Below are 70,978 nucleotides of genomic sequence, written 5' to 3'. Positions count from 1 at the left end.
AGCCACATTGCCTTGTTTCTTCACTTGCTCTAAAAACTCTGATATGCTCGATCTTTGGCTCGGAGGGAATTGGCAACTGAGAACTTCAGCTTCATCTGATAATTGAACAACTTGCATAGCCGCTTTACGAATTTCATTGATCAAGAAGTCAAGTTGCATTTCTTTTTCTTTGAGAGTTCCTTCATACGCGTGAATGTCCCTATCGTACTGCTCACTCTTTTCTTCTAGAGCCTTCAAGAGGTTATCTAATTGTTGTTGACGAGATTGCAGCATATTTTCTAGATCTCGTGTTTTCCTTTTTAATTCTTGATGTTCAGACTGACTATTCGCCAATTTTGCAGTCACTATTTCATACTAGGCGTTCTTCCTTCTTAACTCTATCACAGCGCGCGCAGCCTTTTCCTCCTCTTTCTTTGCTTTTCCCTTCCAAAACTCCATTCCTTCCTTGATATTGCTAATTTCTTCCTTCCATTCTGCTGTCGACTTGCCCAACCCGCTATTCTTTATAGTGTTTCTTAATTTCTTGTTTTCCAAATGAAGGTCCATTAAGTCGTTTCTCACAATCTCAACTTCTCTTTGTACTTTTTCAGTCCTGGACCTTTCAACCTGAACTTCAATCTTCAGTTGATAGTTTTCTTCTTGAAGGGCACTAAGGTCCCGAGACATCTTCGCCTTTTCTCGTTCGAATTCTTGTCTTGCCATTTCTAGCTCAGACGGCGTTTCCTCTGAGAAATGATTCTGGATGGTGTAGTTTATTGATGAGATTTGCTGGCTATTTACCCGTTGCTTCCTCCATATGTCGTAATCTTGGGTAAGGGTATCAACATACAAAGTTAATTCCATGAAATGAATTTCCTTCCAATACTTTGCAGTGTCTCGGACTCTCTTCATATATCCTTCACCCGCGAAAGCGAACTTGAACTGTGCTAATCCTCCAGTTGCGGGGAGGAATTGTCGCGAAGAAAATTACCTTTGGACTAATAGCGGAGCATATCCAACTCCTCCCCATAACCCGAGTAAAGGTACCCAATCTTGGCTTCCACATTTGTATAGCAGAATTGAAGGACGGATCCAGGGTGCTCTCCATGTTATATTCTCGGCGCGAAGATTCTGAAAATCTGATACCCAATGTTGCTCGGTGACTTCCTTCGGCCATTCTTTATTGAGGTAAGCTTCTAGCGGGGAGAATGTTTTAGAAAACATATGGAACGGAGTGCGCTCTACCTTCCAGAAGTGACTCAAAATCTAAACATTGAGCAACTGTGCGCATCCGATAAATCGTCCCTCCCCTTTTCTTCGACAACTACTCAGAGACCTGAAGGTCTCGTCTAGGATGGTCGGGACATGGTTGATTCCTTGTTTTAACCTTTCGAAGAAATCAACTACTGCAACTTCGAGATGTCTGAGAACTTTTGGGAAAATGACCAAACCATAAATGGCCAAAGCGAATAGATTTACCCTTTTCAGCATGTCGGGATGGTTCAGAGCCAAATCTCGTAGGGAGGACCATGGAATGCAAATGGTTTCATTCTTCTTCTTTATCTGTTTTTCGACCCATGCATCAGTCATGTCTGTCAGTCTCACTAACTTTTTCTTGAAGGTCATCGGCTTAGGCTCCTTCACATATATTTTACCGAATTGTACATTGTCGATACGGAGTAAAGCAACATACTCTTCTATGGTTGGAGTCATGTCTTCTCGATTGAAGGTGAAACACTGATAAGCTGGGTCCCAGAACCGAACCATGGCTTGAATCAACTGTTCGTCTACACGGATGGTGATCAGGTGAGCTATATCTCCATACCTCTCAGTGAAAATGTCTCTAGTGTCTGAATCCCACTGATTCCAAATTCGAACCAAATCCTCGAAGTTATTTTGGTGAACATTTACAGTTATATGTTCGGGCAAATTGGTGACACACCCTTCCACTAGACTATCCCCCTTTTCTCTCTGAATTTTTAGAGACCAGTCCCGAACTACGACATTCTTCTCGGTTATTTGTGTAATTGACTCCTCCATCAGAAACCCATTTTTTGGCAACCAACTTTTAATCAACACCTTCCTAATATGATACCTATGATGCATGATGAAAATAAAAGTAAAAACAAACAAACTTGGTTAGTAAACCCAACAAATATAATTTGAAAAACAAATTAAACTACCCAATCCAATTATTTTGCATAAACAGCGTAAATGAAAGGCAAAAGGCATTTTCCCCGTGTACTTATTTTGGTGACTATAAGCGGACAGAGGTTCGGTATGGCTCTAATTGGATAGCTCGTATGGTTCGTTATATGCAGTCTCGGTTCTAGACAGGTACTCGAATTGCTCGTACTATCATCTGCTAAGATCAGCACGAAGCCTCGGTCATAACCTATCATAGGCTCACGAGTTCAATTCGAGGGATTACATTTACTTATGCCTATGCGGAGGGACAAGTTAACTCACGAAAGCATAAGTCATATGTAACCCGAAAGTATTCACTAGCCTGTGCGGAGGGACGAGTTAACTCACGAAGGCATAGCGTTTACTTTCACTTAAACGGACGGAGCCCGGGTAGAGAGCTCATGTTATGCGAAAATGCAAGTACACGGTGTGTGGGGAACAACTCATAAACCTTTACGTTTCACTTAAAGAAACTAAACCAAAATTAAAACCATAAAAATTGAAAACTGAAAAACAACCAAATAAGCAAGTTAGAAGAAATATTTATAGCACGATACAAATGCATGAATTTTGAAAATGAGATTTTCGGATCACGACCAAATATTTACTTTGAACAAGGAAATTTGAAAATTTTGACAAAACGTGTTTAATTCCAGACACGACTCTCAACAAAGCGGTCCCTAGTGGAGTCGCCAGCTGTAGCGACGTAAAAATTTTGTGGATTCGGGTCGCTAAATTGTGACGATTTATTAGGAAATTGGAAATTGAAATTTGGTTTTAAAATAAACCGGGAGTCGCCACCGGTCCTTTTTCTAGGTGTGATCGGACACCTATTAGATTTTTCTTTTAAAAAAACGAGGAAAAGGCCGAGTTAAGGTCTACGTTAAAAGTCAGAGAAAAATTAGGGTTCGGGAGTCGGTTACGCGCGAGGAAGGTATTAGCACCCTCGCGACGCCCAAAATTGGTATCTCCTAAACACGTGTTGTCTTGACTTTTAAAAATACGAGTTCAATGTTAAAATTTAGTCATAATCCGATTAAAAGAACGAGAAATTTTGGTTTATTTCGTTTTTTTTGAAGGGTATATCGCTTTAACATGAGTCAATTGACGTTCACCCAACATAGCGATGAACTCGATGACTTAATGTTAAATCGGTATATTACCTTGATTATTGATTTAAATCATGAATAAGAATATTTTCGACATAATGCAAAGTAAAATAATATGAAATAAAAATCAATAAATGAAAGAGCTAGGAATATATTGAAACAGATAATCGAGGTGACAATAATATTAGAAAAGATGAAGGTATAATGGAATTGAACACGAAATGAAAATAATGAATGTATACGCGTAATAATAATATTAAGAATGCGTGCGTAATATGATATATGTATAAAAATGTTTACATAAAATAGTATCTAAAAATATGAAAATACAATTACCTAAATTAAAATAAACGAGTAAGCAAATGATACAAATAATTAATACAAGCATTACAAAAGACATCAATGATATGATAAAAATAAAAAAAATTAAAAAAATAATTACTAAACTCAAAATATGCAAGTAAATAAGCCCGAATAAAAAAACTATAAAATGAATCTAAATAAATTACCTAATTAAAATCAAAGTAAAATAAAAAAGGATAATTTACAAATAAAATAAATTACTAATAATAAATAAGGACCCACGTATAACGCGTGAATTTATAGGGACCAAGACTGAAATTATCCCTGATCTCGAAACACTGCGTTGAGACATGGGCTAAAGTGTAAGCACTTACAAATATTAGGGAACATTTAAAAAATAAACAAAGTACAAATAGAAGTCAATTGAAAATTGACACGAAAGAGAAGGACCAAATGCGCCATTAGCCCATTTGAAACAAAAGAATGCGGATCCAATCTTTTGGATTGGGTCAACACGCGTGGGTCCCCTCTTTTAAACTCCATCATTTCCAAATCTGTTGCTAAGCTTTAATTCCCATTTATTTCCTTTTCAAAACCCAGCAACCTTTCATTCTCTTTTTTTTTAAATAGAAGCTTTAACCCCTTCCCCTAGGGTTTGATTCAACATGCAGTCGCCTAAACCATCATTTATTTGATGGCTGACTGTGCGTCAATGGCGACCGGACCTTGTCAACGGAGGACACGCCCACGGAGATCGGGTAAACACACTCCTTCTCCCTTTTTTCTTTTTTTTTAAAAAGAAAAAATCTTAAAATGTTGTGCTATTCTACCAAAAAACAAAGCAAAATCTGATGAAAATAATAATAAAAACAACCCTAGCCTGAATCTCCATATTTTCGAGACATGTGGGCTTTCATCGGTGTTGTTTCAAACACGCCTTTCGTTTTCCATGCTAAAAAAAATCACAAGTAGATCGAAAATAAAGAAAAAATGTGAAATCACCTTTGAATGACTTTTTTGATTTCTTTTTGCTATTCAGTATGCAGGTATTGTGTCTGTTTTTTCTTATTGCCCGTAAAAAACTTACAACGGCTATTACATGGCTTTATAGCCGAATGTTCCAAAGAAAAGTACAAAAATTTTGTTTCTTCTATTGGCTACTCCTCTGTTGCTGCCGTTGTTTTGTTTCCTTCTTGTAGGTACAGAGTCTGTTGGCATGCGTACGGGGTGTGGGCGTGGCGTACGAGGGCTGTGGAGGTATGGGACTGCTGTAGTGGGGGTATGGGGCCGCTGTAGTGGAGGTATGAGGCTGCTTCATGGTTGCGGTGCAAAACAAACAGAAGGGGGGACCTAGGGTTGCTGAAATGTTTTGTGTGTTGGGCTAGGTGGGCTTTAGGGTTTTTGTATTATTTGGGTTATTTAGTTTTGGGTTTGGGCCTTTCAATGTGGAAATTGGACCTATTTTGATTTTTGGGCTGTTTAACATTGTAAATGGACTTGAATTTTGGTTATGTGGATTTTATTTTTGCTTGGGCAAAAAAATTGGCCATTATAGAACTGAAATCTGTTTTTTATTTAATATATAATTAATTTAAAATTTTAAAGATATAAAAATAAATATTTTATATTTAAAAGTTCTTGATAAATTATTATTTAGAAATATTTATGAAAAAGACTTTGAAATTTTATCAAATAATATTCAAAAGTCATAAAATAAATATTATATTTTTTCAAAACGAGTCTAAAAATTCAAAACAAAAAATTAATATGAAAATATCAAGAATCGAACCAAATTATGATTGACAGTTTAAAAAATAAATAAAAAATCTAACCGAATTAAACCGAAATCACCCCTACACTCTAAAGTCCAAAGGGAAACACTCAAATGAATACTACTACTTACTTCTTCGGTTATATAAATGAACATCTCTTAACTACGAGGCAAATCATAAATATTAAATTTCTTAAAATTACACCTTCTTACAATTTCTATAATGTTGAAATTTAACCAATTGCATTTTATTGGAACGTCCTGCCTCATGTAACCATGATGGAAAACTATGGTTTGAGGTAATAAAAATAATGTTTTTCTTGTCATCCAAACAACAAATCTATATAACTATGATTTACTTTCAAAAGAAAAATTTTCTTATAGAAGAGAATTTGAAGTAAACAAACGTAGCCTTAGCCTAACGTCTCATCCACCACCATTACTAGTCCTTTTCAAAAGGGTCCCTTTCTCTTCTCTCTCTAATGCAATGCCATCCCTTCGTTCACATGAAAAAAAGAAAAAAAGAAAAAAAAGGGTTTAATGGTTAATGGTGTCTGAACCATTCAAGTGATGATTCCCAACTTTAACCTTTCTTTTTTATTCCCTTTAACTTTAAAATATAATACACCACTTATATTATTAAAAAAATGAAAAAAAACCCAAATAGTACTAAAAATGGGATACATAATAGTATTTAAAAATGGAAGATTAAATTAACTGGTTATATAAAAATGATGATAAACACAACAGAAAAGGGTTTTCTGGTTTATTTACATTTATAAATAGAAAACTCTCAACCCTTCTTTGCTTCCATTTTCTGCATCTCTTCTGGTCAGAGATTTGCAGCTAAAAAGAAAAACAAAGAGAAGTAAATCAAAAACTCTTTTCTTCTTTATTTTCTGCCTTTAATTATCATACTTGCCTTTTCTTTTCTTTTCTTTTCCTTTCAAGGTTAGTCAGCCATAAACTGAAAACAAAATTATTTTAATCACATCTTCTTGCTTCACTTACTTTGGTTTTTTTTTTTACCTCTCCTTGATCATCAAATTCTATATATGTACTTTTCAAATAATATAGTAAATGATGTTATTGCTTTCATCATGGTTTTTCTTTTGGTTTTTTGGTTTGTTCCAGTTAGGAAGCATGGTGTACCCCAATGAATCCCTTGAAGACTCTCCCCAGAAGAAAATGGGGAGAGGAAAGATCGAGATCAAGCGGATCGAAAACACGACGAACCGCCAAGTTACCTTTTGTAAGAGGCGCAATGGTTTGCTCAAAAAGGCTTATGAGCTATCGGTTCTTTGTGATGCTGAGGTTGCTTTGGTTGTCTTCTCTAGCCGTGGTCGACTCTATGAGTATGCTAACAATAGGTATGTCCTTTGATCTTAATTTTCTCAAAGTACAATGAAAATTTTGTCAATGGAACTATATATAGGAATGGATCTTTGATCAGTGGAAGTATTAATATTTATTATATAGTTTTTTTTATATATTTTTTGGTGAAAAGCTATAGATTGAGTTCACTAAAACTAAGATTCAGTTGTCTTTTTTTTCCCTTCTATTTTGTCTTTTTTTACTTGTATAAGCTTTAGGGCTTTATATATATTTCTGTTTATGATCTTTTTCTGAAATTCCTAGTTTGGTGGATACATGGATCTGGTGCAATAGATGGAAATAGACAGCATTATGTTTTTGCGGAAGTAACAATTTAAAAGCATAGGTTTTGGGGATATGATATATATGTGTGTGTGCGTGTGTGTATATATATATGACTGTTGGACCTGTGAGAGATCAGCCTTCTGTGCTTTCTATATCCTCCATTGATGTTAAAATTTATCCTTCCTTTCCTTTCTTTCTTTCTTTCTTTTTTTTCTTGGGGCTGAGCCTGTCTCAGCCATGGGGCTAAAGGGCCTATATACATGAATATCTGTCATGTTCCCATTAGCTCAAAAAATCATCCTTAATGGATGTCAGTTGAAAAAGATCAAGATAGTAAAAGGAGTTTGCCCAAAAGGAAACTAGAAAAAAACACACATATTGTCTAAATTAAGAACCCCCAATGTAAGAAAATCAAATTAGGGTTTCATTTTTTTAAAATAAACATGGTGTTTTTTTTTTAAATTTGCTAATGGGAACATGTTAAGACTCCTTTTTACAACCAATCACAACCAAATTCAATAAGATCTAAATTAGGGTTCTTCATAAACGAAATTTCCCTAAATCCCCACTTTGGGCACCACGTGAATTCCCCTCCTTTCACAGTCAAACATAACCAAATTAGGGTTTGGTTTTCTTTTTTCTTTTTCGGTTATTAACCACATAAGGCTAACAACTCTCACCAAAACCCTTTTAATTGGTAAGCCTTAAATCAAGCAAAGTAATCTCCCCGCAACAACTCACCAAATTTTTTTTACATAGTTTTAGAGATACTTTTTTTTCTCTTCCTTTTTATCACCAATTTGGGTCTTTTTTATGTCTATCTAGGGTTTATAGATTTGGGTTTTAAATTTTGGGTCTCGAATTCAATTTTTTTTTTTTTTTAAATCTATCTAGGGTTTTGATGACTCCATGACTAAGATTAGGTGTGGTGTTTTGTCTTAGTTACCAGAATCTTTTGGTCACGTCACACACGATTTTCTTAGTTTCTTCACTACTTGACAAAATGAGTTTTCTTACATTATTCCAAAACCTCAGTTTCTTTGTCTTGTTTTTTTTTTTCATCATTGCAAACCCATTTAGCCAATGGAAATAAAGCTCAAAAACTGCTCAAAGGGTCATCATCATCATCATTTATAATGAATGACTTACTGTTGGCATTAGCTTCCCCGGTTTTCATTTGTGAAAAGATCTTTGCTTAGATATATTCGTGCAAGTTCAAATTAAGAGAGAGAAGCAACACTTAAAAAAGTAAAAAAAGAAAAGAAAAAGTGAGTCAGCACACAGCAGTGTTGTCTGAGAGAGACAACGTACGGCAACTGCGAACCAATGGGAGTGTTCTGAGGTTTTGGCTTCTACTGTGAAACTTGTAACTATGGCTGCTGCTGCTCCTCACAGTTTTCAGACACTGACAGAAGCTGATAAAATCACTGTTCTATATTTTTATAGCAATTAAATTCTTCTCTCTCTTTTTTTGGCTTTTGCTTTATACTATTTGTTTATTAAATAAGGTGGGTTAATTACTAAAATAACGTACGAACTCTTTAAAGTATTATCCTCCGTGTAATCGGTTAATGACACCTGGCACAAATAAAAAACTCTGAGCCAATCATACTGCTAGAAACAGTGCTAGCATTGGCAGGGACGGCCAATCAGAGGCTCGACGAAATTAAGGTATCAGAAAGGAAATTAAAGTTGATTTGGGGATGACTAACGAGGTGACTTAAGGGGTCTCATCAATCAAATATGGTCCATATATATGTGAACAACACAGCTAGCCATTGCTCCATTGTTATTGTAAACTTTGGGGGGTTCAAGGTTTCGTATTAGGTTCAGTTAACTGACACATTGGTTGATTTGACGATTTTGCTTAATAAAACAGCTACCTACTAGCATTACATGTGATGATGATGATGAAGATGAAGATATAATGTTTCTAAACACCATTATGCTCTAACTAATTTTTAATTAATCATAATGACATTGCTAAAGGTTGGTAATATGGATCACATGCAAGCATTTCATGAATGATTTATATGTGTACTTTTTACGTGAGTTATATATATATGTATATACATTTTTCAAATAATTAACTGTGTTATTTGCCTTGATTGTTGATATAATTTGTTTTATTTAACTAAAACAATGTTTTTGCAGTGTTAAAGCAACAATTGAGAGGTATAAAAAGGCTTCTGATTCCTCCAATACTGGATCAGTTGCTGAAGTTAATGCTCAGGTATTAACTTAATCAATCTTCATTGTTTTAATTTGCATTTAATTAAGTCCTTAACCTTAACATTTCCCTGAAGAAGCTCTTAACCTTTACTATCTGGTTTTGTTCAACTCCTTGGTTTACTTAATAAAATTTCTCTGGTAATGCCATACGGATGTAAATCTCAGTTCTATCAGCAAGAAGCTGACAAACTCCGAAATCAAATCCGGAATTTGCAGAATGCAAACAGGTCATTTCCCCATGGTTTTAATTCACTTCCATCATATACAATTTTATTTCAAAACCCTTTTTGTTTAACAATGCTATGTGTATATATGTTTGCAGGCATATGCTGGGAGAGTCCATAGGGGGATTGCCTATGAAAGAGCTTAAGAGCTTGGAGAGTCGTTTAGAAAAAGGAATTAGCAGAATCCGTTCCAAAAAGGTATCTGATAATAATTTATGTAATTAAAAATAGTTCCTTTAAGATTATTAATTATTATTGCTACTGACAAATTTTCCCTTCTCCTTTAATTTATCCCTTTAAACTCTACCAGAATGAGCTGTTGTTTGCTGAAATTGAGTATATGCAGAAAAGGGTAAGTACTTTTTCCTCTTCACATCACCATTTAATCCAAAACTGATTAATTGCTTGCCTGAGAGTGTTATATAAGGCAATTACTTTGGTCTTTGGCCATCAGTTAAAAGGGGGGTCTCAATGGTGTTTTATTTGATTGAACCATGTAGGGATCGATCCATAGTATGTTCTTAGTGTGTATGTTTATAATTTTGTCCTTTGCTGCAGGAAATTGACTTGCATAACAATAACCAACTTCTTCGAGCCAAGGTCTGATCTCTCTTTCTTTACTTTAGTTTAACATTGTTGTTGCGGTTGAAAAAACCTTTGATTTGCAAAAACCCTTTGTTTATCATTGCTTTTGCCGTTAAAAAGTGCTGTTGGACAGCCAAAAGCCATGCTTAACGCACCATTTGTGCCATTACTGTATGTTGCAGATAGCTGAGAACGAGAGGAAGCAGCAGAGCATGAATTTGATGCCCGGAGGTTCAAGTGCTAACTTCGAGGCCCTACATTCTCAACCATATGACTCTCGGAACTACTTCCAAGTCGATGCTTTACAACCCGCCACCAATTATTATAACCCTCAGCTGCAGCAAGACCAGATAGCTCTTCAACTAGTGTAAGAATCTTTGCAGAAAAAAAGGTCTTTGTATTACCAAATATTTTTTCATCTTAGATGAAACTATATAACATATTCCTATGGTTTGTGTGCAGCTAATGTTATGGGGGCGTGCATGGTTCATTGCTGCTGTTTCAGTTTTAGTGAAGAACATCTTAGCATTGTGTCAGATGAAAGCTACTATATAAGGCAGGAATATTATGTTAACTTTCCTTAAATGGAGGACCCTAGATCTGATCGTCTGCCATGTTTAAGATGCGTAGAGTGTGTAAGAATGATAAGTTTGATTTTCAGACAAGAATGTCCTCTTCCATTTGCTTAGAACATGCATTAAGATCCTACAAGATTATCCCCCATGAATCATGGCATTTCCACTTACTATGAAATATATAATATACATATATCTAGTAACTGATTATAAGCTTGTTAAGGTTACTGTAAAAGGAAATGGGGCTAAATTTACTTTTGATGTGTACTTGGAAAATTAAAATATTCATGTCTACTGCACCCCACCTTTTTCTAGCTTTTAGATGATGAATTAATTAAGTTAATTAGAATTATCAAAGTAGAGAATTATTATTTTTTAATAAATTAAGAACTAATTCTGTGATATGATGTGTTGATATAAAATTAAAATAATTCATATTTAAAGTATTTTATTTAAAAATTAACTTGATCTGAGTAAGATTAATATATGATGTAACACAAATTAAAAGAAAAAAATAATTAATAAAATGATAAATTAAATATATCCATCAAGTAAATAACAAGTTTAGGGATAAATAATAAATTAATAAAGATACTACTTATCATATCTCTCTTATAAACTCTTCCTCGAGTTAGCTTTATCCTCTAGACATGTCTTGTCTATAACCACTCTTCCACATTCTTCTTTAAAATCACATTTCCCTTTAGTTTCATTTGGTAATTTGATAGGTTTAACTTTGTAGGCAACTCTTGTAATATCTTTGATTATCGAACATTTTGAAAAAGTGGTTTTTCCATTGATATATGCATCGTCTAAATGATGTTCTCCTTTCGACCATTATCAACTACCAAGTTGTAAATGTTACCAGATTGTGCAACTAGTTTGGAAATGTTGTTGGCCTTGGGTTGTATCTTCATCCTTCAATTTTAATATCTTTCGTATTGCCAAAATGTGTCCATCTACTGAATTCTTTCTATTGCTGTCACCATCATGTTTGCATATTATTTCATTTCCTTCCTCAAATTCTTCTTTGTAATCGCTACGTTCTATAACGTCAATTTCCTTTCTTCTTGGACAATCATTAGCGCAATGTCCAGGTAGATTACACCGACAACATTTTTTAGGAATTGACTTAGCATATGGGTTCTTTGATGGTTGTGACTGTGTTTGTCTCAATCCCTTCCGCCAATTTCTTTCTCGTTGCTTTGTCATAATTGGATTTTTAAGTTTGAATTTGCAAGTTTCCAGTTTCTTATTATTCTCCAAAGTTGCTAGTGCAAACTGATAGCAATTCTTCTTAGTCCAAGCCACCTTCTTCCATTGTATCATTTCTTTAACTCCATATTACGTGCTTCGGTGATGTTTTACAACATTTTCACACCAATCTTGTCCTAGATTAATGTAAGTCCTAATCCATTTAGGTATTTGGCTACCATTTGGCTATCGGAATCCATCAAGTTGTTGCGTTCAGCAAGCCTCATGAACTTTGTGGCGTAGTCGTGCATTAATCTCTGTATAGGTAAAAATCGACCTTGAGCAATTGTTTCATTTTGTACCATGTTCGTATTTGGCCCTTTCCCTCACGCTGTATTGTGTCTTGTAAACATTCCCACCAGGATAAGGCTCCTTCCTTTAATCTGTATACTACGAATCTTACCCTTCACTCCTTAGGATTCTCCGTATGGTTGAAAATTCTATCTACCTCTACAAGCCAATCCATAAAACCCTAAACATTCAAATTACCATCAAAGTGAGAAAGAACTATCTTTGACAGAATTCATCATCTCATGCATATTGTTAAGCAGGTTGGTTTTGTTGTGTTAGATATTATTATGGGATATTATCGTTTAGGAATATCTAAATATATTATATATCTTTCCTATTCCTACGTGACTATTGCAATATAAATATTATGTATGCTCTTGTGGTTTATCATCAATAAGATTGAAAGGAATTAACCTATTTTGTTCATGGTATCAAGAGGCTAGGTTTCCTTGTATTTATTTTTTTTCTTCTCCAAGCAGTTTGCTTATTATCTTTTGTTTTGCCCGGCGGAGCAGCAATGTTAACCTTCGGGCTGATTATCATCCACCTTTTAACACAAATTTTTTTCATTGTTCTCAATGGCTGGTGGTGGTTCTACTTCTCCACCACCACCACAAGTCGATCAAGGGACATGGTGATGACTTTAAAAGAATGAGTGGTTAATCTCGAGGAGTCTATGAGGGACGTGAGAGAGACGCTCGAAGAGGTCGAAGGGCGCATCGATGAGTTTGATTCAATGAAGGATCAACTTAAGGACTTTTGTGTTGGAGTCTCACAATACCAATGTGGAAAAGATGCAAAGGGCACTCAATTTCACTAGAAATAAGCTGATAGAGAAGAACGATGCTTTCGAGGCCATAGTCAATCTGTGTTGCATATTGCAATTAAAGTGGATTGTCACTTTGTTTGAGATGCAATAGTCAATTTTCTTTACATATTGCAATTGAGGTGGATTGTCACTTTGTTCAGGATGCAATCCAAGATGGGTTGATTGCACCTTCTTATGTTCCGACATCCGCTTAGTTGGTTGACATTTTCACAAAGGCGCTTGGTGAACCGCAATTCGATGGCCTCTCAGCAAGTTGGGCATTTATGATTTGCATGTTCCAACTTGAGTGGGGTGTTAGGTCATTTGTTTAGGACAAATTAATTACTATTTGTTAGTAATTGATTTTTTCATTAAGGAAGATGTAATAGTTACTATAAGATAAAATATGATTATATTAAAAATCACTTATTAAGTTGCTTTTTTAATAGTATATAATAAGGGAGATTTTAATCATGTTACATAGAAATGCAAGGCAACCAACACCCTAACCGAAACTAGAAAAAATTGACGATTGAGCGAAAAGTCACCATGTATGGTGACTGGCGTAAGTGAGGTGGGTAGAATCGCCCAAAACATTGGATGGTGCGCGACAACTGCGTTGGGTAGTTGTGAGGACGAGATATGTAGGTGGTCAGGGCATTGCACCTAGCCAGTGCACAAGGGGCGACCTAAACCAGGGCATTGAGACTTGGTTGGTGAGGTCGCGCCTGGGGCCATGACATTGTGCCCCAACCAGATACGAATGAGCGGATGAAAGCGGAAGCGGATCATAAAGTTTGTTTAAGTCGTGAATTTAACTTAGGGCTCTAGACGTTTAGAAAGAAATTTGGATTTTGACACAATCTGAAACACAATCAAATCCAAATAAAATAAAAGAAATAAATAACTAAGATAAATAAATAGAAAAATAAATCAAAGATTGGAACAATAAAGAAGAAAATAAAAAAGATAAATGAAAAAGATAGAACGTGATATGTAGAAGTCCTAAGAAGCCTTGCAAACGACAAAAAAAAGTTTGAAGATAATCCCTACTGAAAAAATTGTTAAAACTCTTCTCAAAAAAACTCAAAATAAATTGAATAATAATGAATTGATTCCTTTGTATACAATACAAAGGCCTATATATAGGTTAGCTAAATAAATCTAAATAAAACACTTAAATATACTAAAATTATAATTAATCTAAATAATAAATAATTTTAAACTAAACTTCCTTATTGACATAAAACTCCTAAATAATTTAAACTACATAATTATTAAAAATTTGGAATAATATAAAATTAAAATATTAAGAGTTGATAAATATAATATTGGACTCATATATAATAACAATCAAGCCAAAAACCCGAACTCAATATGATTTAAAGTCGAATTAAAAGCTAGAAACTCGTAATTCCTGTCATATCCTGCCCAAAAATTCTACTCGTGCAGTTTTTATTAAAACAGTCATAACTTGAGCTCCCGAACTCAAATTTGAGTGATTCAAAATGTGTTTCGAAGCTAAGAGATAGATCTTCAAACAATATAAGACATCTCAACCTAAAAATATATGGATCCCATCCAAAAAGTCATCGAAAGTCAGTTGATTTCTCAAACTTGAAAATTGGCAGCTTTGGTGAATGAAATTTAATAAATTTCATCCCATCTGTGCATATATCACAACCTGACAATAATAGTCGAGCATAATTGGTAGTAGGCAAGGGGTGTCGTGCCCCAACTTGGTTGGTTGGGCGACAGTAGCGCACAAGGGGTTGCACAAACAAGCCACAACCGGTGTTGGTTGGAAACTGTGCGAACGACTGTTGGCAAACGTCTACAACAAGTTGATTGACAGCAGTGCTAACGATGGCTGGTGGAAGTGGTGGCCAACGATGATAGTTGTTTTAGTTTTCAGGTTCGTGTTTTTGGTTTCGAGTTTAGTTTTGGCGCACAAATTCTTTTTAGCAAAACCCAAGATATTCAAATTTTACCTAGAAGAGCTAAAGAATGCTTTGGAAATAATATTGTAATTTTAATTATTTTATTTTTCTTAGGATGAAACTATGGAAACTTTTGACTGGTCAGAGTTAGTTTAATTTTCAATTTTATGATATGTTAGTATTATATAAGAATGGGAATGATTAAGTAAAAAACCACGTACATGCATATGTGATATAAGCGTGCCATATAGTTTAAAAAAAGAATGTCACTCTTACTTGTTATAAGCATGTTTAATCATTCATGACTGAAATTGGTTAAAACCTTGCATTTTTTTAAATATTAAGTGGGAGAAAGTCCATAAACAAGACCCACAACCTCCAACGATGGTTTCTGTAGGATAGCATAATAATACTTCGAGTCAATTTCACCTTGACCGCAACTTGCAATAAGCATTATTATGAGGGTTCATTAGGGAGGCTTCCTGTAAAAATGACAACTAGTCATATATGTTACTCATTGAGATTGTCTCACGAGGACTCATAAAAGAGTATATATCTATAATGGTTGTTGAGTTGACGATTAGGCATTCACGATTATTTTAGTTAAGTAACTTCCCACGAAGCTTTACTTAAGTTAAATTAATAGCCAAATGTGAAACGATTATAAATATGTGTGAATAACTAATGAATCAAATTCACGTATTAATCGGATAAAAATTCATATTCTTACTAGTTGTTTACTATTAGTGGACGATATTAGAAATTGAGTAATTTCTATGGGGGTACCGCTTGAATTCTTGTTGATTCATATTTGATGATTTTGATTTGTTGTAGTGTTGTTGGATTGTAAGTTTACATGATGTCATTGTTTTTTACATTAGGATTGGGATTTGATGAAGTGTGGTGATTCATTTAAGTACGAGCATAACTTTTAAGGTGTTAGAAGATGGTTAACACTTAAGTTATGATATATTATTTTCGACGCTTTTGAAAGGGTTTTTTTATGTTGTATTCGTTAAATGAGATGTTTTTTTTTTGGAGCTCGTCGTTGTAAGCTGTTTAGAGATTTTTATTTAAAAAAATAAAAGCAATTCAATTTAATAGGTGAAAAAATTATGGTTACAACAATTTACAAAACCTGCCAAAATATCTAAGAATACGAGCTTAGAAAATTTGGTATTTTGAAAAAAATCTTAATAGATGCTTAGATAATATGAATTTAATTAGTATACTAAAAATTCGAACGATGTTCTATAAAAATTGTGATATATACTAAACTATCTAAAATTACGCCTTTAAAGTGATAAAAGCTTAAGGCTAGATACCATATGATTTTGATATTCTCTAAAAAAATATTTTGGTATTCACATATAAGGCATTAAATAAATTATTATTATTATTATTATTTTAGAGCTCAGGCTGCAACAACCGGTCTCAACCATAGAAGTGATGATTCCCAACTTTATCCTTTCTTTTTTATTCTCTTCATCTTTAAAATATAATTCACAGGTTAGATTATTAAAATACTGATAATTTAAAAAAAAAAAATACAGCCTTCAAAAAACCCAAATAGTACTAAAAATAGGATACATGTATGTGAAAATGGAAGATTAAATTAACACAGAGCAGGTTTATTTACATTTATAAATAGAAACTCTCGACCCTTCTTTGCTTCCATCTTCTGCATCTCATCTAGTCAGAGATTTGCAGCTAAAATGAAAAACAAAGAGAAGTAAATAAAAAAACCCTTCTCTTTCTTTTTCTGCCTTTAATTATCATACTTGCCTTTTTCTTTAATTTTCCTTTCAAGGTTAGTTAGCCATAAACTGAAAACATAATCCTTTTAATCACTTGTTCTTGCTTCACTTACTTTGGGTTTATTTTTTCATTGGCTATTTTAGCTCTCCTTTGGTCATCAGATTCTATATGTCTGCTTTTCAAAGAAGATAGTAAAAATGGTACCATTGCTTTCATCATGGTTTATTTTTTTCAGTTAGGAAGCATGGTGTACCCCAACGAATCCCTTGAAGACTCTCCCCAGAAGAAAATGGGGAGAGGAAAGATCGAGATCAAGCGGATCGAAAACACGACGAACCGCCAAGTTACCTTTTGTAAGAGGCGCAATGGTTTGCTCAAAAAGGCTTATGAGCTATCGGTTCTTTGTGATGCTGAGGTTGCTTTGATTGTCTTCTCCAACCGTGGTCGACTCTATGAGTATGCCAACAATAGGTATGTCCTTTGATCTTAATTTTCTCAAAGTACAATGAAAATTTTGTCAATGGAACTATATATAGGAATGGATCTTTGATCAGTGGAAGTATTAATTTTAATTATATATTTTTTGGTGAAAAGCTATAGATTGAGTTCACTAAAACTAAGATTTATATTAGTCTTTTCTTTTTCCTTCTATTTTGTCTTGTTTATCTGTACAAGCTTTAGGGCTTTATATATATATATAATTCTTTTTTATTTTTTTTCTGTTTATGATCTTTTTCTTAAGTTCCTAGTTTGATGGATACATAGATCTGGTGCAAGAGATGGAAATAGACAGCATTATGTTTTTTTGGAAGTAACAAATTAAAACTATAGGTTTTGGAGATATGATATGATATATCCTCCATTGATGTTAAAAATTGTGCTTGATTCCCTTTTTTTTTGGGGGGGGGGGGGAGGGGGAGAGGGAGAGCCTGTCTCAGCCATGGGACTAAAGGGCCTATATACATGAATATCTGTCATGTTCCCATTAGCTCAAAATTTGTACTTAATGGATCTCAATTGAAAAAGATCAAGATAGCAAACAGGGTTTGCCCAAAAGGAAACTAAAAAAAATACACAATTTGTCTAAATTAAGAACCACCAATGTAAGAAAATCAAAATAGGGTTTCGATTTTAGAAAACCCCAAGTTCTTTTTTGAAAAATTTTCTGTCATTGGGAACATGTGAACACTCCTTTTTACAACCAATCACAACCAAATTCAATAAGATCTAAATTAGGGTTCTTCATACACGAAAAGTTCCCTAAATCCCCACTTTGGGCACCATGTGAATTCTCCTCCTTTCACAATCAAACATAATCAAATTAGGGTTTTGTTTTCTCTTTTTTCTTTTTTTGGTTATTTTTTTTCTCGGAAATAAAATATATATTAATAAGATAAAAAGGCAATACCTAAGATCATATACAACAACAACAAAAATCACCAAAAACAATAATAAAGGATACCATTCTCTTGGCTCTTGAAACATCCGGAAACTCATCTTACAAGAATTGTGGTAACACCTCTAAAAGATTCCAAGGCTGAATTCATACACCATGAAATAGTGAAGCTCAATTTCAAAGCTTTAAGCACAATAAAAGAACAAATCTCAGCAGCATTTTGTGACACCAGATCAGCAATGTTACCCACATGAAATATCCCACTTTGTCTGTCATTAAAAACGGAAGAAAGAAATCAAAATTCATCCTTGAAGCATAGTCTCCAAAACTACAAATCAATGTTTGCATCCTGGGAGAACCACATCAAATTTGTTTGATTCCCATTAGCCTTCAAACCCCAAAATTTACCCAATTCCCAACCCTCTTTCGCTTCTTTTTAAATTACTAATTTCCTCTCCCTTTGTTATTGGCCCTCATATTTGTAAGCCTCCATTCCTCTAATTCTTACTAAGACTTCACTTTTCTCGACTTTTGTCACCCGACAATTGCCCTACATGTCTTCCTTCTCTCATTGTCTCACCTTCAAATTTCGACATATTAAGATTCTTTTTCGGTTATTGACCACACAAGGCTAACAACTCTCCCCAAAACCCTTTTAATTGGTGACCCTTAAATCAAGCAAAGTGATATAACTCACCAACGTTTTACATAGTTTTAGACATACTATTTTTTCCTTCCTGTCTATCATCAATTTGGGTCTTCTTTTATGTACTTAATCTATCTAGGGTTTATAGATTTGGGTAAAAAGAATATATGGTTTTGATGATTTCACGACTAAGATTAGGTTGGCGTTTCGTCTTTAGTTATGGAATCTATTGGTCACACGTCACACACGATTTTTTCAGTTTCTTGACTAGTGGGTTTTCTTACATTATTCCAAAACTGAGTTTCTTTGTCTTTTAAATTTTCTTTCTTTTCATCATTGCAAATCCATTTAGCCGATGAAATAAAGCTCAAAAACTGCTTAAAGGGTCATCATCATCATTTATAATGAATGACTCACTGTTGGCATTAGCTTCCCCGGTTTGCATTTGTGAAAGATTTTTGCTTAGATATATTGGTCCAAGTGGATATTAAGAGAGAATCAACACTTCAAAGTAAAAAAGAAAACGTGAGTCAGCACACAGCAGTGTTGTCTGAGAGAGACAACGTACGGCAACTGCGAGCCAATGGGAGTGTTCTGAGATTTTGGCTTCTACTGTGAAACTTGTAACCATGGCTGCTGCTCCTCACAGTTTTCAGACACTGACAAAAGCTGATAAAATCACTGTTCTATTATATTGCTTTATAATTAAACTCTTCTCTCTCTCTCTCTCTCTCTCTCTCTCTCTCTTTATTGGCTTTTGCTTTACTTTACCTCTTTTAAATTGTTATTATATTTTTTACACTATTTGTTTATTAAATAAGTTGGTTAATAACTAAAATAACGTACGAACTTCTGAAGTATTATCCTTCGTGTAATGGGTTAATGACACCTGGTACAAATAAAAAACTCTGAGCCAATCATACTCTAGAAACAGTGCGAGCATAGGTAGGGATAGCCAATCACTGGCTCGACGAAATTAAGGTATCAGAAAGGAGATTAAAGTTGATTTGGGGGATGACTAACGACGTGACTAGGGGGGGTCTCATCAATCAAATATATATGTCAACAGCACAGCTAGCCATTGCTCCATTGTAATTGTAAATTTTGGGGGGTTCAAGGTTTCGTATTAGATTCAGTTAACTGACAAAATTGGTTGATTTGACCATTTTGCTTAATAAAATAGCTACCTACTAGCATTACATTTACATGTGATGACGGTGATAATGACGACATAATATAATTTTGAATTAATCATAATGACATTGCTAGAGGTTGGTAATATGGATCACATGCAAGCATTTCATGAATGATTTATATGTGTACTTTTGCATGAGTTATATATATATGTATATACATTTTTCAAATATTTAACACAATGTTTTTGCAGTGTTAAAGCAACAATTGAGAGGTACAAAAAGGCTTCTGATTCCTCCAATACTGGGTCAGTTGCTGAAGTTAATGCTCAGGTATTAACTCACTTAATCTTCATTGTTTTCTTTTAGCAAGTCCCTTTAATTTCAATTTGCATTCAAATAAGTCCTTAATTTTAACTTTTCTCTAGAGAAGCTGTGAACCTTTAATATAAATAGTTCTTTGCTTGCCTAGCTTTTTACTACCTGGTTTTGTTAACTCCTTGGTTTACTTAATAAAATTTCTTTGGTAATGCCATGCGGATGTAAATCTCAGTTCTATCAGCAAGAAGCTGACAAACTCCGAAATCAAATCCGGAATTTGCAGAATACAAACAGGTTACTTCCTCATGGTTTTAATTCATTTTCATCATATATAATTTTATTTCAAAACCCTTGTTGTTTGACAGAGCTATATATGCATATATATATATATGTTTGCAGGCACATGCTGGGGGAGTCCGTAGGGGGATTGCCTATGAAAGAGCTTAAGAGCTTGGAGACTCGTTTAGAAAAAGGAATTAGCAGAATCCGTTCCAAAAAGGTATCTCATAATAATTTATGTAATTAAAAACAGTCCCTTTAAGATGATTAATAATTATTATTATTGTTACTGACAAAATTTTCCTTCTCCTTTAATTTACTCCCCTCTAAACTCTACCAGAATGAGCTGTTGTTTGCTGAAATAGAGTATATGCAGAAAAAGGTAAATATCTTTTTCCATTCTTGTTGCTCTTCACATCGCTATTTAATCCAAAACTGATATTTTGTGTTTTCATAATTCCTAGCTGCTGCTAGTTTTCACTCTCACGCCTAATATTTCTTATGCTTCTCAACACTCAATATCTATTTCTCACTTATACTTCTTTTTTCTTTGCTCACTTATACACACTACACATCTAAACGTGTATGTATATAGGCTATATAAACCGACTTAGAGGCTTAACCTTGCTGCCATACTTTCAGCAAGCTACCACCTTGCTTAAGTTCTTGCCACATTGTTTCTATCCATGCATTGTCAATTTAAAACCATTTATAACTTTCCACCTAGCAAGCCAACTTATCAACTTATCTCTATGATTAGCCGATGATACGGGGTTGCGCGCGGACCAAGATCGAGTTGCCAAGTCACGGGAAACTCCTACGAAAACCCTAAACAATTAGATCTGAAACGAAACAGAAAATTAAAAGATTAGATTTTTGAATTTTCAGATCTGAAATAAAATCCCCAAATCAGCAAAGAATCAAATTGAGAATAGAAATAAGTGTTAGGGTTCTTGAAACCCTCAAGGAGATTGTGATTCTGCCCAATTGAACACCAAGATAGTTTTCCCCAAATTTCGACAATCTAATTTCACCCAAAAAGAGTATGGAAAAACCCTAGAAATTGGGGATTTTTGGGCTGATTCCTTAAGATAGAAAAAGGCTGAAAACACAATAAGAACAGAAAATAGATTAGATAATGATTCAGCACAAGTAGAAATAAAGAAAGAATTGACAGTAAGAAATTAAAAGATAAGTCTTAAGAAGCCTTGAAATCTCAAAAGATCTCACAACTCCCTTCAAACGGCTCTAATCTCCCCTCCAAAGAATATCAATGGCAAGAAGAAGGTTGAAGATGGCTCCCACAATCACAAGATTGTTAAAACAACTTCTAAAGAAAACTCAAGAGAGAAATCTTGGAGAAAACTCAAAGAAAATTCTGCTCTCAACAAATCTGAAATTTTAATAATAATGATAAGTGTTTAACAAGGTGGACAGCCATGCCTTTAAATAGGCCTTATAACTAGTCCTAATCTAATTAGAAAACTAAAATAAAAAAAAACTCCTAATTATTTTAATATGGAAATTCGGTCAAAGGTCATTTTATCTGGGACTCTTGGACTGAATATTGACATAAAAATTTAAACTAAGTAAATAAATAAATAAAAATAAAAATAAAACTTTACAACTTGGGCCACTTTGACAATTTGGCCTGATTTTCAACTAAGTATGGATGGATTTCTTGATTGGGCTGGAAATTTGCTTATTGGGCCTCGCCTTCAAGAATTTGGGCTTTTGTGACTCGTATCAGCCGACCTTGAAGTGGATTTGACTTTTAACACTTCCCCTCAAATCCGGCTTTTTAATTATATGTTTTTCTTTTAAGTTTGTGGAATATGTTTGTCTTCAGTGAATTTGAAAAAATATCTGTTAATTAATCTTTCGTCTTGCAATTGACTAGCTGAACGTTTTCATTCTTCACCTTTTCCCAAATAAAATGTTATTTTATATTAATATGCTTGTTTCGGCCGTAAAACACTAGATTCTTTGTAAGAGATAATGTAGATTTATTGTCAACATAAATTGTAATTGGATCTTTTTGTGTAAGAGATAATTCATTCAAAATATTCTTTAAACAAATTGTTTGACAGGCACCTATATATTCTACTTCAAATGTTGAGAGTGCTATTGTTTGTTTTTTCTTTGATGACCTTGAAAATGTTGCAAAGCCAATATGGAATAAATATCTAAAAATGCTTTTGCGATCATCCAAGTCTACCATAATCACTATCTGAATAATCAATTAATTTTGAATTTTGTGAGAGTATGAAATAAACATTGATCTATCATACTTTTGACATATCTTAAAATTCTTTTTGCTACAATTAAGTTGTCTTGTTTTGGCTTTTAAATAACGTTGGATTTACCTGCTCTCTCCTTGAATCAACACTTAATTTCATGTTTGGTTCTAATGGCATGGCTATTGCCTTGCAATCTTTCATTTTAACTTGCTTAAAATCTGTTTATTCCTTTGGGGACATAAATGTTCCATCTTTCATTTATTTTACCTCAATTCCAAAAAAATCTAACATCTCACTAATGTCTATCATTTCAAATTCTTTAGTCATAATTTTCTTAAAATCATTAAATATACCTGGATTATTTCCTTTGAAGATCTTACCATTCATGTATAAACACACTTTGATGATATCATCATCTCCATTTTTCTTCGTATATAAGGAATGCTCATACAAACATTTTATAAACCCATTCTTCTAAAAGTACTTGTATATTCATTTGTTCCGTACTCTTGAAACTTGTTTCAGTCTATATAAAGCTTTCTTCGAGCAGTAGACTTTGTCTTCTAGTCCTTGTTTGCTATATCCAAGTGGTTGCTCAATGTAAACTTCTTTTTCTACATTACCATTAAGGAAAGTTGACTCCACATTCATTTGATAAATCTTCCATTTGCTTTATGCTGCAATTGTTGTGAGAAGACTTATGGTGTCGGTTCTTGCTATTGGAGCAAATACTTTATCATAATCCACTCCATGTTTTTGCTTGTAGCTTTTGACAACCAGTCTTGTCTTGTCTTGTACTTCTCCTACTTTTCCGTTTTTATTACTTTTGTCTTGTACACTCATTTAACTCCAATTAAATTGTGTTCTTCTGGCAAATTTGTTAACTCCTACCTATTATTTCTTCTTATTGCTACAATTTCTTTATCCATTGCCTTCTTCCACTTTGACACCTTCAATTGTTTCTTCGTATGTTATTGGATCACATTTTGTCATTAAAAAGAATAATGATTAATTAAGAGTTGTCTCTATAGGTTCTATAGCATTGTATATGTCATGTAGACTACATATTCTCTTATGTGCTTCCTCTAAACTGCTACTACTATTTGGTGATGACGGTGTAGATGTAAGAGTTGTTGCAGTAGGACATGTGGGAAGACTTTGATCATCACTTTGGTCATGTTGATTGATGAAGTCATCATCTTTATTATCATTGAAAAGTAATGCTTCAATTTTCTTTTCTTCGGTGCTCTATCTCTAGTAATCTGGTTCAGCAAACTTAACATTTCTTAAAATAATAACTTATTTTGGTGAGAGTATTGTATAGTTTAAAGGCCTTACTTTTTTTCATAGTCAATGCGGATGCACTTGACTCTTTGTCAATTTAAGCTTCCTTATTGTCTGATCAAGTACGTGAGCATATGCGATGTATTCGGAAACCTTGAAATGCCCATCTCTGGGGTTTTGATGAATCCAAGCTTCATTCGACGTTTTGTATTTCACACTCTTTGTTGGACATCGATTCAACAAATAAACAACACATTGAAAAACTTCAACTTAGAAAGTTTTTGATATTTGTTTACCTTAAACCATACTTCTTGCCATATCAAGAATAGTGTGGTTCTTTCTTTCAACAACTTTATTTTGTTGTAACGTGTATGCAGTTGTCAATTGGTGAATGATTCCATGCTCCTTGCAAAAGCTTTCAAACAATTCTGAGGTATATCTGCATCTTCTATCATATATGAGTATCTTTAGATAATGTCCACTCCTTTCTTTTACCATAGCTTTGAATTCCATGAATTTATCAAGTGTTTCTGATTTTGTTTTAAGAAAGTATATACAACTTTTTCTACTAAAGTTATCAATAAAGGTAATATAGTACCTGTTTTCGCCAAGTGATGGTATATCAAAAGGACCTGCGATATTAGTGTGCACAATATCCAATGGTCTCTTGACTCTTTGGGATTTTTCAAGTTCAAAACTTTGTTTATGTTATATCCCTTTAATGCAAGCTTCACACAATTGATCAAGAGGATTAATTTATGGTAATCTCTTCGTCATATTTGCTTTTGACAATAGCTTCAAGCTAAAAAAGCTAAGATGCACAAACTTTAAATGTCACATCCATGAATCATCTTTGATTGCAGTCTTTATATGCTTCACTTCTCTTGATTCAATGTCAATAGTGAACAATCAATTCTACATCATATCAATTAGTGCAATTAATTCTCCACTATTATTTGTTAGGGCACGTAGGTGATTCTTCATTTGCACTTCATGTCCTTTTTTTGAAAGTTAGCCAAGGTTAATAATGTTGCTTTCCAAAGTTGGTACATAATATAAACATTTGATATGTACTTCTCTCCATTCTTTTGAGTAATTGTGACTTTGTCTTTACTTTTAATTGCGGCATGTGATTCACCTCCAAAAGTTACTTATCCATGAATAGTCTCATCCAACTTTGAGGATAGGTCTTTTCGGCCACACATGTGATTGTTGGCACAATTATCAATATATCAAATATTTTTCTTTGATTTTTCATGTTCTTTTGTGTAATTGTAACTAAATATTTGTTGCTCTTCACTTGTTTGTCCTCTACCATATGATTGAGTGCCACATCCATGTGTTCCTCACCCACCTCTATTTCCATCTTTGTATCCTTCACAATATCCTCCACGATTGCAAGTCTAGAGCTACTACTAGCCCCACCTTCACTGACTGATAACTTTTTTTACAATACTTGTTCCAAATTTCCAATATCATCATTGTGCTTCATTTTTTGCTCATGGGTTGGGTTCCACAAGTTCATTGATAGATATTTGTGACAAATCTTTTGATTCTTTGATGACAATAACCATATAATCAAATTTGCGTGTCAATGATTGCAATTTTTTTTCATTACTCTAGCATCATTGAAAGTTTCTCTTTTTTTTTTCTTTTCATTTCATTCACAACCGTTTTCACTTGAGTGACATAGTCATCAATACTTTCCAAGTTTTTCATTTTCAACATCTCAAATTCAACTTTCCTTTACGACTCCTTGAAAGGATTTTTGCAAAATGCTGCAAGCTTCCTTTTATGTCTTAGCATCTAAAATTTTTTCAAATGTTGTTTCATCAACTCCTTAAAAAAAAAAAGAACAATGCTTTCTTGTCCTTTTTACGAGCTTGCTTCAATGCTCTTTTCTCTTCATTTGTCAAAGCTGATTTGGTAGCTGCATTTTTGTCAATATCCCAACGATCTTGAAAGTCGAGCTAAAGCTTTATTGAAATGCTCCAATTACCATAATTTGTCTTTGTTAATTTTGAGATTTACGGTTGAATCATGTTCGTCATCATGTCGTGGTCACAAACTTAGCTTGAATACCGCTTGTTAGAAATATAATGTAGACTTAAACCAAAATAATTTTATTACTCAAGAAAAATAACAAAATAACACGGATATATTTTGTAGTTTCACAATTGCTGCAAGTATTCACTCTCACGCCTAGTATTTCTTATGCTTCTCAACACTCAATCTCCTTTTCTAACTATACTTCTTTTTGCTTTGCTCACTTATACAAACTACACATCTAAACGTGTATATATATAGGCTATATAAACCGACTGAGAGGCTTAACCTTGCTGCCATACTTATCCTATAATTATTATTATCATTATTTATTTATGTTTTCAATCCTTGAAGGAACTTTCAGCAAGCTACCACCTTGCTTATGTTCTTCCCACATTGTTTCTATCCATGCATTGTTAGCTTAAAGCCATTATAACTTATCACCTTGCAAGCCAACTCATCAACTTGTCTCCATGTTTAGCTGACATTGAAGCCGGCTTGACTTCTAACAATAACTGCTTGCCTGAGTGTGTTATATAAGGCAATTACTTTGGTCTTCGGCCATCAATTAAAAGGGTTCTCAATGGTGGTATATATGATTGAACCATGTAGGGACCGATCCATACTATGTTATTAGTGTGTATGTTTATAAATTTTATCCATTGCTGCAGGAAATTGACTTGCATAACAATAACCAACTTCTTCGAGCCAAGGTCTGATCTCTCTTCTTTCTTTGCGCTAATTTGGCATTGTTGTCGCGGTTGAAAAAAAAAACCTATATTTCGCTCGTCCATTTACTGTATGTTGCAGATAGCTGAAAACGAGAGGAAGCAGGAGAGCATGAATTTGATGCCCGGAGGTTCAAGTAATAACTTCGAGGCCATACATTCTCAGCCATATGACTCTCGGAACTACTTCCAAGTTGATGCCTTACAACCCGCCGCCAATTATTACAACCCTCAGCAGCAGCAAGACCAGATAGTTCTTCAACTAGTGTAAGGATCTTTGCAGAAAAAGAAATGTCTATGTATTGCCCAATATATTTTCATCTTAGATGAAGCTATATAACATGTTGTTTCCTATGGTTTGTGCAGCTAATGTTGTGAGGGTGTGCATGGTTCATTGCTGCTGTTTCAGTTTTAGAGAAGAACATCTTAGTATTATGTCAGATGAAAGCTACTATATAAGGCAGGAATATTTATATTAACTTTCCTTAAATGGAGGACCCTAGAACTCATCTTCTGCCATGTTTAAGATGTGTAGAGTGTGTAAGACTGATAAGTTTGATTTTCAGACAAGAATGCCCCCTTCCATATGCTTAGAACATGAATTAAGATTCTACAAATTAAGATCATATGTATAACTAACTAAAAGCTTGTTAAGGTTGATGTAAAAGGAAAAACTGGACTCAGAAAATTAAAATATTTATGTCTACTGCATGCACGCACAATGTGAGAACAAAGTCTGGTTAATTGAATAGAGTGGTTAGACGTGAAAGAGGAAATTATAACTACTTTAATGGCAAATTGAGGATTATAAATTTGTAGGGGTGGAAATGAAAGTTGGAGAGCAAATGATGAACAGCAAGTATCAGCTAAACATGATGTTTTCACTCCCTTTTTATCTAATTTTTTTTATCAATACTATTTAAGTGTACGATTAAATTGATATCGAGATCATTAATTTATATTATTATAGAATATTTATATATTTTCATACTTTTATGTAAAAATTAAAATTTTTTCATCCAATAAAAATTTTTTTATTGTCTTATATCACAATATTTTACATAAAATCTATAATTTGATTTTTAACATTGAAAATTTTTTATCATGATAATTTTTTTTACGTGCTATAGAAAAATGATAATACCATGATAAATAATTGAAGTGTATTTATTATTCTTAATCTGATGTACTTACCTATTAATTTCTTTTTACTCGCGATTTAAACTGTGTTTCTCATTGAAATGTTGTACATATTGTATATATGTTGCAATTAATAGTTTCAAACTATACATTTTATTATTTATTATATATTATTTTTAAAGGCATATATATATTTTAAATACATTTTTTTAACACCCTTTATCTTATCTGTTTTGAAAAAATCTAGTATTACCGTAGGAGGGAGATCAAAAATATGTAAATCTTGTTTTTTAACCAAAGCTAGTTTGGCTAAATCATCTGCAACTTGATTACGCTCTATAGGGATGTAGTGCAAAATTCACTGTTCTTCTTGTGACAGAATATTCTGAATTCGTCTAATCAAGGCCGAATTCGAAGTGGTGGAGATGCTTCAGTGAATTGCTTTAACAACCTCCAAGCTGTTAGAGAGAATTATAATATTGTCATGACCTCAACGTTGGTTAAGCTTGAGCGCCTCCAAAGTGCCTAAAATACATCTTTTTCCATCAAATCTATTTGTTTTTTTTTTCTCAGTAAAAAGTATTACAAAATCGCAGAAGCAGTAGCCACTGACTAATGCAAAAAAGAATTGTTATGGTGCTAAATACTTTTGTTAATGCATTATAGAGTAAAGAGCAATTTAATTCTTAATTGAAGGAAGTTAATTTTTATAGTGTTTGAAATTGAGCAAATAAAAAAAATTGAAGAATTAATTATTCCATCAAATAAAAGTTAACCTGATTAAAAGGGAAAAAAATAAATACAATTGTGAAAGAATGTCAATGCGTAAATCTACAAATTGTTCGGTCTTTGAAGTTGAGCTATGAGGTATTTTTGATAGGCTGAATCTTTTACAAGATTGAGGATTGAACAGATTATCGATTCACACGGATAGCCTTGAGGTGGTTCTTGTTTTGCAAAGGAGTTTTAGAACTAGTTCGAGTTCAGCATAAGTTAGGCAGATTCAATAGAAGCTACAAAATTTTGAGCATTGGGAGATCATACATGTTCCGAGAGAAGCTAACTCAGTCATAGATCAAATTGTCAAGATGGTGTCTATGGACATAGAGGGAATTAATGTTTTGGCATCTGCTCCTACATATCTTTTAGTACTTCTTGAAGTGACAAAGTTAATGGTGCTTTTGATTGTATTAGCGTAGCATAACTATTTAAGCTTTGTTTTTATTTTCACCAAAAAAAATAATAATAGGAATATGATTGTGTCTTAATTCGATTGATATAGGTATTATTGTCAATGTAGAAGAACGTGGGTTCGAGAGCATTGAAACGCATTATCATCCTTTTTATGGGTTGAAAAGGAGCTATGGATAGTTTTAAGCATTGTGTCAAAAAGAGCAGATATGATCAGAACCTATAATAAGATTGTTAAAAAAACTAGAAATAAAAAATATAAGAATATATAATAACTTAAAACTTAAATAATAAAATAATTTACATAAGTACCAACAAATTAGTAGAAAAAGTGCGAATTTCTTTTCGAAGTATTTGGATCAAGTTCAAATCTTAGATGTATTACTCTTTTGAGAACTTTACTTGAATATTATTATCTGGTTTGAATAAAATAGCCTAAGATGTAAAGCCACACAATTGATTACACCAAAATAAATAAAATTTTATTTTTTAATTTAAAAAAGGTTCATTATTATTTTTAATACTTTATGATTATTTTCCAAAATTTCATAAATATTTATTAATTTCTTCAATTGTTGGAACTATGTCTGCCCATTAGACTTGGGGGTTGCAATGTGTCGTTGATTTGTATATGTATTTGCCCAGCTTCTAGAAATGTATATTGGGCTTGGCCCTGTTGTGTTTTATGATTTAGTTTAGTAAGAAATCAATATTTTCCTTTGAGAAATTTAGGGTAAATTCCAAAATTAATCATCCAAGTATGCATTTGATTCTATTTTGACCATCCAAATTATTAATATTTTCAATTGGTTTAATAACAAAATTAACCACTCAATTTTCCGAAATTAAATATTTTAGTGATTCCCTTAGCTGCAGTTAACTAACTCACGAAAGTCTAACTGGGGATTTTTAAATCGGTTTAATAACAAATGTAATCTTCCAATATATGATCTATTTGATTCGATTTTAAAAATTTTAGAAATTTCTTCATCGTTGTCTCGTATCCCTGCCACGCATCCGCTTGTTTCGTGCCTTTTCTTCAATCACTTCCAATTTATCATTTAGGGTCTTTACTCGCAACGAAAGAAAGTTTAAGCTCACCGTTCCTTCTTCAACATGGCGACATTGAAGGCCAAGTACCAGCAGATCACAATGATAGCAGTATGTAATAGTTACTAGTTGACTATCAAGTGTAATAAAGCAAGGGTGGAGACAAATGATATGCTATTGGGAAACCAAATTGCAGCTTTTTTCTTTGCTAAACACAAAAAAGCTCACGTTTGATTTTCATTACTGTAGTAGTGAATTCGTTATAAGTTTTGGGGTTAGAAAAATAAAAAATAAACATTACTTACAAATTCTTTAATTTATTTTATAATTAGTGTATTATTTCACTAAAAATTTAAAAGTGACCTCACAAAAAAAATTGAAAATCATCAATCAAAATTTTTTAAAAGAATTATTTTATAAAATAAATTGTTTTAAAAATAAATGCAATTTTCTCTAGTTATTAAAACCCAAAAATCTCAAATTTTTTTTTAAAATTTTGTTCCAACACTCGTTACTTTTTATTTTTCAAATTCTTTTAGTCTTTAGAATTTTTAAAATAAATATTCAATTTTTCATTACTTTTATATCGCCTCCCTATTTGGTAACAACTATTCTTTTCTTTTCATGCTTTATTGATTAATCTCTAGAAAATTAAGATTATGATTTTTTTATTATAAATTAGAAATTTTCATACAAGATCTAATTTTTATTTATTTATTGAATAATTTTAGGATTATTGATTTTGTATGAGATTCCTAACATCATGATTGAGTAATAATTTTTAGAGGTTGATTAATGCAAATATGGAAGAAATTAGGATGGATTAATACAAACCCTTGAATCTTGTGTTTGAAAAATTCATTATTGCATTCTCATGACAGGTTAGTATTTGGTACACTAGTAGTGTGCTTTTTTTATTCCACAAATATCATCAAAAAATTGTCATGTGTCTCTTTTTTTAAAAATATTTATTTATTTTTAAATATTTTACTTTGTGCTTATAAAGCACTTATTAATCCTATGACTCTAGTTGTGGAGTCTAAAAACTCCACTGACAGTCTACCAAATATTTTCTAATTCTCATGGCACCAAAAAGCATTTAAGTGATATTTATTTTTGTGAAAGAAAATTACTAATGGTATGTTGACTTCATGAAAACATTTATGTGTTTAAGGCTTAAATATATTTGTTCTAAATGTTTAACAAGAGTGGAAAAATATTTTAAAAGAAAATCTAGTAGTGAAATGGAGAAAGAACAAGAAAAAAAAATTATACATGAGTTTATATGACTTTTATAAACGTTTTAATTTTTAAAAAATTTGACTACACAATCCAAAATTTTTTAACTCTATCCCTAATTATTAAGTTAAAGACAAATAATAAAATAATGACTAAAATATTTAATCACCAAAAGTTGAATAGTTAAATCCAGAAAATTAATAATTAAATAACTAAAATACAACCAATGAATAGTTAAACCCAACCCATCAATCCATTAACATTATTAGTGATGATACAAACCAAAACTTTACAACAATTACCAAAGAGAACAACATTCATCATTTGGAGCTACATATAAAAGTGCATATATATTGCTTGCCACTTCCCTTAGAACAATGACACTTATGATTGCAAGCTGTTACACAATTCAAAACGACACAAAAATAGAAAGAATTCTACAACGATTCAATTAATTATCTATAAATTCCCATCAAAAACCTCGTCGACGTTCAGTTCAGAGCTGAGCAAGACGGCGGATATCAATGGGGTAAGCATCGGTAGGAGATTGAGCGCTGTAGGATCTCCTCCCAATGATCACATTGGCAGCCTCACTTGGATGAAATGCATCCCAAAACAAGTACTCATCCCTGTTCTGGCATGGTGTTTGGAATGGCAAGCATGTTATTTGCCCATTGTTCCTCCCCACTCCACAACATCCTGCATTTGTCACCTTAAAACCTGAAATATTATTCCATATATCAACTCATTAGTACATTATAACGTTTGGATCAAATTGTAAACGACTGATTGTATGGTTACCGTAAGCTGCAGGGTTGCTGGTGATGTCTTGGAAAATTCCGTAGGCATTAATGTAGACGAATTTAGCATCTGAATTGGCGTTATTGAATTGATCGACAAGACCCCTAAGCTTGTTATTGAAAATCCTATTGGCAGCATTGATTCTTTCCACACATGTTCGACCATCTCCACTGTTTTGAGCCAATTCATTTGGACTGCAACCGATCTGACCCAAACCTATCAACACAAACTTCCTTGCCCCATAGTTGTATAATGCCTGAAAAAACCATTCATCTCATCCATTTTACAATAATCATAAAAAATTGTAAAAAATAAGTATGTAAATAATTGGCTTAATTCCATTAAACGTCCTCAAACTATTATCCTAATTCCAGATTCTAAGTCATCAAAGTATTAATATAGAATGAATAGCGTCCGCTCATCAATCTAATTATATCATTCAATGTTATTTCGAGTCTGATATGAAATATATTTAAAACATATGGATTAAAATGTAAACATATATATACTTATCATATGATCAGTTTGGATATCAACAAATAGTATCTAATTAGTTTGGATGTGTGACATTCAAATTGTTTATAATTCGATTCATTAAATATGCTCCACGTCATATTTTAGCTAACATTTAGTGGTCATAATTAGAATATGTGAAGTTTCAAGAGCAATTTAAAATCTAGATCGAGTGGAATTAAACCTAAATAATATTTACTAACCTGAAGCTGCTCAGTGTACTCTTGAATCAGAGAATTGGCATATTCCTCGGGACTATATTGTCTACTGGTTGAGTAGTAAAGGGGCATGAAATAGTTGTTAAGGTAATCGTTGCTACCCAATCCAATTGAATAAATACACTGCCTTAAGTAATTTGCTGCACTGTCTTCATCTCCAAGCAAGTTCACCACTTGTTGAACTGTTTGTTGGTAATTTTTAACTTGCCCACTGAAGCTAATCCGAGCTCCCTATAGTGAAAATCAACCAATCGTTAAACCAATTTATTGGGTTAATTATGCTCCAAGTCCCTATACATTTTTCTTTTAAACTTTGACCATGATTTTTATTACCAGTTGTTGTCCAGTTTCTTCTCTGATTCCAGCAGCAGCAGATGCATAGTTAACTCCTCCCAGTATTTGTCTACCACTTGCAGTTGAGTATGGAGGGATGTAATCGTCAAACCCCAAAAGTTCAGCTATAAATTATAAAGCAAATAAAATGTGTTAAAATGACAATATATCACCACATGACCATTACTACATATAGTACTATCCATTCTGTTGTTTTCAAAGAAACAATGGTGAAAGAAAGCTCAGTTTACCTATGACATCCACCGTAGTTCGACCGTTTGAAAACCGGCCGGTCGGTCCATTAGCAAAGTCAATCCCATAAGGCAAGTAATCAGCTCTGGCCAATGAACGAAGTTCATTATTGTTCCCATTATCTACCAATGAATCTCCAAAAATGAAGTAACATGGAACTTGGGGTTCTCCTTTAACCCCACAGAACAAACTCAAAACCAACACCAACCCTAAAACCCCATACCATTTCTCCATATTATATTATCAAAATTATATAAAAAAGTGTGAAAAAAGATTGATGGAAATGTATGTGAAAGTCAGCTTAATGTATAGGATGAGCAATATAAATGCTAACAGGTAAGTATTTTTATAGAGGGAGTAGATGCAGGTTTTTTAAGCTTTTACAGGTGAAGAAGTAGGTTAGAACATTAATTGTACGCGGAGACTTTGTGGAAGTCTGTATTTCTTATGCAATGATTTAAGTTTCGATACTAATACATTTTTATATGATTGCGGACGACGAGAATTTTTTTATGGTGATGATGAATTATGATAAATATTAAAATGTAAAAAACAATATAATATTGATTATAATATATTGCATTAAGATCATCAAGTGCTGGCCTTGAACCTAGATCAGCTCTACATTTCTGCAAACGACTTAGATTTTACTCAAAGCTGAATAGAAGCTGGCTTGTCGGTCCACAGTCAACTTGTGTCTCAAAATTGAATAGAAGCTGGCTTGTCGGTCCACAGTCAACTTGTGTATGTACTGTCTTTTTTTACTTTTAAGTCTTAAATATTGATTTAGCCTAAATAAATAAAAGGTAAATTGTATTCAAAGTCACAAAACTATTAGTAAATTTATGTTTTGGTCATTGAACTATTCAAAATTTTCATTTAAGTCATTGGGTTATTAAGTTATTATTATTATTATTTAAAGTCTAGCTAGTGAACTCCAATCGACGATTCGATGACCGGTACGGTGATCAATACCCATCAATGAGGAGAAAAACATACCTTAGATATAAGTCAATTTGACGATTAGTGTTGGAGATCGGGAAAAAAATTGTTTGGATTTTGGTTTACAAATGCGTGACTTTCTTAGATATTTTATGAAAAAAATTGAATTATAGAAGAAAAGAGAAATAAGAACTTTCAATTGATTCAAGCAGTGTGAACAGAAAAGGCCATGTAGCAACGATTTTAACAACTCAACGACTTAAATAAAAATTTTCAAATAGTTTAGCAATCATTTTATAAGTTTTTTAAATTGAGTGACCAAAACAGAAATTTACTAACAGTTTAGTGACTTTAAGTGTAATTTACCCTAAATAAATATATATATTTTGCATTTAAGCATTGATATTAATATCAAAATAAGCTTTGAATGTTAGTTCAGTTGGTATTGATACTTTTAAAGACTTACTATATCATAACATGAATAAGAATTATCAAGCACGATCGACTTAACTTAGTATAATATGAAACCACTCTTTAAATCAACAATCGATAAAAAGTAAGTCCAGGAACCAAGCGCAGTGGCAAGAGGTATTATCCCTGTCTCATATTCATTCCTCTTAATCATATACTTTAATTTTTGTTTATTAGTTATTGATTTAAGCATTGAAAAGCATATTGTAACACAAATTTTAATATTTTTATAGTTTAGCTTCATCTTGTAAGAACTCGACAACATTTAAGTTCATCCAACTTAAATCAAAGTGATTAAAACTTTATGAAGTTAAAGTAGATTTAAATCCATAATGGTTTTATAAATAAATATAATTAGTTAAGAGTTGATATATCCATTAAATCTTTATAATTTTTAAAGGATTTAAATCAAATATTTATTATTTAGGAGAGTAAATTATAATTTTATCTTTATCATTTTAAAATTTTTAAAAATTTTAAAAACCTAAATAAAAGAAAGTTCATTTTAAGAGACTTGCCAACGCCCTAACTACGCTACTGAAAATGGATATATATAATATGCTATAGGAGAGACAGTCCCATCTATATGAATAACAATGATTTCAATTCATCTACTTTTTTTTTCTTGTTCAGCGACTTCAATTAAACTACATTAATGAACTAGTTCTAATTTAAATAATTTACTTTTTTTTTAAATAAAAATAAAGATTGTTGGTAAGACATTTTTAATACTTCCCTTCATATAAATGAGTATATATTATATATCGTTTTCATAAATCGATTACACCTACCCTTATAATCAATGAAAAAAATAATAATAATTAGATTGCTGCTCTAATTAATATTGTAGCTACGCTATTGAATGATGATGTGCACATGGTTTATCGTTTTCATTGCCCCGTTTTTTTCTTACATTTGGATGTTTAATTACACCTATACATAAGCCATATATAGTTGCAGCCTTTCTTAACCTTGGGAAAATAACATTTGGAAAGTCAATCCTATAAATGCTCAACATATACATATATATATATATCATCACCATCATCGTCATCGTCATCGTCATCATATATATTGGTGATCTAACAGAAAAAAAATGGCAACTCCATCACATGCAAAAAGTTACACTAATCGATAATAGACCTACAGTGGTCCTATTCCAATATGCATATATAATTTTATGTCATCTTCTCAATTCAGTGATGGCTCATGGCTTCGATTCAGGTTTTCAGATCAAAGTAAATGGTGATGGAGGGTAAAATGAAAATTCATCAACGGTCAAGATTCAAACATGTTTCGTGCAAGTGTCTGCGTCTTTGAAACAATGGAAGTAATAAAAGTCATTAATGGTGGTAGATAGCAAAATTTAATGATGAAGAGACTCAAGTCATACAGAGTAACATGCATGGGGTCATCCAAGGGGCACCTAAGCTCAGCTGTGTACTTGCTGGCTTTTGTTTTGCGAGTTCCAAATGCATCATTGGTATAAATAATAATGTTGATGATAATCGAACCAAGGGATAAGAATTGAATAATTTATGGTCTAATTTTGGGGGTCGGTCCTTCTACTTTGCTAAAATTTATTACTTAACATCTACTTTAATTAGATATAGTTTGATATATATACTTTTATAATACTATTTATAGGCTGCAGTTGTTACGATTAAATTTCTGTGGATTTTTTTTACTGTCATACAATAATGGTGACATAGTGCAAATATTCTCAAAGTAATTTCTGAACAACTTATATAAGTTTGTGTCTTAGATTTTTTAATTTGGATGTTACTCTCTTATATTTTGTAGCTGTATTTATAATAAGAAATGAGTTTGTTGACATTTGAAAGTGAAATAGAGTCGATGCTAGCATTAGTTTTAAATTAAAAAAATATCCTGTAATTAACGTATTTATATCAATAAAGAGAGTACTGATCCTTTGACTAAAAAGTAATTGTTAGTGATCGTTGAATGGGTTAGGTATCGATATATACATACATGAAGGCATCGATACCTATAAGGCATGTGTCAATACATGCAAAGAATATATAGTTACATGGCCTACAAATTGTGTTCTTTGGATATTGACTTATAACGTATTGATACTTAGACCTCGAGTAATGACACTAAGGTATCAAAATGTCTTAAAATTATTTTAAACACTTTAGAATATTTTGATATTAACTCAAAAATATTTGGTACAAGTTGAAGCACAATTAAAACAAGTTTTTAAAAAAATTTTAAAGTTTTAAAAATGTTTTATCACTAAATAACCTAGTAATAAAATTTATTTTAAATATCGTTACCTTTGGGACATCAAAGATAACAATTTCCCCTTTTTAATATAACAAATATTTAAAAGAAATTTGAGTTTGAAACCACTAAATTATTTAGACATTTTTAAAGAGAATTCCCCTTAATAAAGATTTCCTCGAAAAAAAGTCAAGTACAAGCTGGGACGAAGTCAGAAATTTTTTTTAAGGGGCCCAGAATTAAATTATAATTTATACGATAGTAAAAATGTAATTTCACTATTTTAATAGTTTATATCTTTATAATTTTTAAAGGATTAAATCATTTTTTTATCATTTTTAAGGGGACCAAAATATAATTTTATCTTTACTAATTTAAAATTTTAAAAATTTCAAAACGTGTAAATGAAAAATTTTTCATTTTAGGGGGCGGGAGCCTACCAACCCGTTAGTTTGGACTTGGAGTACAAGCACTTGAATAAGATTTTAAACATAATGAATTTCAAGAAATATGAATTTAATTTGATAAATATTTGTAAGAATATTTTGTTAAGAGATTAATTAAGATAAGATATATTTTTATTTAATTTGATAAATATTAGAATTTATTTTAAAAAGTTTGATTAGTATTAGAAAAACTCCTTTGTTTTTGTTCTCTTAGTTCAATCGTGAATTTATCTTTTCTTCTCTTTGAGAGTAACATGCTCCTTCTTACTATTTTATTTTTCCTTTTCCAATTTAATTAATAAAAGTATTTCCTTAATTAATCATTTCATTATGCATAACTAAGTAATTAATCTAGTTTAGGATAAATCAAGTTAGATAACGAGGTTACCAGATTCAGATTCATGCTTCAACTTTTTAGTGATATTTTTCGATTTATGAGATAAGTGAAAATCATTCTTAATGTTATTTTCTGTATCAATTCAAGAATGATCTCTTATTTAATATTGAAAGTAATATGCAGTTAATTAGGATAAATTGATACGCAATTGTCCATTTATTTTAATCACTAAATAAATTAATATAGTCCGAGAGGAAGGGCAGTTGAGTTATGTTAAATGGGTGAATAATCTAATCTAAACAACTATACAGATGAGTTTGTTAGTTAGAATCATGTTTTTCTAAATCATAAAGTTATCAAACAAATTAAATCTTAGAAACATCTTTCTAGGACTATTCAATTAGCGTGAGTCTATTGTCGAGTTGTTATCATAGTTGATTTACAATTAAGGAAAAATTACCACACGTGGTTCGGAATTATTCTTCAATCGTTTTAATTGGCTTACCAGAGATTATAAAATATCTGCAATCCGTGATTGACTCCTATATTGTAGTTGGAATGGCCCCAAAGCTAGAATTGCAATTGTTGCTACCTTAAGTTGCTTATTTGCTTAACACAACAAGTGCAATGAAAGTGCTAGACTGTAGTGGCCACTATGGCTTGGCATTGTTCAATTGCGCAAACAAAATAACAAATAATACGAAGGATTTGTTTACGCAATTCAGTTTTCCTACGTCTGTAGAGCTTTGCTTAATGAGAAATTCCACTATCCTTAGTCAACAATACAACACATGACTAACACTCTATTACACTCCCAGTATTGAGACCTCATCCTTGACCAAGTGTAATAGAGTGTAAGTCATGTGTTGTATTGTTGACTAAGGATAGTGGAATTTCTCATTAAGCAAGGCTCTGCAGACGTAAGTAAATCGAACTACATAAACAATTCATTAGTGTTATTTTTATATTTTTATTTCTTTTATTTAAACCTTCCATAAAAATAGTAAAAGACAATTATATTAATATATTCAATTCTTTATTCTTTTTTACGAACTCTATCTATTTTTGAAAAAAAAGTGAACACTAGAAAAATAGGCCAATGGGTCTTGAAGTTTATTTCTGCATCCCCCTTACCAAATCCACCCACATTAAGATTAATTGTTAATGATTGATCGAGTTTGACAGATTCACCATCTGAAACAAGAAGTTCTGGTCTTAGGGGGGATAATATCAACCACTTGATGTCCATCCAAGGTATTCGTTATGGTTATTTCGTACCCCCATTTTTCTTTTCGTATGATTTTTCTTACTATACCTGCTGCCATAGCATTATAAACAGTATTGTTATTTGTTCCCATCAGGCTAAATCTGGCCCCTTCCCCTGTTTCCACCTACGTATATGGGATATTTTAATAAACGAACATCCTTATTACTAGTAAGGTCTGGGGAAAGAATAGAAAAGGTGATTCACTATATTTTTTACCAAGAACAAGACCTATCACAAGAATATTTTTCTTAGTGAGGCTATAGTTCTGAAAAGACAGATTACCTATCTTTTCTTTCATCTCGAGAAAAATACGATCAGGCGGAGCTAACTCAAACCCCTCTGGTAAAAAAAAAACAACACCCACATTAAAAGCGCCACAACTTAAATTAATAAAAAACATTAATAAAAATATAAATTCAAAAGAACTTAATAAATAGAATAAGATCAGTAAATAATTAAATAAATAATTTAATAATATTTCATTTTACAATAAAACCTAAACAACATAATAATGTTGAGCAAACCGGTTTGAAACTTGATTGTCAGCACATTCTTGCCATACAAAAATAATATAGTTTATAAACAATCATAACTTAAACATACCAAAATAGATATGATTAACCAACCTTCATGAATTAATTTAGAATAATTTAATAAAGATGCTGTGAAATTATTGCAAGATTTTTTTTGTTATTTTTTATAGTGTTTATTGAAAAAAATCCAATAATTAATCCTCTGCATTTTATAAATTCATTATTACAAGAATTATTTTTTATGAGATGACCTGAGTCATACTTTTTTAAGGAAAATAAACAGTGGTTTAATGAAATTGTTTTCTTTTGTCCATGTATAAACTCTTTTAAGATTGTCTTAATATAGAAAAATAATCCAAGCCCATGTATTTGTCATGATTTTAAGTACCATGGTAGTCGATACCGTACTTGTATTAGTATCAGTTATCTTAAATCGGTATTAAGTAGTTTATATTCTATTTCGATCAAAATTTTAGTACATTTCAATATGTTTCAACCTGTTTCGATCAATACATGCTTATATTGGTGCATACCGGCCCATACCAGTTGGTGCAAAATTTTAATATTTAAAATTAATTTTTATTTTTTAAAATTAAAATCTATTATATTAAATTATTCAACTTAATTAATAATTTTAAAATTTATATTTACATATAAATATATTTATATGGATGTGGTTGAAATATATTTGCATGTATATATAATATATGATAACTTATTTTTTATCAAAATAATATATAATTTATTAAGAAACTAAAAAGCAAACTATAAACATATATGAAAAATGTGTATATAATTTATCAAGAAATTAAAAATGAAACTATAAATATATATGTGAAAAATATTTAAAAACACTAATAAATCCAAAATGGTAAAATAAAACATGTTGGTGCCGATATGTACCAATACCAAAACAAAAATAATAAGTTCATCGGTACGATACTAACTACGTTGATTTTAACCCATATGGACACTTTATATATATTTACATATTATATATATATACAAATATAGGTACACTTTTATTTTTAAGAATTTAATCTATCTGCTTTTCAAATTAAAAATTTTAGGTCAAGTAATCATCATTGTTAAAATTCTTCTATTAAATTCACCGTTTTGACATTTTGAAATTAAGAAATGTAACAAATTAAATAATGTTGAAACTAATGATTAAGATTTTTCTTAATAACACCCATAAGAACTCGTTTTGATAAAATATTTTTTTGTTGGAATAGTATTCTTAAGTGCCAAGTAATAAGACTGTTGTTAAAATTTAAATGTCACAATATGCTCCGAGTTTTTTCACATTTAGAATTTAGTCCCTATAATTTTATTTTTAAGAATTTAATCCTACTTTCAAAATTAAAATTTCAGGTTCAGTTGTTAACATCGTTGAAATTCTTCTATTAAATTCACTAGGTAACAATGTGTTAAAATGTTGTTGGAATGTATTTGAAGTTAAAAAGAGAATTTTAATGGTATTAACAATTCTTAAAATTCACATTATCATTTTAATCATAATAAAGTATTTAGGTTAACAAATTACACGTAAATATCAAATTTTATATAACTAGAAAAATAATTTTTGAATTATTAAGATAGTGTTTATATCTCTTGAAGTTTAATTTTTTTTAAAAACCAATTATTTAAGTAAAATTATTCTAATAAATATTTATAAGTAATTTCATTTTTCAAAAAGATAGAATTTCGAACTAAAAAAGCTTTATAATTTTTAAATAAGATAAATCTTATTCAAATTTAAAAAGAGAATTTTTGAATTAATAAGATAGTGTTTATATCTCTTGAATTTTAATTTTTTTTTAAAACGGAACAATTATTTAAGTAAAATTATTCTACTAAAAATTTACAGTATTTCATTTTCTCTTTCAAAAAAAAAAAATTTGTATGCTCTTTAAACATGAAGATAACAATTTTTTATTTGCTTCATGTTTTCATTTCCCTTCCTCTTTTGGCTTTATCAGTAGAGAATAAGGTATATATACTCAGTTTGTTCTTTTTTTTTCTTCTTAATAATTTCAAGTTTGAAGAAAATATTATATAACTAAATTATATTTTCTCTACGTAGGTATACATTGTATATTTTGGTGAACATGATGGGAAGAAAACATTGCTTGAGATCGAAAATACCCACCATTCTTATTTGAATTCTGTGAAAGAATCCCATGAAGATGCTAAATCTTCACTTCTTTATAGTTACAAAAACAGCATTAATGGCTTTGCTGCTAAGCTTACCCCAGATGAAGCCTCTAAGCTCTCTAGTAACTCATTTACACCCTTATACTAATGTGTATATACTGTTTTTCTTTGATTATGGCATTATAATTTTTTTTTTTTTTGGATAGAAATGAAGGAGGTTGTGTCGGTGATTCCTTCACATGGAAAATACCGATCGCAGACGACAAGATCATGGGATTTTGTAGGGTTGAATGATCATTCATGGAATAGGGCTCAAATGGGAGATGATTTGTTGTTAAATGCTCAATATGGAAAAAATCAAATTATTGGTGTAGTTGATAGTGGTAAATATTGAAGTTTAACTCGAATTATATACTTATAGATAACTAAAAGTGTACAGTGTTGTATTTTTCATGATTATGTTTTGCGATTTTTTTATTTAGGTGTGTGGCCGGAATCGGCGAGCTTCTCAGACGTAGGAATGGATCCGGTCCCGAAAACATGGAAAGGAATCTGCCAAGAAGGGGTTGCTTTTAACAAATCTCACTGCAATAGGTGATTAAAATTATGTATGGTTATGATATGTATTGTTTAATGACGTACAATATACGTGTTATGTTTTGTGTTTAATTCCTCCGTGTCATTTTGTTGATGTAGGAAGATAATCGGAGCTCGATACTATGTTAAGGGTTTTTATAACGTGTTTGGTGCAGTAAAGCCGTCTGAAGATTACCTCTCACCGCGGGATGCCGATGGCCACGGATCACACACGGCCTCCACAGCTACTGGCAGACAAGTTCCGAATGCGGCTGCGCTCGGTGGGATTGCAATTGGTATTGCCTCTGGAGGTGCTCCTATGGCCCGTCTTGCCGTATACAAGGCCTGTTGGGCGATGCCCGGTAAGCCTAAATCGGATGGGAACACATGCATGGATGAAGACGTTCTAGCTGCCATCGACGACGCTATAGGTGATGGTGTTGACATACTTAGCCTCTCCATAGGATTCAATGAGCATTCCCCTCTAGACCAAGATGTCATTGCCATCGGATCGTTGCATGCCGCGAGTAAGAACATCCTCACTGTATGTAGTGCTGGAAACGGCGGTCCTTCCCCAGCATCATTGGCTAACATAGCACCTTGGGTGATAACTGTCGCCGCTAGTGGCATCGACCGGCAATTCTCTTCACCCGTTTTGCTCGGAAACGGCATGAAAATCCAAGTAAAAACTTATCCGATTCAATCATACATCGAAATTATCATATTTCATTCATTTTTTTTCTTATTTGTAGGGATATAGCATTTCACCATACGCAATGAATCAGATGTACCCTTTAGTTTACGCAAGAGACGTAGCTCGCCTTGGTGTACCTCAATACCTTGCAACGTAAGTATATTTTCATTTACATATATACATACATACAAATATACATAATATTGAATAATGAGGATATGTAATGGATTAGGCAATGCCAACCTGATACACTTGACCCTTATAAGGTGAACGGGAAGATTGTGTTGTGCTTCATAGGACAGGGACGAAACGTAGATAAAGGCATCGAAGTGAGCAAAGCTGGTGGCGTCGGTCTCATCTTAGCCAATAACCAAGACAACGGAAATACAATATTTTACGATAGTCATTTTATTTCCGCAACCGGTGTGGGTTATGATGGTGCGGTTACGATCCTTCAATACATTTACTCTACCGCATACCCTACCGCAAGGATCTTTCCGGTCCAATCAGTATCGTATACTCCTGCACCGTTCATGGCAGGGTACTCCAGTCGCGGTCCAAATCATGTTGATGCACATATTCTCAAAGTAATTTGTGATGAGTCCTATAACATGCTATATAATTGAGAGATTATATATTATATATCATCTAATTTGTTTTCTATAATTCTATGATATAGCCGGATATCACCGCTCCTGGACTGCAAATTTTGGCAGCATGGAGTGAAGCATCGTCTCCTACAAAGCTTCCGTACGATCGCAGATCGACGAAATTTAATTTTTATTCCGGAACATCCATGTCATGCCCCCATGTCTCTGGTGTCGCCGCACTTCTTAGAGCCGTACATCCCAATTGGAGCATTTCAGCTATAAAATCTGCTCTAATGACAACAGGTAATCACTAATGACCCAAACCCAAATCCGAAAATTAATTTAACCCGTCCAACTGATATACTATTTAAACCATTTCATTTGTATGCAGCTAGCGTAACAGACAACTTAAACAATCCAATTCAGGATTATACAGGGAATCCTGCAACTCCATTTGTTTTTGGTTCGGGTCATTTCCAGCCTATTAAAGCATCCGATCCGGGTCTCGTCTACGATATCTCGTACGATGACTACCTTCATTACCTTTGCACCATTAACCCCGGGCTTCTAAACAAAGTGAACGCCAAAATCAATTGCCCAAATCAGCTAACTTCACCACTTAACTTGAATTATCCATCGTTTGTGATTCCCAACCTTTACGGTCCGGTCACGGTTACGAGGACGGTCACCAACGTATTCGACGGCCAAAGCCGATACGAGTTCAGTTGGAATTTGCCGCAAGGGGTCAGCATTCTTGTTTCACCAACTGTTTTGGTTTTCGACCATGTTGGCCAGTCGTTTTCGTTCACCATGACAATATTTCCTGCAAATGATTACTCGGTGAGGAATCAATATGTGTTTGGTTGGTACATGTGGAGTGATGGTCGACATCTCGTAAGCAGTCCTTTTGCTGTTTTTTTACCTTAGTTTTTATAGATACTTTTTTTGGTAGGGTTTATAGTGGAGGTTTTTTTTTTTAGAAATATAATAGAATAATTATAAATAAGTGATTTATGAATATTTCTTATACGTGAATGTATTGATTCTCTTTTATTATATGATATAATTTATATTATATGAAAGCTAAATATGTGATACAATAATATAAATATTAAGTGAATCGAGTCTTAATTTGGTTAGTATTGGTATTATTGTCAATATAGGATAATGCAAATTTAAACGTGCTAAAATTGATTTATCTTCCAATTAAAAAGTTAAGAAAATACTAAATAATTCTAAGCATTTATATATAAAAACTAATATAAATAATTAAAACAGACTTAAATAATTTAGACTTTAGCAACTATATATTGTTACAATACATCAGCCCAACCTAAACATGTACACTGCTTAAGTCAATATTATATATACGAGAAGAGATTGTACGAAATTGTAATTTCATGTCATCCCTATCATTTTTTAATAGGAGAATGACAAATCAGATTTTTCCCCTGGATTTTAATTGAATTTGGATTTTTTAAGAGGGATAAGGATAACGTAAAATTACAGTTTCATACAATACTTTATCTATATATACATATTGTTTTGTTGATATTTATATTATATGAAGTCTAAAAACTTTCTTGTATTCTAATAGTTATATGATATTTTGTATTCTTATATTAAACATTACCCACTAAATAGTTTTTTTTTAGTCCAATTGGATTTTATTTTTAATTTTTTTTCAAATATTTTTTATCATCCACACACGTAATTTAAAGATTATTTACCTTTATTAAATAATTTAATTTTCACTAGTATTTGCATAAAAAAATTTATTATATTTTTTTTAGTTGAAGAGCAATCCGAAAAATGGGAGAATCTAAGCAAAAATATAAATTCAAACAATAGATTTTGACAAAAAAAAAATAATGTTCATTTTTTAAACGGGTCAGACCTTCGGTAAGCTTTTTTAGCCCGGCCCGAATTTGTAAAAAAAAATACCGCTACTTTTTTTTTCATTGTTTTGCTATCATTTCTCTATTATATTGCTACTATTTTGTTGTTATTATTTATATATTATATAACTCTCGTTTTATTATTAATTTTACTACTATTTTAGAAGTATTTGTTTTTTTAGTGTTTTTTTTCATTTGTTGAGAAACATTTAATAATGTTTTTAGTGTACTTAATAAAAAAATTTTAACATGGGTGAGCTAAGTCGGGTTCAGATTTTAATATTTTTATCTGAATCGGACTTGAGCAAAATTTTAGACTCAATTTTCAGGTTGAGGTAGAAAACAGACCAAAATTTTTTTACTAGGCCTAGCCCATAAACAACTCTACCTCAACTGATTGATTTATAATGGAATTTTTATTAATGAAATTTTTTTATAAAAAAAATTCTAAAAATTCCAAAGCCTATCCAAATTCAATTTAAGCACCCCTAAAACTTAATACCTAATGTAGGAATTTTTGGATGGATGAACCTCAAAATTGATTGAAAATATGCCAAATGCTAATGCCGTGACACTAAGTCTCACTAACTAAGAATTTGAACCAAAATTTTGGTTTAGATTCATTGAAAAAATATCATAAAAAGTTGGATATAAAAGGTACCCAAAAGAATGTAATAATAATGAAAATGAATGAATGGAGGGAGGAAGGTTGAGGGGTCATTTTCTTTGAAAAGAGATTATATGTACGTCACCAACTATATATTTATCGTAGACTAGACTTTGGTATTGGACCCAAAATGATTAATTACTATCTTTTCAATTATTAGTTTTATATCTTAATATTCCTTTTGCTATAAGGACAAAACAATGTTTATTATAAACTTGATGGTTTGGGTATTTTCTACCTACAAATTTTCATATTTTAATGCATACTTTTATAACTTCAACTAATGTCTACAATAAGTTTAGCTAAAGTTTTTTTATTTATATCCTAAATTATTGCACACTCAATGGGAAGAATTTTTATGTAATTTTTTTTTAAAATTTATGTATAGAATAAATAAAATTTTGGTTGAAATATGAAAGCTGAAAGTTCAAAAATCTTAGTGTTTTAAGTTTAAGTTTCATCATGTGGGGGGTTTTTATTGATTTTATACAATATATATATCTAAACAAAAACACTCGATATATTTTACTTTGTAAAAATAATAATTATTTCTTTCGTCTAGCGCCTAAATGATGTAAGTTTAAACCTGCTTATTTCCCTTTTCTCTCAATATTTTAATAATAATTATAATAAAAATAATAATATTGAAGAGTCTTCTCTTATCCCTTTCAAATATTATTAAGGATTTGTTTAGCATTGCATTGCTTTTGGGTCAAAAAAACATTTTTCAAGACAGAAGCAATGTTAAACAAACAACTTTTAGAGTTAGAAGTGCTATTGACAAAAGTGGTTTTAGACCAAATGACAGTTTTAACCCTTATAATATATTTTGTATGTAATTATTTTTCAATTAAAATTTATTTTAAATATATAATATTATATTTTTAATTTTTTATTGGTTATATTTTATTATTTAAAATATAGTTTATATATTTAAATTAAATTTTTGAATAATTAATATTAATTTTTAAAAAATATTTAAAATTTATATTTCATATTTTAAAATATTAACAAAAAATTATAATAAATTATTTTTATATTTTTACTAAGATATCATAATTTAGGGTTCTAATATGTTTGAGTAATTGATAATCTACACTTCTAGTGAATATTATAAATAATCAATGAATATAATGAAAACATATTACTATTTTTTTTTTCATAATAAATTCAAATGTTTTATTTTTAATGATATTGGTAATATGTAGATTTTGTGTAGGAAATTCGGAAAGGGGCGTGAAAAATCATGGAAAGTAGATTGTATTTTGCTTCTTTTATTAAAATTTTATTTATTTTTTATTATTAATAATTGAAACAAAAGTAGTTAGGCAATGTTTAGTTGTGGCCCTGCATAGATTTTTTTAACAGAAAAATCAATTTACATTTTAATCTAACAGGTAGAGACTAATTTATTTATTTTTTTAATGAAATTAGCAAAATGTAATCTGAATTTTAATATAAATCCCATGATAATTTTACTAAAAGGAATGAATATTGATATGATTTTGAATCCGCATTATATCATTTTATAACTCTTAACAAATAATATGTATTACTTAATTTATTTTAATATAGATCTCAAATTCAAATTTTATGATGATAATATTATAAAATTTACAGTTAAAATATAATAATAAAATTAAATTTCGTGTATTGATCTGATAGTCAATATATTTATCGTTTAAGGTGTAACTTGAAATTTGAATTACATTAATTACGATCTTATTAAGACTTTAATAAAAATATAATAATAAAATTACAGTCGAAATATAAGATGTTTTTGTTAATAAAAAGTGTTAAAAAATAAAGTTCCCTTTATACTTTGATTTTTCTTCTTAATACTATACTATTAATTACTTGCACGAAAACAACGGCTAACAACGTGGCACCTAAGCGGGCAAGGAATAATGAGATTCCCTTGAACCTCGTGTTGGATTGCACAGCAGTTGGCGTCATATACGACGTGTCAACAGCTAATTGGATTGTCTTATTAGAAATCATCCAGAGATAGATTAGGTGGACCTCACCACTCCACTCTCTTGTTTTATGCGCCGCATAAGCCGTGGGTTTTGGCCCGAGCTGATGGATGGATTTATATCTTTAAACTTACGCCTACTCCACCCAATCATTTTAACTTACGCCGTTACACCATTTTTTTTGGCTCCGTTCAGCCTAGCCACTTTTCCCTTGTGACTCGGCTTCTTAACTGATATTTATTTTCTTTAAAGTTTTATTAATGATGTCATACCCACATCTGGACACGTGGCATTTCGAGAGAGCATCATAGAGATGCACGTGGATGGTTCTTTACCTCTCATCTTTTGCATCGGCACTAGCTGTTTAACTTTTCGAATGAGTTATTTCTCGTAAGCACCACTAATTAATAGCGAGAACATTTTTAATATCAAGCTACCAATTGTTACGATCAAGCCACTCATGTTTTTCAATATAAACACTTATTTTTATGAAATTCTGAAGTACATTTAAATCTAATAACATCGTATTACCTCAAAAGAATAAAGAATAAATTTTATCATGTACCTCTTTCTCACTCTATGATAACAACCTATTAGTAACAACTTATCATGCCATCGCTCCTAGACAAAAAGACCCCATTTATAAATACCTTCTATAAAGACCTCATCTTCCTCCTTGTTAGCCACCTTAAGCACATACTCTCTACATTTAGTCTCCTTTACCTTCCTCCTCCTCTTGTCTTTTTTTAGCTCTCTGCTTGTATAGATGAACCAGCTTCCTTTACACCACCACTTTCTCCCCCCTTATCTCTTTCCTTGTTGATACCTCCCGCCAACAAATGAGTATTATTTTAAAAAAAAATCTAGTAATCACATTAGATTCAAATTAAATAAGGGCGTTGGATTAGGTAGACTTATAAATGGAGGCAAAACTCTCTTAATGTTGTTTTTTAACTAAAAAACATTGAATTCTTTATCACTCAATTCCGTAAGTCTTGATGATACACTTTACTCATCCGTTTTTTAATTCTAAACTTAGTTTTGTTTAAGCTAGGGTTGATATTCAAGTAAAACTTTCCCAACAATACCAACTTCAAGATCTATAATTGATCCAAATATTTGGGGAAGAAGTTTATTTCCATACCACTTGTTAATTTTATTGTATCATATATTAATCATAGATATGATTATTCGTATATTTATATTGTATTTATGATTATTATGTTTAAAGTATTATATATTTATATAAATTGAAATATGTTAATGATTCATATTTTTATATATTTTAACACATTTTATTTTCATGCTATTTTCGATGTTTTCTTTGGAAAAAATGCTATATTTTATATTTTCATATTTCACTAATGTTGTGTAATTCATACTTTTTCATATTTTAATTATTTTTTATTGGTTTGCATGAATGGCCAGCAATTCATGCCATGTTCCATATTAACCTCTAGTCATGTTGAATAATCAATTATAAACAAATTCAAGAAAAACACTTAATCACCATTTAAGTATATTGATGATTTATTATTGGTGAAAGTTTTTAATTTTTTTTATAAAAAAAAATTATCCATGCAAATACAATACAAACAAAGTAGAATATGATCAATACAAAAGTATAACAAATAAAGAATAAAACCGAATAAAATCCATCATGAAAAATACACATGTTAGAATTAAAGACTCACACATTACAAAATACAGGTAATGGAACTCGAGTATGAACACTTAAAAATCAAAAATCTTATTAAAGCTTCATTGTTAAAAAAATATATATTTTTTAATACGAAAATAGGAGCCTATTTTTGTACATTGACAATAGAATTTATTAGCTTCAAATATCCCTTTAACCGTAAAAGAAAAACCTTTAATAAATTTAATTAAATATTATGCGAAAAATAAGCTTAATAAAAGCTAAGACAGGTTAGTTAAGCAATAAATTAGCTAAAGAAGTTACACATAAAGCCGTAAGGCTCAAGTAAAAAAGAGAAGAGATTAGCCAAATGGGCAGTCGACTTCATAACTTAAACAATCAGAAAAATCACAAGCACAAGGCAGAACCCAGATTCGGAAAATCACATAAGCAACCAAATATATATATATATAAAGAACATTAAAGTGGACAACAAAAACATTAATTAATATATTGTATTCTACAAAATATTTTGTCAATAACTTGTATCATGTTTGGTTTTACGTTTGGGATTCAATTACTAGATAATCCAACTTGGATGTTTATAATTACAACTTAATATCAACGGATCTGTAATAAGATACTTTATACTCTTAACGAAAGATACATGTTCAAATTTCAGAGACAATATTATTATGAAGGATATCCACGAACCTCGAACATTGACAGTAAAATAGACATGACGAATACTAAAATATATATGATAACTCATAGATCAAACTTTTATCATTTAAAAATGTTTAATTATGGTATAATATTAAAAGTTGAAATTTAATATGTAGTTTAATTTGAAATAATTTAGTTGTTTTATTTTTATAATAAAGATAAATATTAAATTTATACATAAACTTTGATTTGGAGCAATTATACATATACAACTTAAATTTCGGTGCATATGTGTACATGAAACTATGATTTTGATACATACATTTACTTTCATATCGGATTAATATAATTATTTGTATATGTTATATATCAACGCAAAATTGCACTAATTCAATAATGCTATTAGTGATTTATGAAATTTGAATTAAATCAAAGTTTCGTCTATAAAGTTTGATATACAATATATCTCTTTTATAATATTATTAGTTGGTCTAAACTAATAACACCATAAGTTACTTTTGTTAAAGCAATGACGCGGATTCTTTTTATTCTTATTCGATAACACAAACAAGATTAATGTTATTGAAATTGGATTAAATTGGCCGATCGAATTGGTTGTTATACCAATATGAATAAAAGTGTCGAATCAACCTCTGAGTGAACCGCTATGGTTGAATCAATTGATCAAGTTTTATTTTTTTATTTAATTATTATTAGATTAGAAGTTAAACCGGTTGAACAAGATTAGTAGTCTGATCATTTTAAACACTAATCCAATTTTTAAAACTTTGATCAAAATCACATAAAAAAATTTATTTCATTTTTCAATTGAATGATCAATTTATTCACAGCAATTAATGATATTATCAATTTGAATAGACTAATAACTTAGTGTGGGTTTGGATAAGTTTACTTACCATTAGTGTAAAAATAACGGCGACGGTGAAATTAGATACTGTAACGATAGTATAGCTTGAAGCAAAAAATAAGTTAAACATAATACATCACATCTCATCGTCTATCTAAACTTACCCGTAGTAAAAATACTAGTATTAAAAATTAAAAATTTTTATTTTTAAAAAAGTGGGAACCAGATTGGACGCCTTTCAGACGTCATCTGTAGCAACATAAAAAAAATACAATCAATAGAGTAATTACTACGATTTAGATTCGCTCCTATAAATTCTCTTCCTTTTCCTTTCATTTTCCCTCACTGTTTTTCCCAAAAAAAGAAAATTAAAGCTTTCAATCGCTTCATTTTACTACACAATCCAATCATCAGATCTTTTAACATGGCTGAAGAAGAATTCCAAGAGTCCGAGGTTATATTCTCCGACAACATCAGCAACATTCACGGCTCTCATGACGAGGATGCCGCTGTTATTGATGGCGGCTGCTTCAATTACCGAGGAGGATTTTCGAACAAGTCCGACGAGAACACCATCAAGAGGAAGAAGAATAAGAAGAAGAAGAAGGTGGCGGCTGCTAGTTCGCTTCCCGTCAACATTCCGTGCGGTGTTTTCCATTACGGCGGCCGCGGCGGAGCTTATGATTTCGAGGAAGAAGATGAAGATGATATGGAAGAAGGGGAAATGGTACCACCGCATGTGATATTAGGAAGGAGAATTGCCGGGAAAATGGCGTTTTCCGTTTGTACTGGAAATGGAAGGACGCTTAAAGGAAGGGATTTGAGTCAAGTTCGAAATTCGATTCTTAGAATGACTGGATTTTTGGAAGCATAACAACACCATAACTCCATTATCTCAAAATCTTTTCTTCTTTTTTCTTTTGATTTTCATTTCAGAATTTCAGAAACGAAATGAAAAAAAAAACAAACAAACAAAAACCCGATTGATTTCCTTTGTTAATTGTTGGGGTTTTTCTCTTTTGATTCTTTTTAATCATTCATTGTAACAGAACAGAATGAAGAATTAATTATACAAACACATAATAGAGATGAATTTTCTAGTTTTCGTGCAATGATTAAATTCTGCAAAATTCCAGTGGCTGCACCGCCGTTTTACATAATAGAAAAACAGTGGTTTAATTCCACTTCCAGTCCTTGTAGTCTTTGGACTTCGAAATTTAATCTCCACTTTAATTTTCATTGAATATAGTTAATGGATTTAATATTCAAACTTAATTTTAAAATCAAAGGACTAAATTTCAAAAGTTTAAAGAGTACAGGGACTGAATATAGGATTAGACCAACAACTATTGGACTGTTTTGTCCTGAGATGGGACACAATCCCAACAGGAACAGCTGTTTTTTTCTTTTCTTTTCTTTTCCTTTTAATTATTGAGAGAGAGAAAAAGAAAAACTTAAAGCAGAGATGATAATTTGGGTTCATTGGAATAATGTGAAAAAAATAATAAAAAAGGAAAAAAAAAACTGTTAGCTTCTTTCAATATTTTCACAGTTTTTATCTACTATTTTTGACAAATATACTGCTTGTTTGTCTTTTTGGGTAAAATTTTGAATTTTACGTTTCTATTTTATAAATAATTTTAAATTAGTCCCCCTGTTTCATAAATAAATAATTATGAACTGTTGATTCTCATATTAATAATTTAATGAAAATGTCTAACAATTTTATCCCATTAGACTAATTTCTCAATTTTCATTAAATTTTAGATTTTTTTTAACAATATCATTATAGGTTCTGATCATATATGTTCTTTTTTCTACAATACTTAGAACTACCCATAGCCCTCCCTAATTTATAAATAAGAGGATAACGCGCTTCAGCACACTCGAACATATAAACTCCTGTATTGACAACACTATCTATACCAATTGAATTAAGACTCAATCAACATATTAAAACATAAAATATTATAGAATTCACAACTTCTAATTGATTAATACTTGTTGTAGGATAGAGTCTTAGGCTCAATAATTTGGACATGTGATTACAATTCTTATTAATTACTCCACAAAAGATAAGTATTAGTTTAGTTTTGTTGACAACTTCTAAGTGTACCATTGCTGTTTATTTTATATGGTTTTTTTATTTGAGAATTAGGCACATTAACCATAGTCAAACAAACCCCTTTTGGGGATCTCTTAGGATCTCCTATCAAAGTAAAAGAAACAAAAGCAAAGTTCACATATATTTTGGGATCAATCAAACTTTATATATTTAGGAAAATTGTATGAGAGGTCCTTGTATTTTTAATAAATTTGGGTTTTTCTTTTACCTTTCAAAATATGTATTTCCAATCATGAAATCGATTTTTTTTCATAAATTTATTCAAATAATTTGGCGTGACTTGCTTTGTAAAACTATGGTGACCGGCATAAATATACCGTTTAAATTTTATAAAATTATAAGCTAGTATATGGTAAAATTGTGCTCAGTCCTTCAAAATAAAAGAAAATTAATTTAACCCTTTGAAAAATTATAAAGCTATAAGCTAATAAAATGGGAAAATTACATTTTAACTCTCATAAAATATATAATTTAATTCCGCCACCTAGAAAAAATTTCTAACTCCATCCCTTAGTTTGACAAATATCGTACATTTTCTTAAACATTATACAAAAACGTTAAGGTATATATATATATAATTTAACACATGTTTAAAAAATCACCTCAAGTTATTTGATAGATCTAACCGAAAATTTTGACCTTGAAACCGAAAATACATATTTTGCAAAGTAAAGAGACTATAAATTATTAACTTATAATAGAAGGATTAAATAGGTAAAAAATGCATAGTATAGGGACTTCATATAGAATTTGACAATTTATATATAGATGGACAAATTTATTGCATTCATAAGGAATAAAGATGAAAGATGGCCTTACATTTATGCTGTAAAGCTGAAATTTTCTGTTAAAGGTTCAATTTTCCTAGGGTTTTGATGATATGAGATATGAAATTCAATACTTTCTCCCACATTCATGCACATACACCACAAAATGGGGGTTATTCATTATAAAAATAAATAAAAAAAGCATGAAAATATCAAGAAAAGCATAAATTCGTTCCTTTTTCTTTATATAAATTATATGAACCCTATAATTACATGTTAATTAATATCACATTCATTTACCTAATTCCATGCTCTTCTTGTTTTAATTACTGTTCATGCACGTGTTAAACTTGTCTAATTACTTCTAAATTAATTGCGTATTATGAACCCTTTTTACTAATTAATCTAAAACCTTTGAAAAATATGAAATGATAAATAAATAAATATTTTAATGGACAAAAAAATCCTAGATTAGAGGCTTTTTTGAAGTATTAATTGATTTTGAATTTTTAGGTTTTGATCATTTTTTGGGGATGTGTTTTGTTTTTTACGCTGAGTTGTGAGGTATTTTAAATGATTTGACCATTCTACAAGATCGAGGTTTGAATGGGATTTTAATTCAAACTGATAGTCTTGAGATAGTTCATGCTAATTCGAACTCAGCATTTGTTAGGCAGATTCAATAGCGACTACGAAATATTGAGCATTGGGTAATTAAACATATTCCAAGGTAGGCCAGTCTAGTCATACATTAGATCGCCAAAATGGTATCTGCTAATTTGGACAGAGTTAATGTTTTGACATGCTCCTATAAATCTATTAGAAACTCGAGAATGATAAAACTAATGGTGCTTTTGATTTTATCAGTGTAATTTTAACTTTTTAAGTTTTGTTTTTTATCTCATATCATAATTTGATTTAAAATATATGATTAATAAATGAAAAAAATTAAAAAATACAAAATAAATATAATTGTGTTTTAAAATTATAGGATTTACCAAAACATCATTATTAAGTTAGATATTGCAACAGCATATTATTTTTATTTTTTATTTTTGCTTTCTGGTTGAAAATCTGGTTGAGAACCACGGGTTCACGATTTATGGATAAAAAATATATCTAAATTAATTTATTGAAAATAATATAAAAAATAATTGGATTGGGACGAAATCGACAACGAAGCCACGTGGGAGTTCATCAGACCCTTGATTTGTGTTTTATTATATTTTAATAAAATGAAACCTTAATTATAGATTTAATTTATTTATCTCAATCATTTATTCTCTTTGGTGTCGATTTTGCTTTCTTAAAAAAAAAACACCAATATGTCATGTTTTAGGAATTAAAAATATTAATCAATTCTGTCTTAATTCGATTAGTATAGACATTATTATTTCGAGTGCATTAAAATATATTATCTTATTTTTTTATAAAATTATTCATAATTCTTTTTTACTTATAAATAGAAAGACAATACGCTTCAGCGCAACCGATATTAATTAAATTAAAATTCAATTCACGTTAGAACCTAAAAAGATTAAATCAAAAGTGTTATATGTAATCACAAATGGTTGAGCTAAAAATGTGTGGTTGTTAGGATGCAAAATGGATTATTTTGCACTTTGCAAAGAAAGTTAAATATTTAAATCTAATTTGTCAAATCAAGTAGGTGAGAACTGAATTTGTCGGTATTTCATAAAAAAGATTATTGGTATAATTGTTGTAAAGGGTTTTTTAAAACTATTCTTTTTTGCAATTACTTAAAGAAAATTATAATTTTAATTAAGTTTTTGACTTTTGGATATTTAAATCATATTAATTTTATAGTAATGAAAAATCTAATTTATTCAAAATCTGATCCAATAAAAAAGTGATGTGTATTAAAGTATTCATTGAAAGATAAAATAGTATTTATCTTTTTATATTAATTCAATTTCGAGTTATATTTTGTAATAGTTAATTTTAAACATAATTATTCGGATGTGTATTATTTCTCTTTTGTAATTTTGATTATATTTATATCTATATTTAATATATAAATTTTATTGAATTTAAATTTATGAGTTAATTAGATACTAATTTAATTTGAAACAAATTAAAATAAACCAAAATTTTAACAAATATTCTTTTAGAAGTATACATATATCATGGGCGAAATTAGTAGGGCTGGCAAGGGCTCTGCCCTCTTTAAAATGGAAGTTTTTTTATATAAACCCTTAAAGAAATTTTAAATTTAAAATTAGTAAAAGTAAAATTTCATTTTACTCCTAAAATATAAAATTTTGATTTAATCCTTTAAAAATTATAAAGATATAGACTATTAAAATGGTGAAATTATATTTTTTACCATCATAAAAATTATAATTTAATTTCAATCTCCTAAAAATATTTTCTAATTTCGTCCCTAATATATATATTTTAAATTTTTATATAATATTTAAAAAAACTAACCATTTATTAAAAAAGCACAATCCCTCTCATAAACTACCAAACATTTAAAACTTTTTTTTTATCATGGGTGAAAGTATAATTTTATTATTTTGTTAACTTAAATTTTTAAAATTTTGGTCTACTTTATTAATTATAAAAATTAAGAAATTAATTCAATTGGTAATATTTTTAAACTTTTCCATTAAATCATTGATACAAGAATTAACAATTCATTAACTTATATGTACAAAATCAAAAAAATTAATAGTTCAACAATTTATATTCAAACATATTAGTAAAAATTAATCGTTCAATTTTACGTATTTTTTAAGAGTACAATTAACTTCTCGATTTTCATAAAGTTATGACATATTAAAGTAGATAGACTAAACTCTCAATTTTTGTTAAATAAAGGGATAAGTTTTATAATCAATTTCTTTTGGGTTCACCCTTTATAGTATATTCTAGTTTTAGAAAAGGAAAAGGAAAAGGGACAAATCTAGCATTTTTATGGATTCCCATTTGACTTATCTTGAAGAAAAAGTGTAAAGAAAAAGGGAAAAAAAGAAATAAACAAACCCCATATTCAAACAACTTCCAGTATCCAGAAAACGAAAGAAATCTACAAAAGCTTAGCTACCACAAGATGCTTTTTCAATTCCACAAGGATAAACCTTCGATATGTAAGCAGCTAATTAAAACCTACATGTAATTATATTCCAAGAAGTAGTTTTCAGGAAAACATAGCTATCATGTACTCCAAAAGAAGAAAGAAAGAAAAAAGAGATACCCTTAATGATTTTGTATGGTCATCAGCTAAGTTAAGTTAAAAAGATAAAGAGAAAGAGGAAATTTTTAACATTAAAAACAGATAGAGAGAGAGAGAGAGATACGTGTTGCAAAGCATTTCTTGTTATTTGGGTTACTCAATATTATTGGATTGCACTATGAGGAACCCTTTGCTTGTTTTTTTGTTTTTTTTTTTTAAATATACTTTAACGTGAAGGTTTTGATTAGGACTTTTTCTTTTGTACGTACCATTATAATTGTGTCCATTTCCTTCATCGACTAAAAACATAACAATGGTGGAAAATGGAGTTTTTAGATAGACTTGGATGATGCTACCATCCTTATCCCTTTGGTTTGCCAAAATGGGTTATTTAATACAAGGATTTGAATCTTAAAATTATTAAATTTTAGAATTATTGAGTACTTTTATCTTGTATATTATTAATAGGAACATTCTGGTATTTATACATATTCTTACTTTTCACGACATGATTTTACTGTTCATAATTTGACCCCACTATTCCTAGAACTGACATTCTAAGCGAACTTCAAGCATGCTGGACACGTGTTTCACTCTAGGTCACCTACCAGACTACGTGATCTCCCTTCTACGAGCTCCTTGAATATATGCGAATTAAGACCACGGTCTTCCCTTAATTAGTGGGACTTATCAAGGGTGCCTAGGCGACCCGGATCATACTTAAAATTCAAGCTGGTGACCGCTATTGTATAACAAGAATGAATATCAATCGAAAACTTTTTAATAGTTGGCCTTTTTCTGATGATTTGTAAAGGTTATAAGCGGCTGATCAGCTAAGGTTTCTATTTCTTGAGGGAAACAATTTGCGTACCTAAACATGCATGCAAAATATTTTTGAACTGTCTTTTTTTTTTAAAGAAAAAATTGTTATAATGGTGGGTATGTATGAAATTTGAAATCGGATTTCAGTTTAATTATTTGTAATTACTTATTATTATTTTTTAAAGATGTCAAAATATAATTGGGGTTGATGCAAATTTGAGAGTATCATCGGATGCTTCAATTGCCTTTAATTTAGTAGGATATGCTATTATCATGGTTATTTAAATTTGTGATGACGATGAATTAAATGGATACAAATTATTTTAAAAGTTAAAATATGTTATAAGTTTTTGTATTATTTATAAATATTTTACTTTTGAATTTTAAAATTTAGATTCAATTGTTAATACTGTTTTAACTAAAAAATGTAATGAACTTATATTCAACAAAATAATTTTAACAATATTAATAATTGAATTTGAATTTTGAAATTTAAAAAGTAGAGCGGCTAAATTTTTAAAAATAAAAGTACACAAACTAAATAATTAAAAATTTTAATTAGAGGTTGGACTGGTATTGGATGAATTCAAAATAAAAAAAATTTCGAACCATTTCCGGTTTAGGGCCAATTTGGATTCAAATTATAATAATTTACCAATTAAGGTTTTTTTTAGCCTGGAATTAAAATGATTTTAAGTTATATAATTTTAAATTATGATCATTCCGAGAAAAAAAAAATTGTAGGTAAAGTGATTGATTCCTAACTTCCTACTTAACAAAAAAATTTTTTTTTTCTCTTAAAGAAGGAAGCTAAAAACTTAGCTATCAAATTTCAGAACACAAGATCTTCTCTTAGTAATCCCCATGGTGTCGCTTATTAGAATAGTCCATATATGCCTCTAGGAGTCTCAAAATACTTTATACCCGGATCCACACTCATAGCCATGAAACCTGCCATCGAGTTTGCTTCTCGGTAAGCATGTTTAATTTGAACTTCCCACTGCCAACTCTTAATTTCCTGCAATACGTAATGCGATGTAGATCTAAGTGGCTGCTAGCTTGAATTGCTGGTTAATATTATATGGGCAAAGTGCCGAACTTTTCCCAGTGAATGTCATTATCGTGGTGTAACAGGTACCCCGCCTACTTCATAACAACCTATTAACATGTTCTCAATTATAACACGCTACCAAATAGCCACCGCTTGAATAGAACAGAACCACCAAAACCTGAAGTTCACGTCTGGCTCTACGGCCCCTTTACACTAGTCACCAACATATGAAAAATGTACGGTTATCATATTTGCCAAGAATGCAGTTTTAATGAAAAATAACAATTACAAAACCAATGTTGTTGGCAATTTCTTCAGTCAGTAGCTCTATATAAATGAAAATGGCGGGTTGGGGGGGGGGGATGGTACAAGTTAACATCTTTTTTTCTTGAAAACTCGATATCCTGCTGGCTGTAATTCGTTTAAAGTCCTCGGCAGTCCAAAATCATGAGTACCCTGAAAGGATGAAACCCTTGATCTTTAAATACGAAAACCATTGTAAGGGAAAGAGCTATAAGTAACAGGCATGAAGGTGAAGAATGTCACATACAATTTATACGGATGAACGGTCTTTTAACTATTGTTGGGAAAACAAAGATTTGACCGCTTAGCCATTGCAAAGTTTGGTACTTCTGCTAAAAATATGACCAAAACTCAAAATCTACGCGATGCTAATTTGGCCTTCTTGTTTTTTGGAACATAAGCAAACTGGTTAAAATCCACAGCAGCAGATGGCCTAACAATAGATAAAACCAAGTTTTAACTTACGAATGCTAGGAATATAACCTTTAAAAATGTAACTCTCTGTAGGATAAAGATTTAACTCCGTTTACCTGTTGTTACATGTGTTCCGAGCATCTTTCAAAGGTGCTCGAAGACCACTAGCACGAGAACCGGGTGATGAAAATCTAAATGATGATATTACTGAAACAAATCTTTCCATGGATTTCTCTGCTACGTCAGAATAACGGCCTAAATGTGAAATGTTGGATCCAAATTTTGCCTCTCCAGTTTTTGTCTCCCCAAATGTTTCAAGATTAGGACCACAATCAGCTAGAAATGGAAATAAAAAAACAGGTAAAAACTCTTCACCTTTGTGCCAAAGTTGGACCATGACAACCATATAAATTTCGAACTAAGCAAGAGCAGTTTACATTCAGTGAAAGCAAGCAATGTAATCAAGCAATATAAATCTGTATTTTCGACTTTAGCACACTGGCATAAATAAATAAGGCTCCTAAGCAAACAGAATGAGAAAATGATACAAAAATTAGAACTAAAATTACACGCTTGATGGGAAAGGGAGGAAAGAAAGAATAGTAATAGAAAAATGAGTATCAATTCCAACAAAATATAAGCATGCAAGGCTGTTGACTAATTGATTTGAAATGAAAATTGGTGTTTTATTAGTCGGATTCACCGTGACCAAAAAAGAAACTTCTATATCAACTAGTAAACCAAATTTGAAATGTATGGTTCATTAAGAGCCATTATGATTAATACTTACCGTTACCATCACAGGATGCATCAGTGTAGATTTGCTTGGGATTCACATTTTCCTGTAAAAGAATATTAACTTAATCAAGAAATACAAGAAAAAGTTGAATGAATTATGAAACCCGAAAAAATAAAGTGAAAACACTGACTGTTTCAACATATTCAAAGGAGTTCTTCCTTTTTGAAGCCATTCCCTTAGAATAGGTATTCCCATAACCATCAAGATTGCCAGTCTCAGGAAACTGATTGGTAATACCACCCCTGCAACAATTTTTTCCTTGTTTATCTTCCTGATCATTTATGTCGACTTGCTTCTTCTGAAAGTAACGACTTGTTACAATGCCCTTTCTGCTATCTGCTATTGTTTTGCTTTTAGCTGCATCTGGGACAGTGTTATTATCATGCTCTTTGTCTGAAGCTGTAGGAGGTCTGATCGTTGGCCAGTCAGATTCTAGTGGCAACACATGGTCAGGGCTTCTCGTTGTATCCACCTTGGCTTCTATATCTATGAATGCACAAAGTAAGCATTAACACCTGGTAAAATTATAAATTTATCAGGCATGTATGCTTACCAGGATTTGAAGATTCTGAATACTCAGGGAGCTTGGTAATGAAACCATTTTCTTCCTGCAGAAATTGAGGCATAAAGCATAAAAAAATTTACAACTATTAAAATAAACTAAATGTAACTCTCACTTGCGTCACTCACAATGCTGTTAGTATTCTTGAAGTCAGGAGAGGCTGAAAACAGGGTATCAATTTGGCAAGAACCATCTTCCACAGTAATGTCTTTGTCAGACTCAGGACTGGTAGAAGAATTAGCAACCGGACTTGAATGCTTAGGTGATACTCGAGGGGCCTTGAAGTTTCTTTTTGCTTCAACAGATGCAAGGCCTTCATTTGTTAAGGAACAAATCATATACAAATAAAGACAGAAGAATCACCCTGATGAAATATATGGCGAGAAAGGCAATTAGATATAACTATTAACAATCACTTTATATAAATATTTGGCTAGGACACTTTCATACATTTATAAAAATAATTTAACTCCGCATTTTCCGAAAGTCTATATAGACCGTGCCATATTTTGGAAGAATTGAATAGGATCTCTTAGAACATGAAAAGTTATCAGATGCATAATCAGATACATAGTACAGAGGACACCGGAAAATGCCTAATTTGCCAGAAAGAATAGACACATAGGAAGGTCATATAAGCAGCGTTTAACGCAGAGAATATAAACTGTCTAATTTTCATAAGAGACTATTAAAATGCCAGAGGAAGAAATCTCTTCCATGGGAAGATGTCCCCGTTCCGTTAATGGTAAAACTAGACTGCTTAATGATAACTGAAAAATGCTCACTCAGAGTCAATAATGTATTTTTACCGTAAATATGATATAAATCAAAGCTAAGAGAAAGTAACATCAAGGATACAGAAATAGTTGGTCAGGAGGTTCTTTTGCACAGGCAAATCTAGCCTTTTTCTTTCACTCTCGGGTTTAAAACTTTTCAGCCGTAAATTTCTATCAAGTGCCAGCTGAGAACTATCACTTACAGCCTGTTAAAGAAGAACAAGGATACAGGAGTAAACTCTAATTAGTGGAAATGATGAAAGAAGCAATATAGAATTCAGAAAGTAGATAGAACAATTACCTGAAATGGCATTTGAGTAAATGGATCAAGATCACCTCTTGCTATGCCTTGAGCTATTTGTTGGGGTATCAGCGTATTCCAAATTAAGGTTTATCAAACATTTCTCAATAAAAGGAGTAATAAAAAAAGTTTTAACTGATAGAATGGTTTCTTAAGGATATGGGCCTAAAAAGTCCAAATCATCACCAATGTTGTCAGATATGTCAGATAAATGCACAATATCTTCTGTGATCAGATCATAGACTCGTTGGCACTGAAATGTTAATATTGCTTTCTTGAATGATTCTTCATACAACGGAGGAACTGAAACAGTGCTGTACCTCAGGTGCTTAATCACCTAACAGAGACAAGAAGAATTAGTATAATCAAAGAGAAGATATGCAGGAAATGCTTGAAAATATTAGAAGACTTTACCATCACTTTCTCTTGTTAAAGATACTCAATGTATTGAGAGCATTCACGATGGTACTCACCTTGTCATGACTTTTGAATTTTTTCATAAGTGCATGGGCCCTTCTGAGCCCCATTCCTGGCAGTGAATGCAAATAGTCACAACCACTTAGGATACACATTTCAAGCAGCATCTGTTTAGTGAATCCAGCAAAGCTTAGCTCCTTGTTTTGCTGTAGCATGGAAGACTTGAACTCAACACCTTGCCCAAACTTATCCATTTTAAAGATAACCTGCATTAGATAAAGAATCATATCCCTTCAAAATCTTAAAGATTAATACAATAAATAAAATAAAATAAATCCTTGTCAACATTGGAGAAACTGTAGTATGAAGCTGAAAAAAAACCAATAGCTACGCAACTCACTCTAGGACAGCCAAAGGGTATAAGATCAGAATCCTCGGTGATAACTGCATCAACCTGTTTGCTAATGGCCAAGAAAGTCATTTGTGCATCTGCCTCATAAGGTGCCACAACATAACAAACATTCTCCCGCTTCAAGACCTTCCACAGACAACCATGTTGACAAAGAAACAACAGTATAACATAAAGGACTGTTTAAGATTGATTCCTTCCAGAAAATCTAACAGGACCTCTTTTATAATTTGTTACTTACCATGATTAGTTCATGTGCAATTGAAGGTGAAATGTCAACAGCTTTTTGGTAGCACTCATAAGCAGCAGCAGAATTCCCACATGACTCATGTTCAACTGCTCGTGCAAGATTTTCCTTCCTTGCCCTGCATTTATGAGGCATGGAACAGTTCTTTAGACCATACTAAAAGATCAACAATTCAAAAGAACCAATAATGGAGTCAATGTAAATCATACCCCCTAGCATCTAAACTATTGAGACTAGAGAGGGTAATCACAATAAAGCTCCAAAAAGAGCCAGGTTGAGTTTGTAGTACATTCTGAATTAGACACTTTTAGCAGTTTAGTTGCATGAATAGGAAGCATTCATGTACTGTGAACATCACAGTGCACCTCAGATAAGATAACTTTTTCGTATGAATCACTTTGAATGAAGAAAGAACATAACTTATCTCACAGAGGTCTCAAGAAATGCCTATTTAAACTTCTGATTTCAAGCTTATCATACAACCATGGTCAATGTCACTGAAAATTTTGACCGTGTGAAAGCAAGAACTATTAACAAGAACAACTTATTTCAAGTAACAATACCTATCTAAAATTCACTATCAACCTCCATGGATCAATCTGACCCAAAGTTTCGACCGTGAAAGCAAGAATGATTGTAAGAACAACTTTAACAGCTCCTGAGAAGTGAAGCAGAGCTACACACAAACTAAAGCATATAAAATGCAAGTTAAATACATAATTTGATAGTTGACACCTAAAGTGGACAGTCAGCTGACATAAAAGAACAACGCCATATAATTAGGACTATAACTTCTTAAATAGCTTATTAATTTGCTAGCTGGATACCAAAGCAAGACTGGTTCATATATTTGGTATAACCTAAATCAGGTTTAGCATTTCAGAAAAAGAAAAAAAAGGAAAGATATCAAACATACCTTGCACGCTTGTTCTCTTGCTCAATCTTCATTGGAAGAAGACCTCCATCAAAGACGAGAACTGGTTTAACACCATGATGTCGCAGCAAATTTACCCTATGCATACAGTACTCAATGTGCCTAGAGTATCAGAGAACCATGCACACACATTAGAACGGATATAATCAGAGAAAAAACAGTTCTTTCATCTGCCTGTTCCTTGGTCATTTGTCACCAAACAAGGTGAACTAAGCTGTGCTTCTTCTTTTTACAATTAATAAACTGAATTCACTTATTATATCCATTGATTGTTGGAACAATACAAAATATTTTACAAAACGATAAAATGCAGAAAACCCATTTCTGTTTTACTTTAAACTTCCCTGAATAAAAGAAATGCAAACTGAAATCAGAAACCAAAATATCACTCCCAAATCCAACCTTTTCAACATCAGAATTAAATAAAGAAAAGAAAAGAGGCATACTTTTGAATATTCTAAAAGGAAAACACATCACCCAAATTACCCAGATTGATACAATCTCCATATTTTTCACTTGCCTGAGGCAACCTAATGAAAAAAAAAACCATCATTCAACTAATACCCATTAACCCATTTCATCCAAAACTTTAAAATCCCCAACGAGCAACCTATGAATTGATAGTCAATGGCTGTGCATTTATAGGGGATAAAAAGAAAAGAAAGCTGGAAAGTAAGAGAGGAACCTGGAGGTGGGTAATCGTTTACAGAGCTGATTGCTGCAAGACAAGGCTCCTTTGTGGAGCCAAGAATAGGTGTCAATAGCTACGCTACAGCCTTCAAGCTCCTTGATATGGATTGGTACCATAATCGATTTCAATAGAGGCAAAAGCCCTTGTATTCCCATCCCTGTTATTCTTTTCACAATAGAGAGTGAAAGACCAGCGCCTTAATCTTGCGCTGTTAACATCATATTTACAGAGAAATAAAGAGAAATTGTTTGAGATACCAAAGAAGAAGAACCCAATATTGTCCCAAATTTTGGGCGGGAAAAAATGGTGGGATGATTTGATGGGTCCCATGATCAAATGTGGGAATTTTTACTAAGCTCTTCATGGCCCAAGCCACCGGTCTCTCTTAAAATTCATTAGTTTTTAAGTTTATAATATTTTATAGTATGATACATTATGTAATTTAGAATATATTTAAAATATAAATTTATATTAATTATATATATTATACTCTAATATAAAAGTTAAAATAATGTTAAGATAATTATATAAAAAATTTAATAAATAAAATATTATTAAATATTAAAATAAAATAAATCTTTTTCAAAAAATAATACGTGCAGGTTTAAAATAAGCTTATATTAATTTTTTGTAATGTAGGCGGGTTTAGTGAAAATTTTAACTCATGTTTCGGGCCGGTCTAAACTTAAAAAAATATAAAGTATGTTAATATCATGCTTAGGCTCAACTCAGCTCATAAGCACCTCTACTTAAATTCTACTATTAGTACATGTACTTTGGTAAAGTTATTGATTTAGTTTTTATATTTTAATTTGATTGATTTTAGTTTATTTCTTCTCCAATTTTAAAATTTTAGTCGAACGCAAATATTATCAATTAAATTCATTTAATTAAATTCAATTATTAATCTTATACTATAGATTTAGCCCCTATTCTCCTGTTAGATTATTATTGAAAACCACATTTGTCAATCTTTTAACTAGATTTTCAGTCTTTAATTGCCCTTCCTGTCAAGATTCCATCATTCAAAACGCGTCTTTGCTGCGACTGAATACTTTAGTCTCTGTTATAACATTAAATAGCATTTTCATCCCTCCTTCATTACGGTCAAAGGGCCACAGGATGGTATGAGTTAAATCCTGACGGGTCTTCCATTGGAAATCCCGGACCTGCTGGCTGAAGCAATCATTCGACACAAGCACGACCATGGGGTTTCAGGCTATCATCGATTCTTAGGCACTAATACAAGTAAGGTAGCAGAACTTTAGGCGCTCCGCATTAGCCTCACCATTGCCAAGCAACTTACTATATTAAAACTTATTATTGAAGTTAATGCTTAGTTGCATTAAGAATTTAAGAATGGACAACTTGTTGCATGATCCCATTGTGACTGATTGCAGGACTATGCTGAGTGGTCCAAATTCTCCATATCTTTCGAGAACGAAATCGTTGTGTCGATGCCTTTTTTAGGAAGGGTAGTAGCTTTCATTTTGATTTATTTTTGGATGCTTGTAATGGGGCAAATTGGATTATTTTGTATTCAAACATGCCCAGTTTTATGACTCCCCTCGTCGTAGCTGATGCAACTGGAATACCTATGTATCCTTCTACCTTTTAGTTTAAAAATGGTGTAATGATAAATTTGACCACTAATATTTATATATTTTACCAAGATGATATTGATTGTATTTTTAGTCTTTTTTAATCATCAATCTTTTTTCTTTTTCTCAAATTGTTTTTTTTAACAAATTTGATAAAAGTGCTATTAAAAAAGTTAAGGGGATGATGTGAAATTTGATATGTGAAATATTTTTAATAAGATATAATTAATTACTTAGATAACCTAATAAAATAATTACATGTGGAAAATAATAAAATAAATAAATAGTTCATGTAAACGTAATTAAACATAATTATCTAAAAATAGTTTTAAAATGAATGCCCACATTCAATTCAGTATTTTCGGTTTGATTTATTAATTATCTTCTTGAAACCTCTCAGTAAACAAATGTACGCATCCATTTTGAAAATTTTTTTTTAGATAATTCATCCCCGCTAATTTTTTTAATAGTACTTTCATCAAATCTGTTAGAAAAAACAGTTTAAAAAAAAAGTTGATAGCCAAAAAATGCTTAAAGATATAAATAGGACCATTTTAACAAAACATAAAAATGCTAGTGACTAAATTTGTCATTAAACCTTTATTGAAATTATTATGCATGTGAGTTAAAAGAGATATGAATATCTTATAAATGTGGCTTACATAAATATACAGCGACATATTGAAAAGGGTCACATCAAGGAGAGCTTGGCAGCCTGCTGAAGACTTTTACTTGAATCTGTGTCTATAATCCATCCTACACCACCACTAACCTTGATTTTGATTCTACACCATATATTTTATCTACCTTCTCTACTATGAGGGGAGAAACAAATATATCCTCTCTTTTCTCTGTGTGTGGGGTTTGATTTGCATGAAAACATGAGTTCATCAAATGATATCACTTAATTGCTGTGAACATATGTACCAGAAAGTAAACTAGTGTGTTTATGGCTGTGAAAAGTGAGTCCAGGCTGAGCTGTTTTTTTAACTGATTGACAATGACTCGGTAAGAATCAATCATGAACCAGGTTTACTTCATTTAAAAAAATAATTTTACTATTTACGAGTTAACTCAAAGTGACCTGGTGAGCAAGACAGGCTGCTCTGCCTCACCCCTGTATATTGAAGAATTTTGTGATTTGTGAACACTGCTCAAACACGCAAAGACAAAACCAATTTGGCAATCAAAACTAGTGGTTTTAAATTATAACCCACATGGAGAATTCAGAAAGCTTATATGTATTTATTGGTGAATATATCAAAGAGGTCCTTCTCTTATAGGGGCCTAATCAAATTAGTCATTTATTAACAGTTTAATTTAATTTCATACTATTAAAAAAAATCAGATAAAGTCAAATGGGAATAAAATTAATATTTACCGTTTATCATTAAAGGGGTTAATATTTTTAAAGCTTTTGTGATTTTGTAAATGATTTTTTTGCAATTGAAAAAATACAGGAACTAAATTGATCTAGTCCCTATAATACAGGGACCTCCTAAGTATTTAAACTAAATTTATTTATGTGGTTTACAAGTGATCAGCATTCAGCAAGCTGAGTCTTATATAAACCAGAAGCTAAATAAGTGGGGAGAAGCAAGATTAGTGGGAGAGAAAAAAAAAAGGAAAGATATTTTGAGGTTTGCAAATGTCGTTAACAATAATATCTTCAGTTTATGAAGTTTGCAGTGATGCAGCTGGTATTGCAGGTAGGCTATAGCTTCTCAAGCTTTCCTCTTTGATTTTGATTAAGCTTAAGAGCTGTTCATATTATTTGTAATATGCATGATGGGGAAACTTTGAACTTATGTACTGAAATTTGATGCCTTCGAAATAGATAAAGATTTTCTGGGTTAAGGGTTTCTTTTTTCTTGTTCATCAAATGAAACAATCAAATTCAGTCCTGCACTTTGTTAATCTGTGTTGATTTTAAAAAATTTTGCAGGTAACATCTTTGCTTTTGGGCTGTTCTTGTCACCTATGTAAGTTTATTTGCACACTGAAAAAAAAAAAAGCTGATACAAGGCTTGTTTTTACTGACATTTGTTTCGTTGGTTTTTTTTAGACCAACATTTAGGAGAATAATCAGAAATGGATCAACAGAACAATTTTCAGGGATGCCATACATATATGCTCTTTTGAACTGTTTGATTTGCCTCTGGTATGGGTTCCCCATTATATCTCCTGGTATTATCTTGGTGGCAACTGTCAATTCCATTGGAGCTATTTTTCAGTTGATTTACATCATCATTTTCATTGCATATGCTACAAAGCCAATGAAGGTAACTTTCTAAAAGAACTATTAACCTTTTCCCATTTGCAAAATGATCTTTAATCTTATGATGTTTGTGCTTTGCAGCTGAAGATGTTGGGGTTCTTGGTATCGGTTTTCGCCGTGTTTGCTTCGATAGTTTTCGTGAGCCTCCAGTTCTTGGACTCATCGTCACGGCAACTTTTCATCGGATATTTAAGCGTCGCGTCTTTGATTTCTATGTTTGCTTCTCCCCTGCTCATAATCGTAAGTTCCATTCGGATTTCTTCTATGTTTTAGAACCCGGAATCCCTTCTCATTCATGTTCTTGTTTCAACATTCATATGGCAGAATTTGGTGATCAAAATGAAAAGCGTCGAGTACATGCCGTTTTCACTCTCCCTGGCAACATTCTTGATGAGTTTAGCTTTCTTTGTATATGGATTGCTTAAGCACGATTCATTCATCTATGGTCCACCAAATCTTGGTTTTTGTTGAGAGATTTTCGATTTATTTAGGAAAAGTTGTTACTCGTCTGGAGCCAGTGAATCTCTCAACAAGTTCGATATTGTCTTAAAGTTGGGGTTTGTTAACTCTTTTGATAGCTTTATAGAGTTCATGGAATGAGAGCATTTCCTCAAATCGAACTGTGTGTGGTGCATGGCCATCTAGAAATGGAAGGTGAGTGTCACATGCTTAATAGGATTTGAACCCTTGCCCTTTATCTAAGGGTTTAAATCTTATCAAGCGCATGACACTCACGTCTCCTTGATAGGTAGCTTTGTATCATGCACAGTTCGATCTAATGAGGAATCTTGTGCGGCTATTGAGAGATAAACCTTAATATAAAATAATACTAAACTTATTAAGGGATCCGTCAATTTCATATGAATAACATTTTAAAGATTTCTATTGAAGGAGTTGAAAATCCCTGAAGAGTTTCCTTCAGTAACCATTTAAATATTGTTCTAAAATGTTGTGTGGTGTTGATACAGGCTCCCAATGGGATTGGAACAGTACTGGGGACAGTCCAGTTGGCCTTGTATGCCTATTTCAAAAGAGCTTCACAAGAGGAATTGAGGCATCCATTGATTGTTCCTTGAAAGAGAGCTGAGCTTCGTGCATGAACTAGTGCTTTGCCACTCAACATTTTTTCCAGTTTTCGATTGGCATTGAAAGTTTGTTTTATTTTTTCCCCCTGTTTGTTCCAGTTGAACTTCACATGTAACTCACCTCTGTTTTATTGTCCATGTTCGCGGTTTGTAACTGTCTCTCTCAACAATGCCATCTTCAAGATTCGAATCTGAGTCCTCCTTTGAGAGTGTAATGTGTCTTACTATTACACCCAACTACTTGTTGGCAATTCACATGTATTATTAATACGTATGTTTCTATATATAGGGTTCATAATGCAGAAGCTACTTCTTGTTGTAATTTAAATCAATGTATATCCATTAGATTTTAGATATGTAATGTCATTGGTATTACCATCACACTGCTTTGAGAGGAAACTGTAGGACTTGGAGAAAGAAATTATTGAATGAAGAAATTACCTGAATAATACAAATCTTTTTCGAGCTGATAAAGCTTCAATAACAGGATGAAGCTCTTTCTTTCCAATAGAGGAAATTGATCGAGTCTTGGACAATAATTTTGTAAATTAAATTCCGTAATTTTATATTTAGCTAAATTACATTCATGATAACTTTTGTTTACCTTAGATTACATTTTAGTCACTTATGTTTGAAATGTTACGTTTTAGTCACTTACATTATTATGTTGTAACATTTTAGTCACTGAGTCGTTAATTACGGTTAACGGTAAGCTGTTGTGGCACATTAAATCATCAT

The 70,978-nt window shown here is 31.5% G+C and overlaps 7 protein-coding genes across 15 annotated transcripts; 5 read left to right on the top strand and 2 right to left on the bottom strand.

Annotated features, from left to right (window-relative positions):
* Nucleotides 1-6,034: 6,034 nt before the first annotated feature.
* Nucleotides 6,035-10,776, top strand: LOC107925198 (floral homeotic protein AGAMOUS-like). Of its 4 annotated transcripts, none has more exons than XM_016855806.2 (9): nt 6,035-6,217; nt 6,484-6,719; nt 9,163-9,241; nt 9,406-9,467; nt 9,563-9,662; nt 9,775-9,816; nt 10,023-10,064; nt 10,232-10,416; nt 10,512-10,776. In XM_016855806.2, the coding sequence occupies exons 2-9, from the start codon at nt 6,493-6,495 to the stop codon at nt 10,513-10,515; spliced, it is 741 nt and encodes a 246-aa protein (XP_016711295.1). In that variant the 5' UTR covers nt 6,035-6,217; nt 6,484-6,492; the 3' UTR covers nt 10,516-10,776.
* A 5,700-nt stretch (nt 10,777-16,476) lies between these two features.
* On the top strand, nt 16,477-27,444 carry LOC107925196 (floral homeotic protein AGAMOUS-like). Its single transcript, NM_001327247.2, has 9 exons — nt 16,477-16,727; nt 16,911-17,146; nt 20,105-20,183; nt 20,404-20,465; nt 20,571-20,670; nt 20,791-20,832; nt 26,692-26,733; nt 26,831-27,015; nt 27,115-27,444. Exons 2-9 carry the CDS (start codon nt 16,920-16,922, stop codon nt 27,116-27,118), a joined length of 741 nt encoding a protein of 246 aa, NP_001314176.1. The 5' UTR covers nt 16,477-16,727; nt 16,911-16,919; the 3' UTR covers nt 27,119-27,444.
* A 4,155-nt stretch (nt 27,445-31,599) lies between these two features.
* On the bottom strand, nt 31,600-33,931 carry LOC107925296 (GDSL esterase/lipase At1g29660). The gene is made up of 5 exons (XM_016855947.2): nt 33,485-33,931; nt 33,234-33,358; nt 32,886-33,131; nt 32,170-32,425; nt 31,600-32,088 (listed from the first exon to the last, which is right to left on the bottom strand). The coding sequence occupies exons 1-5, from the start codon at nt 33,717-33,719 to the stop codon at nt 31,865-31,867; spliced, it is 1,086 nt and encodes a 361-aa protein (XP_016711436.2). The 5' UTR covers nt 33,720-33,931; the 3' UTR covers nt 31,600-31,864.
* Nucleotides 33,932-41,590: 7,659 nt separating this feature from the next.
* LOC121208572 (subtilisin-like protease SBT5.6) lies at nt 41,591-44,795 on the top strand. Its single transcript, XM_041079571.1, has 9 exons — nt 41,591-41,721; nt 41,815-42,007; nt 42,092-42,268; nt 42,368-42,479; nt 42,582-43,143; nt 43,214-43,308; nt 43,388-43,742; nt 43,835-44,048; nt 44,137-44,795. Exons 1-9 carry the CDS (start codon nt 41,647-41,649, stop codon nt 44,670-44,672), a joined length of 2,319 nt encoding a protein of 772 aa, XP_040935505.1. The 5' UTR covers nt 41,591-41,646; the 3' UTR covers nt 44,673-44,795.
* A 7,088-nt stretch (nt 44,796-51,883) lies between these two features.
* LOC121208515 (uncharacterized) lies at nt 51,884-52,333 on the top strand. Its single transcript, XM_041079375.1, has one exon. The coding sequence runs from the start codon at nt 51,884-51,886 to the stop codon at nt 52,331-52,333; it is 450 nt and encodes a 149-aa protein (XP_040935309.1).
* A 7,318-nt stretch (nt 52,334-59,651) lies between these two features.
* Nucleotides 59,652-65,527, bottom strand: LOC107924883 (exonuclease 1). Of its 2 annotated transcripts, none has more exons than XM_016855457.2 (15): nt 65,271-65,527; nt 64,568-64,687; nt 63,646-63,769; nt 63,396-63,533; nt 63,052-63,261; nt 62,740-62,915; nt 62,579-62,651; nt 62,360-62,483; nt 61,630-61,814; nt 61,493-61,547; nt 61,070-61,419; nt 60,931-60,982; nt 60,257-60,476; nt 59,974-60,159; nt 59,652-59,879 (listed from the first exon to the last, which is right to left on the bottom strand). In XM_016855457.2, the coding sequence occupies exons 1-14, from the start codon at nt 65,429-65,431 to the stop codon at nt 60,078-60,080; spliced, it is 2,070 nt and encodes a 689-aa protein (XP_016710946.2). In that variant the 5' UTR covers nt 65,432-65,527; the 3' UTR covers nt 59,652-59,879; nt 59,974-60,077. The 2 variants fall into 2 exon arrangements, with proteins under 2 accessions (XP_016710946.2, XP_016710945.2); XM_016855456.2 differs by having other exon boundaries at nt 61,070-61,425; nt 65,271-65,525.
* A 2,902-nt stretch (nt 65,528-68,429) lies between these two features.
* Nucleotides 68,430-70,594, top strand: LOC107924988 (bidirectional sugar transporter SWEET2a). 5 transcript variants are annotated; one of them, XR_001691895.2, is made up of 6 exons: nt 68,448-68,586; nt 68,823-68,859; nt 68,943-69,159; nt 69,237-69,395; nt 69,480-69,706; nt 70,124-70,259. XR_001691895.2 is itself a non-coding variant. In XM_041079570.1 (6 exons), exons 1-6 carry the CDS (start codon nt 68,526-68,528, stop codon nt 70,206-70,208), a joined length of 630 nt encoding a protein of 209 aa, XP_040935504.1. In that variant the 5' UTR covers nt 68,448-68,525; the 3' UTR covers nt 70,209-70,594. The 5 variants fall into 5 exon arrangements, 3 of the variants coding, with proteins under 3 accessions (XP_016711050.1, XP_040935504.1, XP_016711051.1); XR_001691893.2 differs by having other exon boundaries at nt 69,480-69,712; nt 70,124-70,254; XM_041079570.1 differs by having other exon boundaries at nt 69,480-69,550; nt 70,124-70,594.
* The last annotated feature ends 384 nt before the right edge of the window (nt 70,595-70,978 follow it).

The sequence above is a fragment of the Gossypium hirsutum genome, chromosome A10 (assembly GCF_007990345.1).
Source record: "Gossypium hirsutum isolate 1008001.06 chromosome A10, Gossypium_hirsutum_v2.1, whole genome shotgun sequence".
Taxonomy (NCBI): Eukaryota; Viridiplantae; Streptophyta; class Magnoliopsida; order Malvales; family Malvaceae; genus Gossypium; species Gossypium hirsutum.
This window is presented reverse-complemented; position numbering and strand designations above follow the sequence as displayed.

Excerpts from the sequence above, each read along its gene's own strand:
- LOC107924988 (XM_016855562.2), top strand. The coding sequence starts at position 68,526 with ATGTCGTTAACAATAATATCTTCAGTTTATGAAGTTTGCAGTGATGCA. Across the intron at positions 69,160-69,236 it reads ATGCTACAAAGCCAATGAAG|CTGAAGATGTTGGGGTTCTT; the intron begins GTAACTTTCTAA and ends TGTGCTTTGCAG. Across the intron at positions 69,600-70,123 it reads AGCACGATTCATTCATCTAT|GCTCCCAATGGGATTGGAAC; the intron begins GGTCCACCAAAT and ends GTGTTGATACAG.
- LOC107925198 (XM_016855806.2), top strand. The coding sequence starts at position 6,493 with ATGGTGTACCCCAATGAATCCCTTGAAGACTCTCCCCAGAAGAAAATG. Across the intron at positions 9,242-9,405 it reads TTGCTGAAGTTAATGCTCAG|TTCTATCAGCAAGAAGCTGA; the intron begins GTATTAACTTAA and ends TGTAAATCTCAG. Across the intron at positions 9,817-10,022 it reads TTGAGTATATGCAGAAAAGG|GAAATTGACTTGCATAACAA; the intron begins GTAAGTACTTTT and ends CCTTTGCTGCAG.
- LOC121208515 (XM_041079375.1), top strand. The coding sequence starts at position 51,884 with ATGGCTGAAGAAGAATTCCAAGAGTCCGAGGTTATATTCTCCGACAAC.
- LOC107925296 (XM_016855947.2), bottom strand. The coding sequence starts at position 33,719 with ATGGAGAAATGGTATGGGGTTTTAGGGTTGGTGTTGGTTTTGAGTTTG. Across the intron at positions 33,132-33,233 it reads AAGAAACTGGACAACAACTG|GGAGCTCGGATTAGCTTCAG; the intron begins GTAATAAAAATC and ends TTTTCACTATAG. Across the intron at positions 32,426-32,885 it reads AGTACACTGAGCAGCTTCAG|GCATTATACAACTATGGGGC; the intron begins GTTAGTAAATAT and ends TGGTTTTTTCAG.
- LOC121208572 (XM_041079571.1), top strand. The coding sequence starts at position 41,647 with ATGAAGATAACAATTTTTTATTTGCTTCATGTTTTCATTTCCCTTCCT. Across the intron at positions 43,144-43,213 it reads GAAACGGCATGAAAATCCAA|GGATATAGCATTTCACCATA; the intron begins GTAAAAACTTAT and ends TCTTATTTGTAG. Across the intron at positions 43,309-43,387 it reads GTACCTCAATACCTTGCAAC|GCAATGCCAACCTGATACAC; the intron begins GTAAGTATATTT and ends GTAATGGATTAG.
- LOC107924883 (XM_016855456.2), bottom strand. The coding sequence starts at position 65,431 with ATGGGAATACAAGGGCTTTTGCCTCTATTGAAATCGATTATGGTACCA. Across the intron at positions 63,770-64,567 it reads CAAGAGAACAAGCGTGCAAG|GGCAAGGAAGGAAAATCTTG; the intron begins GTATGTTTGATA and ends TCATAAATGCAG. Across the intron at positions 61,548-61,629 it reads TCAAGAATACTAACAGCATT|GAAGAAAATGGTTTCATTAC; the intron begins GTGAGTGACGCA and ends CAATTTCTGCAG.
- LOC107925196 (NM_001327247.2), top strand. The coding sequence starts at position 16,920 with ATGGTGTACCCCAACGAATCCCTTGAAGACTCTCCCCAGAAGAAAATG. Across the intron at positions 20,184-20,403 it reads TTGCTGAAGTTAATGCTCAG|TTCTATCAGCAAGAAGCTGA; the intron begins GTATTAACTCAC and ends TGTAAATCTCAG. Across the intron at positions 20,671-20,790 it reads GCAGAATCCGTTCCAAAAAG|AATGAGCTGTTGTTTGCTGA; the intron begins GTATCTCATAAT and ends AAACTCTACCAG.